The sequence below is a fragment of the Calidris pugnax genome, unplaced genomic scaffold (genome assembly GCF_001431845.1).
Source record: "Calidris pugnax isolate Ruff unplaced genomic scaffold, ASM143184v1 scaffold277, whole genome shotgun sequence".
NCBI lineage: Eukaryota > Metazoa > Chordata > Aves > Charadriiformes > Scolopacidae > Calidris > Calidris pugnax.
This window is the reverse complement of record NW_015091023.1, coordinates 1221344-1293432: the sequence shown is the minus strand read 5'-3', so window position 1 is coordinate 1293432 and position 72089 is coordinate 1221344. Positions and strand designations below refer to the sequence as shown.

At 39.3% G+C, this 72089-nt stretch overlaps 2 protein-coding genes across 2 annotated transcripts in view; one reads left to right on the top strand and one right to left on the bottom strand.

Annotated features, from left to right (window-relative positions):
• TGFBRAP1 (transforming growth factor beta receptor associated protein 1) overlaps window positions 1-2461 on the top strand; it is a 35909-nt gene extending 33448 nt beyond the window's left edge. The window contains exon 12 of the mRNA XM_014955845.1: window positions 1021-2461. Coding sequence (XP_014811331.1) covers window positions 1021-1209 — 189 coding nt within the window. The 3' untranslated portion in view covers window positions 1210-2461. The remainder of the gene's footprint in view (window positions 1-1020) is intronic.
• Window positions 2462-38156: 35695 nt separating this feature from the next.
• Window positions 38157-69149, bottom strand: MRPS9 (mitochondrial ribosomal protein S9). Its single transcript, XM_014955846.1, has 11 exons — window positions 69132-69149; window positions 65827-66006; window positions 57366-57428; window positions 57244-57274; window positions 55069-55148; window positions 48684-48766; window positions 45945-46020; window positions 43167-43335; window positions 41285-41393; window positions 40271-40440; window positions 38157-38358 (listed from the first exon to the last, which is right to left on the bottom strand). The coding sequence occupies exons 1-11, from the start codon at window positions 69132-69134 to the stop codon at window positions 38267-38269; spliced, it is 1056 nt and encodes a 351-aa protein (XP_014811332.1). The 5' UTR covers window positions 69135-69149; the 3' UTR covers window positions 38157-38266.
• Window positions 69150-72089: the final 2940 nt, after the last annotated feature.

Here is a 72089-nt window from a genome sequence, read left to right as displayed (position 1 = left end):
TGGAGCAGTGAGGCAAAGCATTCACACAAGAAGAATGACTCAGGCTGCACTTGGATTAGCCCAAACTGAAAACTTAATCTACAAATACGAGAAGGTAGGTTGGTTGTTGTTTGTTTTAAATAAAGGCACTTTGAAGCTTTACAGTTAAGTTCTTTGATATATAATAATCAAAAGAAGTTTGAAGAATTTAGGACAAAGTTGTCTGCGTGTCCTTGCCAGTTTTACTTGCTGCTTTTCTTAGGTTTTTGCCATATTCAAACTTAATTTTGTGTTTTCTCTGTAAAACAAAAGCGAAGGGGGAGACCTTGAAATAGGACCAACTTTGGTGAAATTTTGGCTACGTGAAAGCGAAACTAGGATTTACAGATTAGCAAAATTCTTGCAGAAACTTTAAAGAAAAGTGAGTTAGCGTTTTTTCACTAGGATTAAGACCTGTCCGAATTTGCAAAAAAGTTTACCCAGCTTAGTATTAATTGAAGCTTGTTAACAGCTTTTGTTAATGGTAAATTCACTTGTGAAGCTTTCTTCTATTCCTAGATAGAGCTGTGTTGCTTAAAGCTCCCAGCAGATTCTTAAATCCATTTAGTTCTAACAATGGCATATCCAGCAGAATCTGTCTAAAATAAAAATGCACCGTTGTTCAATTTGCAGTGGAGTTGTCCTGTGACCTTGTTTAGGAAGTTGCATCAAGTTTTTAGTTACATTAAATGTGTGAGTGCTTTTCTTTATTAAACAAAGGAAAAAATAATAAAGGAAAAGCAGTACTAAAGAGGAAGCATGAAAATAAATGAGTATGACTGTGTTTGAAGTGAATGCTGTCTTCTCCTACTACCTCTGTCATTGTGACCAGGTTTGTCTGTTTGGTACAGTTGAAATTAGAACGTAGAATCATAGAATTGCCTAGGTTGGATGGGACCTTTCAGATCATCTGGTCCAACCATCAGCCATCAATTATATGCCTTGTAATTTCCTTTCCTTTTGTGCTAGATTCACATTTGGATTTTTTTTTCCTCTCTTTAGGTTAAACAAAGAGGAGCCCCAATTCTTCTTTCGGACAAAAAGGTCTGTCAGGTGTGCCAAAACCCTTTCTGCGAGCCTGTCTTTGTCAGATACCCAAACGGGGGTATGGTCCACACACACTGTGCTGCAAACAGACACCTGAATTCAAACATGACTCATCACTCCTCCAGCTCCAGCAATCAGACTTGAAATATGTTCCCGTCCCACAGGTGACTTATACCCCCATTGAAAGTGGGCTGGAAAAAAAGAGCCAAGTGCAGCTAATTTAGGTATAAATCAAGATGAAGAGCTAGTCTTTGGGTTAATGGGAAGACTTCCAGTAAATATGAAATATCGCCACTTATCTTTTTGTTTTCTAATGAATGTATATAGAAAAGAAAAATCACTACCAGAAACGGAGAGGTGCAAATATAGTCTCTAATGTATATAGTAATAAACGATTAAAGAAAATGAGCCTTTTCTTCGCAGTCAGGATGAATGTTCCGGAGGCAAGGCAAACAGCTATTTTAAGAAAAGTCACTTTGCACTGAATGTGGTGTTGATAAATTTGTAGAGGTGGACATGGCATCTACTGGAGTTGGAATTCTTGGAACATTACGTGACGAGACTGGCATCGTGCAGCTTACTATCAAGACAAAAAATGTGTGTTGGTTGTAATGTTTGCTGCAGCACGTCCTCTTTTGGGCTGGATTCTCTTCCCCAGGATCACATTACGAACTTGATTTTTGCTCTACAAATTGTTGGCTTTTGATGCACTTTTTAGTACTTCACCACCACCCTCTTCCTCTCCTATATAGAATTTAAATGTAAGCACTGGTCTGTTAGGTTTCTACTCCTACAGTTACTGTAATAAACTGAGTGGAAACTGATTGTCACACACCTGTTCTCAGAAAAAAAAAAAAACAAAAAAGTCAGATTGTCTGGTCAGTCTGTAGTCACTTTTATATGGGGGATGAGACATTAACATTAATATTGATTGATTTATTTATTAATATGCAAATATACTGTACATAAAATTGAATAAATTGATCTTATATCATTCTAGAGTTTCTTTGGAGGATAAAGATGTAGCTGATACCTAAATGTACAGGCTATGTGCTAAATGTTTGCTCTAACATAACTTAGGCGGATTGGAACGCCACAAGAACAGGTTGAAGTACTTGTGGGTGACTTTGTGCAGTCAAAATCAAGGAAAGAAGGTATAATTGGGTAGAAATCTGCAAAGGTGCACTACAGGGGTACAGGATCTGTTACATTCTACAAAACGTTCTGTAAAAAAACTAAGGTTTTTCAAATAACAACACACCCCCTTTATTTAACAGCCCTGATGAGTATTCACATTGCTATTTAACCATTTTAAAGCCATCAGTTTAAAAGCAGCAGCTTCCCACAAGAGATGTTCAAAAATGACGACTTCAAATAAAAGTATTTCAAAGTCAAAGCATTTCTTTTAATTCTGTAAAGCTCTGATAAATACCAAGCTTACTGCCCAGCACGCAGTTGAGTTGGTGCGACTGCTTTGAGCGTTTCCAAATCAGAGTGGAGACTTTCAGCAAACAGGGGCTGTCTGCACGGCGTCTTCCAGAGGCAGTCTCTGCCCAGCTCTCCCCTTTCTAGGCCAGGTTGTGAAACAGCCTTGGAAGTGTCGTGCTGCCTTCAGGGAGGGGCAAGCAGACTACATCTGGGGGAAAAAAAAAATTCATTTCTTTGTCTTTGAAGCAAAAGACCTTTGGATCTTTTTCTGTTTTCTGGGTTTGAAATTAGAAAAGTCCAGCTGTTGTGTTGGGTTTTTTAAAAAAAAATAAATAAAATCCAAGTAAGGAATTTTGTAGCACTTTCTACTAAGACATGTGAGCCACGTTTCATGAAAGACACCTTCAAAATAGACAAATCTGGGCATTTCTGACTTGACTCTGGCATGAGTGATTCCTCTGCATTGTGCTGGTGTGAGCAGCTTCTTCTGTATGTTGTATTCACAGTTCTTGGACATTCTGTGTACAACTGGCGATGACAGTGTAGACAGATTTGTAGTTCCCTGTCCTCAAAACACTTGCTGGTATAGAGGAAGTGATTATAGAAAGATCTGATAAGCCTTTTGTGTACAGTAGCACGGGATTCATAAGAAATACTTTCTTTTGCTGCAAGTATCCTCAGTATGCTTTGGTTTTGTCTAATAAGGAGGTACTAAAACAAATTATCGCTTTCCATGATTAAGACTAATTCTGGCCACGAGGTAGTGATGAACTTAGTCTGGCCCAACCAGTGTTACAATGGAATAGAGATCGTATCATTCCAGACCACAAGGAAGTTCTTAATTGCTAGTGCCATGAAAAGGGGTGGCTGTGAAAGATTAAACAGTTCTTTACTAATATTTGATATATTTCAGATTTGTGCTTTGGCTAAAGTGCAGCAGTAACTGTACATACAGAACAAACACAGAAATTGAAGTAGTGCAAGGTACCATATTTGCAATAATAGATGACAAAATGAGTGACGTAATACTTAAGTTGAAAGGGTCTGCATTCAGATTCCCCTAGGTCAGACAACTGCAACACCTTTCAGAAAGAGAACTTCACTTGAGGGACCCCGAGTTCATTCCTCCTTTTATTTTGGCACTTTGGTCAGTTTGCTCGTTCTTGTTTTGTGTTCCTGGAGTCCTGGGACAGCATTGCTGCTGTGCTGGGAGGGAAGGAATGGTGATCTGGTTATTAATTGCTGACTGGATAGGTAAAAAGAGAGGCAGGGAAGTGGAATATTTCTTTGACTGTCCTTCTGGTTTGGAAATACGCTTGGTTCTGGGAGTTTAAGCTTGATGCTGTCTTTTTCTCTCCAGTTGGGGAATGTGGTGTCTTAGACCTGCCCTTGGAGAGAGGAGATTCTGTCAGAATGTTTCTCCTTCATTTAGCTCTTGCTAAATTATTTGTGTTTGTAAGTCATCTCTATCACTTATGGTTTTTTTTCCAATGAGTCTCCTCCAACTTTGTACGTGTGAAAACCAAAACAGTCATGCAGGTTTGGTTTTTTTTCTTTAATGTGACAGTGTGTTTGCGATTCAGAACATAATAAATGAGATTAGTCTGTCACACAGATACTTTTGCAGATATTGAGGCACATTTGCTTAACATGTAGCGTCCAGTTTACAGAAACATTGCAGCTCTGCGTTGCTGTCACTGCTACATACAAAAAGCATTTGTTATACCCTTTCCTAATTTTTCATATCTCCAAGCTTCCTCACATAAAAATTACCCATGATGTGCATATATCATCACACGCAGTTCTTCCCCTCTCTAAGTCAAAAAGAGAAGTACTAACAAGAAAAGAATACCCAGAATCTGCTTGAAATAAGATGAATGGCTGTATGTTTATGAGAAAGAATGCAGGTAGATCTTCATTTCTGTGCTTTGAAGGGGTAAGTTATCTCATTGGGAATGTTACAAGAATGCTGACCTCAAAGCCTGGAGAAAATAAGCCATTGGGTTTTGTTGCACAGACACAAGGGCACAGCACAGGTACCTGGGGACTGACTTCTTTGGAGGGTCCATTTCATGGTGGCTCAGGTGTGCACAGGAGTCCAGGCTACGATGAGAACTTCTCATTGCTCCACCTTCTCCCAGTCTCCAAAAACTTTCAAGCCTTTGTTACCTGATTAATGTCACTCTTCTAGCACTGAATGGACAGGGGTGTACATCTTGAGTTCTGGGGTGGACTCCTGAGCGCGTCTGTTCTTTGTTCAGTAAAATGTCACTTTATTACATCAACCACATGAAACCTTAATAACGTCAACTGTGGGAAGGTGGTGGTAGGGATGGAGTAGGCATGTGTTCCCCGAGACCTTTATTACGTGTTTGAACATACAAGCATTATCCTGGCTGCTGAATCTTTATAATGATGTCTGTTCTTTGCAGGACTCCTATCCCAAATGACATTAAAAAATATTTTATTTTAGACAGTTGTATCAAGAAGTAACTTTTTATTTTATTGCTTTTCCCATTTTGCTGCAGTCTCTATTCAGCACAGCTCTAAGTGTTTTATTAACATCCTGCTGTTTATAATAGGCAGCAACTAATACGTTTTTCGTTGTGAGCTCTCCTCCTATTGCCTGTATTTACTAATTAATTTTTCTCTTGCTGTACAACACTTTGGGGCTTATGCCTTGTGAACACTGATAATTAAATGTGCTGCTACTTTTAAAGGGAGAGGAAGAAAAGAAGTTAATGACATTCTGTAACGTCTGATTGATTACAAAACTGAGGTTCCCCTGCAGTAAATTCGTTCAGATGGAAATCTGTACTGTTAACGCTTTCTGACTTAATGGTTATGTTGGTGAACATATACAGCAGTATGTGGAATGTACAAATGTATAAATATGTTGATTTTTAATAAAAAAATGTCTTTTAATTATGTTTCTGTCATTCATTCCTAGATATGTAAACCCTTGGATGTGAATGGCCGAGTGAAGGAAAAAGCTTCACCAGTGGTAAATAGAGGATTCATCTGGGTGACTGACAGCTGGTCAGATGAAAAGGCTGAATTAAGCAAGTGCAGGGTGTTAACGGAGATAAACGGGTGTTCTTAAAAACTAACGAGTTTTCACTTTGGTGAAGAAGTTTCACTTCGTTTTTACCTCTTCCTTGACTGACTCTGGGCTTTTACAGATTCAAGCAAAAGCAGCTACTGCCGTTACAGATTGGGAAGATCTTGATCTGCCTCTGTGCAGCCAAAGCAATCCCTTACGTGATTAATACCTCTTCTGTGATTGGGGCTGACCTGTGGAGAGAGACCAGGGAGTCCTGGTGGACAAGTTGACCATGAGACAACAGTGTGCCCTGGTGGCCATGAAGACCAGTGGTCTCCTGGGGTGCATTAAAAGGAGCATGGCCAGCAGGTGAAGGGAGGCTGCAAGCTCACATTGCTGGCTTGTGTTGAGTTTCCCATCCACCAACACCCCCAGGTCCTTCTCCTCAGAGTTGCTCTCAATCCATTCTCCCCCCAACCCGTACTTGTGCCTGGGATTGCCGTGACCCAGGTGCAGGAGCTTGCTCTTGGCCTGGTTGAACTTCATAAGGTTCATACGGGCCCACACAGCCAAAGCAATCCCTTACGTGATTAATACCTCTTCTGTGATTGGGGCTGACCTGTGGAGAGAGACCAGGGAGTCCTGGTGGACAAGTTGACCATGAGACAGCAGTGCGCCCTGGTGGCCATGAAGGCCAGTGGTCTCCTGGGGTGCATTAAAAGGAGCGTGGCCAGCAGGTGAAGGGTGTCATCGGCAAATGTGCTGAGGGTGCACTCTATCCCACTGTCTGTGTCTCTGACAGAGATTATGAACAGCACTGATCCCAGTACCGACCCCTGAGGAACACCACTCATCACTGGCTTCCACTTGGACATTGAACCATTGACCTCAACCCTTTGAGTGTGGCCCTCCAGCCAGTTCCTGATCAATGGAGTGGTCCATTCATCAAATCCATGTTATTCCAATTTAAAGCCCAAGATGAGTCCTGGTGGACAAGTTGACCATGAGACAACAGTGTGCCCTGGTGGCCATGAAGAGCCCACATCTCAAGCCTGTCCAGGTCCCTCTGGATGGCATGCCTTCCCTCCAGAGTGTTGACTGCACCACACAGCTTGGTGTCATTGGCAAACTTGCTGAGGGTGCACTCAGTCCCACTGTCTGTGTCTCTGACTGAGATTATGAACAGCACTGGTCCCAGTACCGACCCCTGAGGAACACCACTCATCACTGGCTTCCACTTGGACATTGAGCCATTGACCTCAACCCTTTGAGTGCAGGCCTCCAGCCAGTTCCTGATCAACAGAGTGGTCCATTCATCAAATCCACGTTATTCCAATTTAAAGCCCAAGACGTCATGAGGGATAGTGTCAAACACTTTGTGTAAGGTCAGGTAGATGACGTCTGTTGCTCTGCCCTTGTCTACCAATGCTGTAGCACCATCATGGAAGGCCACCAAATTTGTGAGGCATGACTGAGCCATGCTGGCTGTCACCAATCACCTCCTTATTTCCCATGTGTCTTAGCAGAGATTCCAGGAGGATCTGCTCCATGATCTTTGCAATGAACAGCACTGGTCCCAGTACCGACCCCTGAGGAACACCACTCATCACTGGCTTCCACTTGGACATTGAGCCATTGACCTCAACCCTTTGAGTGCAGGCCTCCAGCCAGTTCCTGATCAACAGAGTGGTCCATTCATCAAATCCACGTTATTCCAATTTAAAGCCCAAGACGTCATGAGGGATAGTGTCAAACACTTTGTGTAAGTTCAGGTGGATGACGTCTGTTGCTCTGCCCTTGTCTACCAATGCTGTAGCACCATCATAGAAGGCCACCAAATTTGTGAGGCATGACTGAGCCATGCTGGCTGTCACAAATCACCTCCTTATTTCCCATGTGCCTTAGCAGAGATTCCAGGAGGATCTGCTCCATGATCTTTGCGGGCACAGAGGTGAGACTGACCAGCCTGTAGTTCCTCAGGTCTTCCTTTTTTCCCTTTGTGAAAGCTGGGGTTACGTTTCCCCTTTTCCAGTCTTGGCTCTTTGCATAAACTATTTAACTGTCGGGACCTGCTGCTTGTTTCAAGTTTGTGCAAAAAATATTCTTACCTGTCTTTTTGTTGCTGCGTTCTTTTAGTGAAAAAGTAAGTTTATATAAAGAAATTCTATCATAAAGACCGTTGAGCAGTAGCTTCGTGCCATTCAGTCAGCTTGGGTTTAGTTGCCAGCGTGGCTTTGACAGCACTGCAACTGTTATGGGTTTATTTGATGTCTCGAAGCCAAAAATGGGAACGTCCAGTTTGGTTTGTGCATTAAAAATCCATGGGATGGTCAGAAAAAAAAAAGGTGCACCCCAGGTCTTCCTTTTTTCCCTTTTTGAAAGCTGGAAGCAAAATTTGTGCAGTTTGGCTACCTCTTCCCTGATTTTCAGCTACTTCTCTGAAACTGCTGCTTGGATGGTTGAGTGGGTCCCATCAGAAGCACAGGCTGTATTATTTTTCCTCATTCAGGCACTTTGGGGAGAATCCTGGATGTCTTATACCTTAGCTCAGCTCAAACCTCTTGAAGCATCTTGGTGCTCAGGCAGTAGAGGACAGGGACAAGCCCTCAGCCAGGTAACGTAGGCACCAGCAGCTCTGCAGGCATCTCGGGGATGCTGAAGGCAGGCTGTGCAGAGAGTAGCTGGGGAGCCAGCAGGGTAAAAATCCAACAGAGTGGGATCTTTAGTGAAGGGCTCTTGTTTTGAACTTCAGGTCTACGTTCTCCTGGCAAGGTTTCTCCAGCCCTATCAGGTCAAGTTTGTTCCTTCGGCTGAAGAAGAAGCTGTTGGGAGTGTTGGTGGATGCAAACCACCTACCAGAGGGTGTTTGGGATGCACAGGTTGGGGTGCAGCACGATGCTGAAAGGAATGAAGAACGTTACCGCAAAAAGCATCGCTTTGTTAGGCTCAGCCAGCAGGAAACACACCCTGGAGAGCCCTGATTTGCATGTCCCCAACCATCCATCCAGTCGGTGGAGGAAATGCAACGCAGAAAGCATTAAAAAAAAAAAAAAAAAAAAAAGCAGTTGTGGCTTTGGCACAGTGGGAGTCCAACGCAGAAAGCATTAAAAAAAAAAAAAAAGGCAGTTGTGGCTTTGGCACAGTGGGAGTTCAGCTAGTTTTGCCTCTAGACAGTGGTTAGAAAATGGTCCACGCTAATAATCCAGATGGCAACTCCTTCCAAGACAAATAATCAATAGAGCATAGCTGAGTTTTGGCAGAAATGAGTCCCAAAGGTCCAGTTCGCTGCAGCAACCGTAGCTGCAGGACAGCACAGGGTCAAAGAGGCCAGGGCTGCCAACAGAAAGTTGATGGCTGCACACACAGCAGGTTTTCCGTAGGTAATGAGGCTGATAATAATAGTGCCTAAAAATCCAATAGCAGTCATGAACAACATTACCATTGCCTATAATTGCCAATAACCCCCTGAAGACACTGCCTTGTCAACGTCGGACTTGCACTGAGTGGGACATGGCCATCCCAGTGTGCATTAAAATCCTACAATAATTTAGACTGACTGGGTTCTCCGGAGACCGTGTTGTTCAAGACCAACTCAAAACAGGTTCAACTTTTAGAGCAGTGCTGACAAGCTTGAAACCAGCTTGGGAAGGGGCCAAATGTCTTCTGGTCAGCTCTCTGCCAGAGGAATGTATTGCTTAAGTGTCTGCAAGACTCTGAGGCGCATAAATGGCTAAAAGGTGCATCTGCCTTGGAGGAATTGTTTGGGGTTGGGTTTTTTTCAGATATCCCAGAAGGACTGAATAAACAGGGAATTTCTAGAAAATAACAAGCTACTGATGACAGCTTCAAGAGTGTCTGCTTGCTGTTTCTCTGACCGGGAGAAGTATATTATAATAAAATGCAAGTTCTTTATATCTGTTTGAAAGTCACAGACTGCACGCAAAGATGATTCAATCCCTTTAGTCCTTGTGACATACAAAGTTACTCTGCCCTGTCATGCCAAAAAGCTCCCAGAGTTTGACAGAACTATGGTGTTATTTCTACTTGAACTACAAGCAGTTGAAGATGGGGAGGGAGGAGCAGACGAGGATTTGTATCTGACTTTTTTTTTTAAACGTTATGCACTGGGTACTTATATTTGCAAAGAGGAAAGGAGGTTTTCAATTCCGTATTTGTTTGATCCATCTTTAGGTTTTAACTTGTCATATCTTATTTCAAAGCATCTCTATGGCTTGCTGTGACACACTCATTTATTTGTCAAGCAGAAGGTTTAGTGTTCCTCCTTCAAAACCTTCCTGAAAGCTCTTGTTCTGGATAACAGCTGCTCAGTACATCACCCCTAGATACTCCAGTGATCATGCCAGGAGGAGAAATATTTCTGACAGCAGTTGCTCATTCTGTAATGCTGAATGGCCATAGAAATGTGATGGTCAATACTAAAAACTGAAAACTAAAGGAATCTCAGCCCTGAAGGAGGGGTGAATTCTCTTGTTAAGCTGCAGTGAGTTATTGACACCTCGATATCCTACGCTTTTGGTTTTCCCATCTGCTTGATACCAAGTCCCTTACAAGTCTGCGTACTGTTTTGTGCAAATAATCACTTGTGCTGACAGCTTACCTCCCTGTGAGAGGAAAAATGGAAAGGCTTTCTTGATTGAAGCTGTGCCATGATAGGATTCGAAGCCAACCAAAAAGATCTGCCAGAGCTTTTTTCGAAGTGAATACCCCCAAAAGCTCTGAATGCAGAGGGCTCTGAATGCAAAAGCCAGGCTTTGGGCAATCATGAGCTAGAACAATTTTAAAATGGGGAAAGCTCAGAAGTTGGGTGGGAAGAAAGATGTAAAGGTTTGCAAGAAAATCCCCCACCTTGTGTCTTGTCAGGTCAAGTTTTGACCTTATGTTAGGCTTCAGAACAGACTCTGGTGGCTTCCTAAATTGCAAACCCCCTCCACACAGCCCCTTCTCACTCCCTCGGGGATAAGCCCCGCTGCTCCTGCTCTCACAGCTTGCTGGTCTCTGCTGTGCCTGCTGGCTCCTGCTGGCTCCTGGCTGGCTTGTTGGCTTGCTTCCCTCGCTTGGCTGCACCTTGTTCTCCAGGTGTCTGCCCTGCCTGAAGAGCCACATGGCTCTCGGGGCGGTGCAGGCTGTGTCCTGCCCCGGGGGAGCTCCCTCCAGCCAGGTTTGACCACTTTTCCCTCCAGGCTCGTATCAAAACCTTGTGCAGTGTGATATTAAGCTTTAGTAAAATGCTAGAAAATAAAAATAATAAAAATAAACAGAGGTTCCTGAATTTATTAAGCAGCATCACATGTAATGAAGAGCGAAGCTGTGCTCTAACACGAGAAATCAAGGTCTCTTAACTTGGCAGCTATATCTTTTTGTGTTGAAATGTTTTCATACACCCACTATATTAAGGAAGTGTCTACAGTGAAATGTCGCCTTTAATGGTTTTTCTAAGGAAACAGTGGCTATTAAGTCAACTTACTGTGTTAATACCAAAAGGAATCTGTCCAGCTGTATCTGCAGAGGTCTGAGGAGGCCAAGGCCAAGGGGACAGCCCTGCTGGATGTGGACTTACAGCATACAATAAATAGCAAGTGCTGATTTCATGTAAAATAAAAGTCTCAGACAAGATCTCCTGAATCAAAAATTATGAATCCTGCAGATAATCTTGTCTTCAGAACCGAAGGGTATGCAGATGAACCTTCTGTAAATTTTGTTTCATTTTACTCTCCAGTAGCAAGATTTGGGCCAAGAGGAAGGTGCTGAGAACTGACAGTGCTTAATTGCCGAACAATTTTTTACAGCAATAATATTTGTGAGATACCTTCAACTTCATTTTCATTCTTTCTAGTCTCCAAAACCCCAAACCCATGACCCCTCCCCACCAGAGCATGGTGGATAGTTGGCAAATGGGCAAGGAGCTGGGCTGTTCCTCAATTCTTACATCCAAACCTCTCTGGGTCTAGCCTGAGACCCTGGCAGCAGGGTGACAGAGTAGCCAGTAGCAACAATGGGTAACAGAGGTGACAACTCCATCAGAACATCATTTCTTTCATGCCATCGATGTAACACCAAAACACTAAAGCTACCCAGACTGATTGGGCACTTTTCTTCATTTCATTTTTTTCTAAAGAAGAAAACCTCTTCTTTTTTTTTAGCCTAATATTTTGAGGATGAAGTTCATACCAGTTTTGGGCAATACATTTTGCAAGCTGTGGGTTTCTCGTCCCATTTGGGATGACATCCATCTCTGGCAGATGTAAGCTGAGGGAGTGAAGGCAAAGCTAAACACTACCCATATTTTTCCATTGTGTCATCGTGTCTTACTTAGATACTTTAGTTCTGGTATAACAGGGCACCTCAGCGTTGGGTGCTCCCTGCAGTGTGGGGTCAGAGCCATCACAGAAAACTTATAAAATGCCTTGTTCAGGTAGTCCCACCAATGCAAAGCATAAAAAAACCCAGCAACTTTGATATGCTCGTTTTATGCATCATTACTTACCGTTGCTTTACACAGCTGTCCTTCTGCCGTTGGAGTGCTAGGAATGCTCTGGCATACAAAGAGCTTTTTTTTTCCTCTTCTTTGTAGAATTTGAGGGGAAGGAAATTGTAACCAAGGTACAAGAGGACCTCATCTCTCCTTGAATACCAGCATGCTCTACCAGTGAAATGGTGGTGGTAGTGCTGAAACTGTGCTCGTGCTGACTGTACTTTCCAGCAGGTAATATAAACATGTTGTAACCAAAGCAGGTGGCACCAGTACAAGTGTAAATCCTCCCCAGTATAACTTTGCCCACTGTGGGTCTCTGGTGCTGTGGGGAGAGAGAACCAGCTCCGACACTGTGGTGGGCACGCAAGTTGGAAGCAACTGAGCCACATCCTCAGCTGTGCAGCAAAACATGCTGTTCACAAGGCTGTCCTTCACCCAGCCTTTCCTGGCTGTGGTTTTCTTTCAGTCAAGTCCCACAGCAGTGGAAGGCAGAGCACCCAAGGGGAGACCCATACAACAAATACGCTGTTCTTCTTGAAACACACCAGCAGAGATGCTTCAAAGATCAGTACAAACCTTAGAGTCCCATGTGCCCCACAGCAGAACTATAGCAATAGTATATTAGAAAAAAAAAAGGATTGACTCACAGCATCCAGCCTACCTGGTGATGCCACCAGACAACTGCTCTTGCGCTTGACCTCTTTGCTCCATCGAATTACCCAGCCTGGCCTCAGGAGCAACACGTTTCTGCTTGTTCTGATGGCACCGGTAAAGGTCACTGAACAAATCCACATAATCCAAAAAAGACTGACAGCTTTATCTTTCACAGCATAAAGAGGTGTGTACCACATGGAGGCAACATTTATCCACGTCCATGCTTGTCGCTTGATGTGCTTTCTGACACAAAAGTTTTAAGACCTGTGTATGTGCCTTCCAGAAGATGGCTACATTTTTCCTCTAGTGTAATCATGGAGAATAAATTTCCAGCTTTAGCTAGTGCTGGAAGGAGCACTAACACTGTGGAGCCACTAAGAAGCCCCTTTTCTTCCTCCCTGCTCCTCACCCTAGTTCACCTTTGGAGTATTTCTATTATGTTTGCTGTCTCCCATTACAGTATTTTAAAGTGTGTGGTCTGTATTCATGCAAGCTCCGTTCCTGCACACCCATCAGAGAAAGCTGATTAATTCACCCTTTCTGAAATTATGCACACTACATCGATATGATATCTGCTGTTTCATCCCTTAAATAGTGTTTTTAAAAAGGTCACATTACATTCTGCCATTAATAGTGCTTTAGGAACACTGAAAAAAAACCATGCTTATAGAAAGTGTCAGGGATCTCATCCAAGTGGCCTGAGCTCACAAGCCTGAGTTTAAAAACAGACTTGTCGCTGAATAATTTCAGTGTTTTAAGTATTCATATTAATTATTTAAGGTTCAGCATAACCAGGATCCACTTTTGCAGAGCTGCTGCAAGAGACCAGCTACAACAGAGCAAGAGTCCCAGGCATGTCAGTGCCTGATCAGTGTGCACAGGCAATCAGAAAGGCGGGGGGATGGAGAAACACTCCAAAGGAAAACTAAGGAAGGAATCAGCACCATGTGCCTGAGCAGATAAATTACAGAAAAGGCATAAAAAATCCAGAGATAAGGCTGGAGGAGGCTGGCGTAGTGGGGAATGGAACAACAGCCAAGGCAAAATAGAAGGAAAGGGAGAGGAAAAACAAGATTATGCAAGTACTCCCCAGTGGCCACTCAAATTTTAGGACTACCTTTCTGGCTGGAGACATCTACGCTCCTGGGGCTTTGAGAATGTTGCCCCTGAGTCAAATGAAAGTCCTGCTGCTCCCCTCCTCCCCGTGGCTCATCCTGCCTGCAGGGCTTACCCCACACTCCCCAAGGCAGTGGTCCTCTTTTCACCCCAACCTCTCTGCTGCTGGAAAGGGCCAGGGATGGTACCTAACTCAACACATCTCTTTGTACAACCACAGCAGCACCGTCTCAGTGACATGGCAAAGTTTTACCAGGCGGATTCATCAGAAAGGTGACTTATTTACAACTTCAAATATATACAAAAAGGACAATAACGAGCCTACTTAATGATCGTGAAACAGACTTAATGCCATTTAATTACTGCACCTGTACCAAAAGGCAGAAGGAAAAATATAATTAAACTCCCGAATTAGAAAGAGGAGGGGGGGAAAAACACTCTAATAATAGCTACTTCACCAATAAACATAAAGGTTATAAGTGGAATCCCCAGAATTTCAAAGTCAAAATAAATTTGTAAAAGTGAAAAGGTTAGAGGCGGAAAAAAATAATAATCAGGCAGCAAAAGGTAAATAATCCATTAATCATGCACATCTGCTGAAGCGACGGAGCAAGCGGGATGCTCTCCTGGCTGCGGAGCGGCCACGGCCACCCCGGCAGCAGCCGGCACAGCCAGCCCTGCCCCCGGAGCACCTTTGCCTACGGCAGCCGGCTCCACCGCTACCCAAAAAGTCCAACGGAACAGAGTAATTAGAAAGAGGCACTAGGCACAGCTCCTGCAGGAGATGCTGTGCTTGGAGGGGAGAAGCATATGGCAGCAGACAGAACTCGGCGGGTTACGGCTGGGTGTGCGCCTGTGGAGAATCAAGCGTGACTGCAACGGTGGGAACTGCAGGGAGAGGAGCGTTGGCCAACCTTGTGACAATTGACACAGCAGCTTCACTTTTGCACTCACCTTTTTCAGTTTCCTTCTTGCAAAAAAAAAAATTAAAAAAATGGTGGGGTCTGAATGTACATGAAAAAGAAGGACGTTTTCTTTACGTTAGGGTTAGCATTTAAGTTTGGGGTTCAGGTCTGTACAGACAATGACCAAAATGCTTTTCGTTCCTCAGAATGTGGCTGAGCCTTGACCTGCTGTGGGTGTGCAGTTTTGGCCAGCCGGTGTATCATCCTGACTCCCTTAGAGATGGGGGGTCACCACATGCAAGCCCTTCCTTGGCTTTGTGAGATGCTGCCAGGCATCTGTTGCTGGGTTTGCCTTAGGGAATGGGGTGGGGATGCTGGCAGTTCCTATGAACTTCTACACGGGTAAGGACAAAGCTTCTGTATTCACAGCATTAAAACCTTATGAGCCCAACACACGCCAGAGCAGAACAAAACCAGGGCAGGAGTCCTTACAGGGCAGTTTTAATACCTTGGAAATGCACAGGACATATAATGGCTATTGCACGCCTGCAGTAATTGAAGCTGGGGAGGAAAACATGTGTGGACCTGGAGCTGTAACACTTTGCTGGCAGAAGAGTTGAGGCCACACAATTTTAGCGTGAAAGAAGCCAAAATCCATCCCAGGCTACCACTGAAATCTGTTTTGATTCACATAGAAGGTATGCTATCCAGTTTTGTCTTTAGACCACTTTTTCCCTGATAATAACCCACATTAGGACATTTTCCCCACTGATCCTTGTCAGTTGCTTATAAATTGAAGGGCCTCCTGATGAGAACGTTTTGTCTGTCTTGGAGTAGATGGTATATGTGTCTCTAGCCTGGACACAAGCTGTGTCTGTCCTGGATGTTCAAACCTTTCATACTCTCTGTTTCACGCTCTGCTGTCACAATTATTCAGTTGAAGCAGTCCATTTACTTCATTTTTATAAGTTAACTATTGAGTTTTGTATATTGATATCTTAGGTGTGGACACAGTCAAAATTAAAAGAGATTTGGCAAACTTCAGATACACCCAGGAATGGCAGAAAAACCAAATCTACAAGAAGACATAAGTAGGGAACTTTCAAACAGGAAGGATTTTGAGAAGAGCATTGCATTGATTTAAAGCCCAGAGAGGTAAACTTATGGAAATACGTTATAGGAAGTAACTATACGTATCTACTTAGCACTGTAAAGTTCCCTATTTTCAGTGAGTGTAAGGTCAAGGAGTGGATCACGTTGCATGAGAGAATCTACTTTCACACAAGGGAAGTGTTAGTGACTTCTGAGATCTCCTTCGACCTTTTGGGCTTTTCATAGTCTAATAGACATGAAAAGGTTAAAAAAAAAAAAAAAAAGAAAAGAAAAGAGCACTAGTCTTCTCAGGAAATCTGTTTCAGAGGAGACACAAAGCAGAAACTTTTTTTCTGCAGTGTACTGGAGTTAAGCATTGCAAGACCTGCGAAAGCATGACCGTGTTGGGTTTTGATACAAATTTAGCAACCTACTGCGGAATACCCTGTTCTAAGGAAGTTTGCTAAATTATGTGATTTGTTTTTTGATGTTAAAGGTGAAAAGATAACACCCAAAGCAGGGATCTACTGATGTAATAAGGCAGGAAAAAATGTTACCCAAAAAAAAGGATGATATTGAAGAAGGAGTAAAATCAGGTCAATCCTGTAAGATCATGTTCACTAGGTCTTAATGAATAATGTCTTTGGATGAATTAGAGCACATTTACAAAAATACTGCCTCATGACTCTTTTTGGTCTAATCTCACATTTGTAAGAGGGCTGATCCCTTTGTAGGTTCTTGGTGCTGAGATGCACAATGAACCCTCATTTAGCAAAGCACTTTTACACAGAAAAGCAGTATGATATTACAGTGCTTTGATAATAGTCATGGAGATTTTGCCCTAGGGGAGCTAAAAATCTGGGCTTGGGAAGGGAAAGTCTTTGGCATAAGAGCAGTCAGTGTTTCTTCTTGCAGGGTGTAGTCCCTTTGAGTACTTTGAGCTAAGCTTTTTCACCTCAAAATTCTCTGGACTCCTGAAACATGAAAAATGTGAGGCGGAGTTTTAAGCCATTTACTGTGCTTGAAAGACATGTAGGGAACCATTGAGAACCATTTGAGGGAACATTTCCAGCTTTGGACTGCAAAGTAAACAAAGAGAAAATCAAATCAGGTTAGTTGCTGGAAGGAGAAGTAGTTTAGTAAGTCTCCCTTAACTCTGGCACCGCAGAGTCGTGTTCCTGGACAGAAGCATCACTCCGTCACAAGAACACCTGACGGGCTACTCAAAGGCCCACAAAAGTATCTTTCAAAGAACTTTAAATTTTTTGATGCTACGACTAAAAAGTCTGCAAATGTGTCAAATTAATTGATGATGGTTAATTTAGATCCCCATACTAGTGCACAGACATAGATTGTCCTCAGTCTCACTCCTAGATATTCCCCCTACCAATGCTTGAGGGAGATCAAATTGCTGAAATTGAAAGCTGCAAAGAAGCTTCATATCTATATTACATATTAAACAATAATATGTGACCAGTAGGCACCTGAATTTAGCAACATTTCAGGTTCAGTTGCAAGAAAGTCTTAACTTAAACAGCCGTCTTAATTTAGATGGTTTTAGAAAAATTATTTTTTAAAAAAATCATTTAGATTATTTAGAAAAAAGAAGCTTGTCCAATTTAAAGAGTTGATATAGAAACTGCAATAATGAACTAATTAAAAACCTCTTACATCCAATGCCTTGAAAGCAGAGCCCCTCCAATTGCTTTTTTTCTTGGCATTAACATTGTGGTACTAAGCTAGACCTCTTTTCCAGAGAGGTGAAACCACAGGTGTTTATCATTAATCAGAAGCAAAAAAAGATTCTGAAATGAAGATTCGGAACAAAAAGTATCCAAATCTATTCAAAAAACAACTGAAGCACACAGACAGGAGAAGAAGTTATGCTAAAAATATCTGTGGTACAAAGCCACAGGTGAACATTTAGCATTACACTGTGTTGTAGAATGGTGAAATCACTACAGTGACTATGGAAAAAAAAAAAAAGGCTGATTAATTGGGCGCAGTCTTATTTCAGTGGTGGCCAATGGCAAGACAAGAGGTAACAGACACATACTTGAACATAAGAAGTTCCATCTAAACATGAGGAGGAACTTCTTTACTTTGAGGGTGGCAGAGCACTGGATCAGGTTGCCCAGAGAAGTGATGGAGTCTCCTTCTCTGGAAACATTCAAAACCTGCCTGGACAGGTTCCTGTGCAACCTGCTCCAGGTGGACCTGCTTTGGCAGGGGGGTGGACTAGATGATCTCCAGAGGTCCCTTCCAACCCCATATCATTCTGTCATTCTGTGATTCCGTAATTGCAACAGCCATGTTTTTCCTGCGAGGTTGGGAAGCCACCTTCACAAACTGCTCCTGTGCTGGAAAGCAACAAAACAGGATTGTGTGGGTTTGATATGTGTATGTGTTCACCTTCTCAATGAACAAATAGAAAACAGTGTGGTGAACTAGTTTACTAGAAATCTGCTTTTCACTGAAAAAACTCATTGAAAGAACTGAGAGTTCAGCATAACCGAAGTAATAATGGAGGCTCTTTTGGCTTAGAAATACTTTTTCCATTTTTATGACCACATGTCACAAGCAGTTTATAATATCAATGGCAGCATAGCAGAAACTTGTTTCCATGGTGCTTTACTAGTACTCAGCCCCTATAATTATATACAGAACAATAATTCCTAAGCCTACTCCTCCACCTGTGTGAATACATAGCAAGTCTCTTCTGGTAACTCTGGTAACCTCTCCTAGCTCTATTAATTTTGCCCGCTTTTCTGTCACTTCCCCCAAGTCCTTTGCCTCTGATGCAAATAATTCCCAGCGGAAGATGGCCTATGCTCAAAACTGGCTATTCATCCCTTAATAAGAGTCCATGCAAATTAGATGCTCAGCTGAGTAAAATCCAACTTGCTAAATACCAGTAAAATTATGTCATGGAAACAGACCCCCATAACCTCCCTTTGCTTTTACCCACCACTTGTCAGACATGATCACAACAATAGCAAATTAACTTTAGAAAAGAAAAAAAAAAAAAGCCCTGACAGGGCAAAGATACTCGGGCAATATTCAAATGAACCACTTAACCTTTTGGTACTAAAAGCTTCCTGCAATAATGAAACATTAGTCATTAACTCAATGTGCTTTGTTAAATATTAGACAAGAGTGCACATTCAATTTAGCACTCACATATACTTAGCGACAAAGAGCCATCTGTGTTGACTACAATCTCCAGGACGGGAAGTGCGCTGTGAATGGCACTCCAGCCTAGTAAGGCTCTGGTGTATGGGGAAAAATACACAACAACATCATGGGAAAAGGTGGGCCAGAAAGGAGAATAATGCTGTTTATGAAGTTATTTCTTCACTAAAAGGGTTATCGAGCGCTGGACCGAGCTGCCCAGGGAAGTGGTTGAGTCACTATCCCTGGAGGCGTTTAAAAGATGTGTAGATGTGGGGCTTAGGGACATGGTTTAGTGGTGCACTTGGCAGTGTTAGGTTTATGGTTGGACTTGATCTTAGAGGTCTTTTCCAACCTAAATGATTCTATGGTTCTATGACTGGTTCTATCCACCGTGTGCAAGCACAGAGGACAACCAAAGTAAAAGACATCCACTTAATTAGTCGACAGACAAGGAAAACTCTGCCCCAAGTAGGGTACTGCTCATGCTCTCTGCATGTTTTCATGAACTGGTTGCAACATCTCACTCCTTAAATTGACAGTTACAATTCCCTGGCCAGCCTCAGGCTGGCCACCTAGGTCACTGGTTGGCACAGGCATCATAGCAGAAGCAATGCTGGCATAAGCCACTGAGGCATTGACTCAGGTGCACTGGGGAGAAGGAGATGATGAGAACTAGGACTTCAAAATATTTGCCCAATTAAGCATGTGGACATAAAGCTTGCATGAACGGGACCTATACATGAAGTGTGCAGAGTTCCTTCCCAAGTGAAGGAGAAAAAGGAAGACTAGATTTATTGTCTGTCAAAAATTTAATTTTGTCTTCTTGTGTTCAATCCAGAAAATTGCTGTGTACTCTCCTTCCCCACTGGCCTGTGTCAGCCCTTACTGTCTCCTTGTTCACCTTGACAGAAGGGCAGTTGCTAGTTGGTAGCCAGTGTCAGTGGGGCTCCGTCTATTCTCCAACATTTGCTATGAGGGATAAAACATCCTGACAGACCTCCGCTGGTCACCTGACAAGCACAGATGTTTGCCTAGAGCACGTTAATAGGTCCTCAAATAAAGGTTCTTCAAAATATCTAAGTCTGAATTTCATTTACAGTATGAGAAATCAAAATTTCAGGGAGAGCTTCTGAGCTACAAAGCACTCCATTTCTTAATTTTAAACATGTGTATTAATACATGTTAAAACAAGAAAGATTATTTGGTCAGCAACACATTTCAATTGCCTGAAATTTTTCTTCTTGTTCCACGAGAATTCAGAAAGCGCTTTAGACAGCTCCAGACCAAGACACAGTACAAGTGTCATCTTGTTCAGCTTTAATGATATTGCTCTGGGCAAGGTCAACTATTTCATATTGTTCTGTCAAGAGAAGAAAACATATAAGCAATAAGATCTGAAAGGTTTCAGGCCTTCTGGGAATCCTCCCTGTAAGGATCACTACAGCAGAAAGTCTCAACAGGAACAACAACGAAAAATGTGGCAAGAAGAACAAGGTTCTATAGCATAAATTTGTATTTTCAGCTGTTTCCAAATCCTTTAGACTCAGAGAAATGCTTTTACAGCTTCTACTGAGCCCTGTAGAGGGCTTCTCATCAGGGTTTGAAAATTCAGGGTATTCTATAGCTTTACAAGTTCCTTATCTGACATATCCAAGCCCATAACAAAGTAGTTCATATGCAGACAACAACATAGTTAAGTTTCTGGAAGCAAACTAGGTTTTCCAAACAAAATCCCTCTAAGGTGAGCCATGATTTCTGTATATTTGGGGTTTCCATGTGAGCTAGTTGCCTCCTTCTTTCTGAGGACAGAGATGATCTTTACTAAATCTTGGAAATCCTATGGAAACTTTGCAGAGGTGAATCATAAGAGTCTTCAGACAGTGTCTTCTTTTGCAAGATGCCAAACAGAAACACACACGTGTTATAAACAATTGGAAAACAGCAAGAGAAGATTTGCTACAATTTGTCCTGAACCTCTTACTGCAAAAATTTGTTTCTTCTACTTCTCTACAATATTTGCTGCTTAAAGCCACCCTTGCCAGCCACAGTGAAGAGCTGAGAATATATTAAATGCCAAAACGTAAAGCTGAACAGTCCTTGTCACAGTACATTTTGATACGATGATAGTGCTTTTTCTGAATTGTTCCATTAGAAAAGCTATTCTTAGGGGAAAAAACCTGGTTAGCAGTCAAAATATTAGGAAGAATTCTTAGTAAACGCCGCCTTTAAAAATCTGCCAGAATAGCTATGGAGATGGCACATATATAGAATAAAAAACCAAACACTTTTATTCTAATATCTATATTTAGCTGGGTTTAACTGAAAAATTCAATCTACATTAGTAATTTATAGGCCAACAGAGCAAAGGGGAAAATGATACATTTTTTTAGAAGTATTCATGGTTTTGGCCCATAATAAATAGTTGTCTTAAAGGTACCTAGCAAAATGAATCGGTAACAGAGGATACATGCCTGTACTGAGAAATATGAGCAGGCACCAGTCTGAAGAATGAGCAGCTGCAGAAACATCGATCCTACCTCAGCCATAACAGCACAACTGCATGATGTGGAGACAGGACTTCTGATCTCAAATTAATTTTAATCCTAAAGGTTTGACTGGAGCGCAACCTGTAGGCAAGGAACGAGCAGAGCTGGTTTTAAGAACTCACACTGCCTGGTGTCTACAAGCTACATGGTTTATGGTGACTGGTTTTACAGATGCACAAGTCTTCACATTCTATGACTGTAGCCCAGGTCATCAAGTTCAGAATCCCAAATATTGAAGTTCAGCAGTGAACACAGCTCAGATCCCCACAGATTTCTCCACTGCCTACAGATACCCTCTCTCTTCTGAAAAAAAAAAAAAAAAAAAAAAAAAAAAAAAAACGAGTCCTTACTAGAAATGCCCTAAGTATTCTACCCTATCCACAAGAAAAGAAAGCAGGAAAATTTTAATATTAAACTGCTTTTGAAAGTGAGTTTCTCTGCTTTAATGAGTTTTAATGATCATTCCAAGCTTCACAGTATTAAAAAAGGGTTAATTGTGTCTTGGAGGGTTTTTAATGCGAGAAAGCTAATGAATGAATCAAGATGAAAGGAAAAACAGGTGGTACATGCTTCAGATATTTTTCTGTCATGTTTTAGCGATTAAGTATGAAAACTCAATTTTCACAAGAAGGATGAAATAAAGCAAGTTCAACAGCCCTTCTGAGTTCCCGCTCGATAAAAAAAAAAAAAAAAAAAAAAAAGAAAAGCTGTAGGGTCAGAGCCAGCACGGGACAGTTCTTGAGTGCAGGAGTGCTGCAGACATGGATGCTAGGGTGTCTACAGACAGCTTCCCTCTGCATCATTGCCAATGATTTAATCCCTTGGCAAGCTCCTGGGGGGCACTTCCAGTGTAAAAGCTGAGGTCTGGTCAGAGAGCTTCAGGGGTGTGAAATACTGAGATTTGGAAAACAAACATGGCACTGTCACGGCAGAGCACTGTTACCAAGACTGCTGTGGGACCTGGCTGGTCAGCAAACACGGCTGGCGCCCTACCATTGACTCTTCAGAGGTATGTTATTTCAAGCGAGGGGAATGAATCAGGATTCTGGTTCATTACTTAGGTTCTGGGTATTTTCCCCGTTTAACAAACATGCCCTCCCCACTCCCCCCAAATCTGGTTGGTTTAACGCAAGAGCAAGAAGCAGACCATAACTCTAGGGTGCTTCCCTCCACACTCTGCCTTACTCCACAGCACCCTCACTCCAACCCTCCTTAGAGGCTCCAAAATCAAGTTTTTAAGGCTCACTGGCAGATGCTGTTACTTTTCTCACTGACCAGCAGACCATCATTTCTGTTATTAATTCATATTCATGTATAATACTTTATACATGAATATGGCCCCTTGCAGAAGGGCCTCCCTTTATCTCCTCTTATTCATCTGCAGCTCTCTACTGTTTCCCTGTGACACTGGACCTGACATACTACTTACATTGTTCCCGAGAACCAGTTTGATCACTGAGCTGAATTTCCACAGGGACTCTCTGTCCAGCCTTTCCTGGCTCCTTCTGAAGTTCCTGTTAAAAACTAGAGGCTGGCATTAGATTATGGCAACTATTACTAACTAACTGATGCTTTAAATATTGATGGTCTAATTACATCACCATTGCAGGGGGATAATGGCACACTGCAAAGAAACCAGGAGAGCTCGACTAGGAGATTGAGGCCAGCCTTTCTTTTCAGAAGTAAAGAATACAGGCTGTGGGTTCATTATCAGTGAATTTTAGCTCCTGTGGCTCTTCCTTCCTCAGCGTAGTCTCAGTCTGGGAGTTATGGGACTGCTGGTGGAGTAGGGCACTGCTCCCACTGAGCTTGGGTGGGAGAGTGGCCCTAAGCAAGAACAGATGAAATGTTCTATCCCAAACAGGGGTCATGCCTGGATACCTGAACTCACCAAAGAGTAAATACCTCAAGAGCCTGGTCCAAGATGCTAGATTTGAGGTGTTTTTCCAGAGGCTGCAGAAGCCCCTCCACATAGTTGGGAGCCTCAGCAGCTTTAGAAATCAGGACTGGCACTGCCAGTTGCCTTTCGGGGTACAGGCAGTGCCATGGCCAGTACATCACTGCAGCTCAGGTGTGCTGGATGCCAGGATCCAAAATTCACTGCAGTAAAGTCAAACGGGCCCACACGAGGATTTTGAACAAGGTTTTGCATGGCTTTGGTATGGGTTTGTTGCTCATTTCTGAGCTGCTCAGAGGTGGTATCCAGCACCAGCTGCCCCATCGGGGACCTGCCCGCCTCCCCTCCCTGCACTGGCTCCTCCAGGACACCTGGCTGGGAACAGACCCCAGGAAGGTGGTCATGGAGTTTGGTGGGTGACTTCCACAGTGGTCCGCTGGAGGAAAACAAGCTTGATTATGTACATACGTACATGTACTTTCATGAAGCATTTCGAAAGGATTTTGCAACTAACTTGAGACATTCCTGCCAGTCTTTGAATCAAAAAAGTTGTTCAACTTTTTAAAAAGGTGGGTTTCAATTTTGGCTTAAATATGCGCTATGGATTTTATCAATGCATGTTCAACACATGCATACTATTTTGTATTTGCATTTATATATATATACATATCCACCTATATATAGCTATATAATTGTCATTCTTAATGACTGTTTTCCAAAGAGCAGTGAAATGGGCATCTTGTGTCTCATATCATTATAACAAAGTTCTTCCAGATTTGGCGGGAGGCGAGGGGAAGAGGGAGGAGAGGAGAGGGAAGGAAGAGAGAAACTGCGTATGAACATTTTTGTTTGGGGGGATTGAAGGCATTTAAGGGACCTTTACAAAAATCACATTTAAGAGACCTCTCGTTCATCTTGCGAATAGTACAACAACAGCTTGCAGGAAATGATAATTATCTCCTACTACCACTTGCTGGTACCCTATAAAATATTCTTTTAAAATATCTAATGCGTTGAGGTGTGTCAAGTAGCTTTTTCACCACATGATGTGTGATAAACAGGATATCTCTCGTAATCAGAAATCTAAAGCACGCAGAATGTAAAGATTAAAAGAGCAGTGTTTTTCTTTAAATGAATGTAATCAATGCGCTTATTAGTTTGCTGCAGCAGAAGGAGGGAGTGGGTGGGTGTTTCAGAGTTGGCACATGTCTATTTGGCAACAGTGAATAGCCTGAGTGTTTATAGAGAGAGCTCTGTGGAATCCCTAGATTCTGCAGATTTCCTTACCAATTTTGTCTCAGATAATTAAGGATTTTAAATAATAAAAGGAAAAGTTAAAGAGGAAGTACAAGCTCCAGCTGGATCAAATAAAAAATAAATAAAAAAAATAAAAAAGAAGTGTTTTTAAATTCTCAATATTGCCTTAAAACTAAAAATCAGCACTAAAGCACAATTTGGCTCTTAAAAGTAACTATGGAAAACTGGCACCTGCTTCCTCAACAGATCTACTCCCTAGATGTATCCAGAGATGTATCTTCTTAAACTAGTGATTAAAAAAAAGTTTCTACAGCTGTTGGACCTGCAAGACACAACCCATAAATGGGACAGGATGCAGCTGGAGACTTTCTGGTCCATACCTGGCCGAACTGCACCACAGCCATGACCTAAGTCACCAGCCACAGGGTTGGATAAAGCTGTTGTCAGCCGTGGTGATATGTGAGCAAGACCCCAATGTCTTCAGACCTCACCCTCTCTTTCATAGAATCACAGAATCATAGAATGGTTAGAGTTGGAAGGGACCTTAAAGGCCATCAAGTTCCAACCCCCCTGCCATGGGCAGGGACACCTCCCACTAGAGCAGGTCAAGTAATGCTATAATGTTACGGCAACCACCTTTTATAACATTAAAAAGGTACGTAGGTTTGCACAAATGCAGCCTAACCACTATATGGTCATGCCTGGGAATAGCTGTGGAAGATCTCCAGTTGGGACAAAGCCTCCCTCTCCCACCTGGTGAGCAGGACAACTTAGGCTTAGGCACAGCGAGCACATCACCAGTGGGAGGAAACTTCTCAGTGCAACAAACTGGCCATAGCGTTACCCCCTCTTTCATGCACAGGAGGCCACTGGAGAGCCAGCCCGACTGCCGCTGCTGCCATCAAGAAGGAGGTGAAGACACAGAGAAAGAACATCACTTGTTTTTGAGGAAGGATTGCTTCCACCCCAAAGCAGCAGTCAATACCTCTCCAGAATTGCTAATGGCACCAGAAACAAAAGGTCTGACCTGTTGTCCTGCTCCACCTTTTCTCCTTTCTGTGGCCCACCCCAGCCTTTCAGCCTAGAAACATAGTTTTGTTAATTAATCTACATTAATCTACAATTCCAAAAAGCCACAGGCTAGTTTTGAATACCAGCTAAAAGTTGTATAGCCATATTAGGTTCAAAAAGTCCCAAAAGCCTGTAGAACTGACCCCTTGGAGGGCTGGTCGTCATCTTGGAGCAGAAAAGGAGGCAGCGCTGATCTTCTCTGAGACCAGCATCTCCAGTGCTATTGGCCATGAGGACTTGGCTCAGGGCACAGTGTGAGCTGCAGGCTCCCTGCAAGCAGCCGTAAGGATGGACAGATAAAGTCAGGGTGCCAAGCATTAGCAATTTCTGATTTGGATTCTTTACTGAAAGCTTGGACACTGTCAGGAAGACCAAGAGCTAAATAGACATCCAGTGCCATTCCCATCATTCTTTACCAAATTCCTGCATCTCGTGGTCAGGCAGCAAGCAATTTCTCTGTAGTCATGTATGAGCTCTGTAAAGGAGCAGGACCTTAACTATTTCCCACGTCCTAGCACAGCACCATAAGAACTTCTCCTTAATTGAAATATTATTCTGAATTGTTCCAGTCTTTATAGCTATATGACTTCCCTAAGTTGTAACTGTAGCATAGTTACCAAATAAGTTCAAGAAATATATTTTTTTTTCAGAAAAATAAACTATCTTCCCTAGTTCTAATACATATAATATATGTCTATAATATCTGGATGTATATGTGTGTATGTGTATATATATATATGTGCATATAAGACACTGATGAAATACTACTTTATTATAAGTGGTAATGTCTGGTTGACCAGAATCTGTTTCCTACTTTTACCATGATTAAGAGACTGATAAGCTTGGGCAATGTATTATTTCACCCATAATGTGGAATTAAAAGCTAAGTAAAACCAGCAGCAATTCAGAATAGGGAAAAAAATCTGTATATTGTAGAGGTGTTATATCTGGTTTTGTCCAGCCAGTGGCTAAAGGAATGAGATAAAATAGTATTCAGGGAAAAAAAAATATTTTTAAATGTATACCTACAAGGTGTGTTTTGCCCTTTTGTCTTTTTAAAACTTAATATTCAGCAAGTTACACTGAGCCACTAAAACACAGAACAACACCATGTGCTACGTGCAATAGTAATTCCCATATCCCAGCTCTGCCAGACCCCCATTAAGGAGGCTCCTTCTTTCCTGTGAAGCCAGTTCCTCTTCAGGCGCTGGCACCCTCCTCCTACTCCCTAAAAAAGAAAGATTAGGTGCTTTGATGCTCTCTCCAAGAGCCACTTCCATGAACTTGTATTAGAACCAACATCCAATGCCAGTTTAAAGCAACCTTTGCTTCACAGCCATCGCACTGAGGCCTATTCCCTCTTAGATGTGTCTTGTCACCTGGGGAAACACCAGTAGGGATCCAACCAGGAACCTCCAAAAGTCATGGCAAAATTTGCAGCTCTCTCAAGGCATTCAGCATTTAAAGCCACTCTGAAAGAGGTAGTCGCAACTCCAGGGGCTTTGCTACTTTTATTTAGGAGCCACACCTGACCTTTCTGGTCACAAAACCACAGAGAGTGGGCAAACTTCTACCCTGTTTGCTGTCAAATCTGACGAAGCCATGGCAGGAGTGCAACCCATAAACCACACTGTGACGTATGCACTGGTGGGTTTTCACAATGGAGGATAAAGGATCATTTCACAGATCTTAAATCCTTAAAAAGATAAGGGCCTGATGTAAAGGGCCATGAAGTCCATAAGATTTCCACTGACTTTGGATCAGGTCCCAAGTCTATCGCACAGTGAGATATTAACCTTAGGCAAGACCAGAACATAGAACAGAATCATAGAATTGTCTAGGTTGGAAGGGACCTTTAAGATCATCTGGTCCAACCACCATCCTAACTCTGATAAAACCCATCATTTAATCAGGTCACCAAGTAATATGTCAACACGCCTTTTAAATACCTCCAGGGATGGTGCCTCAGCCACTTCCCTGGGCAGCCCATTCCAATGCTTAATAACTCTTTCAGTGTCAACATTTTTTATCCAATCTGAACCTGCCCTGGCACAACTTGAGGCCATTTCCTCTTGTCCTATTGCCTGTGACTTGGAAGAAGAGACCAACCCCGACCTCTCTACAGCCTCCTTTCAGGCAGTCGTAGAGAGCAATAAGGTCTCCCCTCCTTTTCTCCAGGCTGAACAACCCCAGCTTCCTCAGCCTCTCCTCATAAGACTTATTCTCCAGACCCCTCAATAAGTGTCAGCTGGAAGACTCAGGCTGAGGAAAGAGGCATTTGCTCATTCTGAGGTACAGTCAAAGCCCCATCCTGCGTCCTGTCTCAGTACGCGTTGTATCTGGATAGAACATTTTAAATCATGCCCTTCAAAGCACTTTCCCAATTATTCAGCTTCGGCAGTGACCATTTTCTCACGAGATGTTGATTACCCCAACCATTTCCATGTCCATCTATTATAAATAATGGCCGTGCACAGCGCTGTGTAGGTGAAGCACATTAATGTTGATACCACTCTGTGATGGGGGCACGCTAAGCTGCTTCTATGGGAAGGTCCCTCCCCCTCTCCTATTTTGATTTTTCTGCTGCTATACTTGATGACTAGCAATAAAAATGGGTAAACAGAGATCCAAGGGAAATGAAACTACATCTGCGGAACATTCAGAGCCAAAATACACAAGGTGGATAATTTGCATGCTGCATGTAAAAAGTAGTTACGCAGCTTTCTTCCTACTCTTTACATCTCCATAAAACATAATAATGGATTTCTAATTATACATCCAAATAATAGGCAAGCTGCAAGATGCTGGGAGAAAATTGGAAAGGGGGAAAGAAACTAACCAAAGGTACAGATGTAACGAGGGTAGTGACATTTCTATAAAGATGCTTTAATGGCTGTTAAGTAGTCATTTTGAAACAGAGATTTTTAAGTGTCCTAATAGGAGTTTTCATTTTCAGACAATTTGCTACGCAGTTAAGTGATGTCAGACTACAAGCTGTAATCTACTACAATGACCAAAGAGGAGATGCTTTCACGCCCATTAATATATATAATTGATTCCTAAATTGGCTTTCTACAAAAGAAACCAATCAGATTCATGCCAAATTCAGGCAGTGGATGAAGCCTTGACTATCGGCGCTAAACATTTGATAAACTTTATGCTAAAGCAAAGCGTTATATTTGTAAATGGCAAGCTCCTGAAGGTAAAAACAAATTCACAGTGGATTATGAAACACAGCCAGTGTCCTCTTTCTATTGGCAAGTGACAGAACTTCATAGAATCACAGAATGGTTTGGGTTGGAAGGGACCTTAAAGATCATCCAGTTCCGACCCCCCTGCCATGGGCAGGGACACCTCCCACCAGAGCAGGTTGCTCAAAGCCCCATCCAGCCTGGCCTTGGACACTTCCAGGGATGGGGCATCCACAACTTCTTTGGGCAACCTGTTCCAGTGCCTCAACGCCCTCACAGGAAAGAATTTCTTCCTAGTATCTAATCGAAATCTCCCCTCTTCCAGTTTGAAGCCATTATTCCTCACCCTATCACTGCATGCCCTCGTGAAAAGTCCTGCTCAAGCTTTCTTGTAGGCCTCCTTCAGGTACTGAAATTTGAATCTGCCACTTTGCTGTAGGGAAAGGGTACCTCTTCTGCCCGTGAAAAGAGCAAGATCTCCGGCCGCCGGTTCCTCCTTCCCCCAGTGAAGCCCTTCCCCACCTCTGTCCTGCCTCCTGGCAGGGGAGTGGTGGGGAGATGCGGGACCCCATCCTTCGTTAATGAAGGGTGAAGTCCCAAATGGCCGCAGTGCTCAACACCATCACTGCATCAGTTGGTGCCACAGCTTCCATGCTGAGCAGCAATTAACTGCCTGAGCTGGCTCCTCTCCTAGGACCTCCCCAGCCCCCAGTGGCTGGCAGGGCTGGCTTGGTGCTCTAGGAAGCCCTGTTGCCCAACTCTTTGCTGCTGCTCTCGGCTGTTCTGCCTCTCGCCTCATTTTTGTTTTGTGCCTCGGGAAATCCTTACGGGGCAGCCGTTTTGCACGTTGCTGGTCTTGATGCTGATGCATCTTACAGAGTCTTCCAAAGAGCAATGTGTATGCGTTGCACGCTCAGCCCATCAACATCAGCTCCATCAGCATCCCTGATGCAATCAGCTATCCCCGATGAGTTAAGGCAGAGATTACCCAGTAATCTTGCTGTTAGAGAAACAAAGAAGCAAATGTTTTCCTAATGAAATTTTCTAAATATCGTTTTCCTTTCTCATTTTGCCTTGGTCAAATAAAATCATTAAGTGTTCTTTGCAACTTGAGTACAAATGAGTCCTTCAGCCTTGGAAACACGCACTTTTGAGGCGAAGATAATCTGCCTGTTTGCTTAACCTCTGAAATTAAACGGAGTTCAGAAGTAACGTTGGGGGGGATTTAGAATAGGTCTCAAAGTGACTTTTTCCCAGGGAAAGAAACTCCATGAGGGAAGGCAGCTGTCAAACCTGTGTCTCATCAGCTCTCCTAGCAGGAGCAATAGCTACCAGAGAGCTGGCTCAGGTGAAAGACATAGGAGGGACCCATGTGGCCTTGGTTCAAAAACATCCAAGTGATGTCAGCACTCATGTCAAGGACTCACTACAGAACAAGTTTTTAATTCCTAGGAATTTAACTGCAGCTGAGTGAGGAGAAAAAAAATTCCTCTCTACAGAATCACAGAATCTTCTAGGTTGGAAGGGACCTTAAAGATCATCTTGTCCAACCGTCAACCTAACTGACAAAAATAGACACCCACACAACAAACAAGGAGCATCATCACTAAACCATACCTCCCAGCACTACATCAACCTGTCTTTTGAACACCTCCAGGGATGGTGCCTCAACCACCTCCCTGGGCAGCCCATTCCAATGTCTGATAACCCTTTCAGTGAAAATTTTTTTCCTAATATCCAGCCTGAACCTCCCCTGGCGTAACTTGAGGCCATTTCCTCTCATCCTGTCGCCTGTGACTTGAGAGAAGAGACCGACCCCCACCTCTCTACACCCTCCTTTCAGGTAGTTGTAGAGAGCAATAAGGTCTACCTTGCAGGTGGTATAATCCACAGCTAACTTCTACTAAATATCAGATCCTAGTTGCCTATTACTTCTATACGAGCAGTGATGGGCCTTTCTTTAGCAATGCTGGGGTCCATCCCCACCAGAACATGACAGCCTCAGTGAGATTTTTCCGGGTCTCACTTCCCTCTTGCAGTAAACACGGACAGCAGACATGCCAGCATCAAGCCTGGCACTGCAACGCACCCCACTGCAGCAGCTGCTGGTGGGGTCTCCTTATCTATCCCCAAAGGTGTTTACTGAGATGGGTATCTCCAACTCAGGTTGAGTGGGAAAGGTGGCAGGCAGCAGAAATCTGGAAGATGCTGAGAAACCAGCTGCCCTGTGATTTTTTACGTGAGCTGTTTTTTTGTATAATGAGTATATTGTATACAACTGTGTGCTTACATTCTCCTTTTGGCGACGAAGTTGAATGAAGCAGATGTTTTGTCTCAGGTGGTACATTCAGCCTGCACGTCACAGCCTCCTCAGGCACTGGTGTTCCTGCACAAGAGCCCCCAGTGGGGATTTTGCTGGCCGACCTCACACGCTTGCAGAGACAGGGACATGGTGCTCAGCCCCAGTGTGAAAAGCTGAGTGTATGACATAAAAGGCACAAGGTCCCTTACAAAGCAATGGCTTCCTCTTCCTCTGTTATGCAATGTACAACAATATTCTTATCGTTTTCTTGTTGATAATATCTCCACCACTCCTGCTTTGCACAATATTTTCCCCTAAAATCTCTGTTACATCATATGAACATAAATTTAAACAAAGGAAAAATCCTGTTGGTATCTCCACCAGCTGAAAAACATTCCAGCTGTCACTGTCTATCCACGATCCAGCGCTCGAGGTATAAGGTACATACGGTCAAAGTGTTAGAGGAGCCACAAACCCAAATCCTGCAGGGCTACTCTGGGGCTTGAAACAGGGACCGTACCAAGTTTTTTGAATTATATCTGCCCTGGTACAATCATCTTTATCTTGGCATCATCGTGTCTCATGAGAAGCAGCAGTTACTAAGGGAAAGTGTAACCAGGCAAGCAGAAAGTTTTGGGGACCAGTCCCAGAAGAGAGGAGAACTTGCTTTTGTTGATGTCAGAAGAAAATCACACTAACGCTTTCTTCTGAAAGTGCTATCATCTTGTGTCTCCCGCTATTTTGTTAGTCCAAAATTGGTCCTGTGACATACTAGTCTGCTCAGGACCTGTGGCAAGCACACACCACTCCGAGTACTTTATTATGTCACTATTGTCTATGTCACTATTGTCAGCACCTGAATATGACATTTATTGAAATGATCAGCACACATCTTGAATGCCTTAAAGACTGTTGAAATACAGACCTCCCCTGTGGAGCATTCAAGGCTTTTTTCCTTCCAAATGAGCAAGTTCCTAGCCAAGCAGAGGAGCACCCATGACTGCCAAGGTGGCTGGAACCTAGGAGAGAAACGGCAGGTGGAATTGGAATTGCCCACCAGAAAGACTTCAATATTCAGTTACTTAATACTGAGAACTACCAGTGAAGGTGATTGTTGACATTGTGGTTGAGGGTGGATACTAAGCAATACAAGGTCTAAAACCACTACTGCCCATTTATTTGCATATTTTGATATTCTCCCATGTGGTTCTGCTTATGTGGGCAGGTTCACAGGCAGTGATTTGTGCTTACAGGTCCTTTAGTAAGCTACTAATTCTTTCCTGTGAGGGTGGTGAGGCACTGGAACAGGTTGCCCAGGAAAGTTGTGGATGCCCCATCCCTGGAGGTGTTCAAGGCCAGGCTGGATGGGGCTTTGAGCAACCTGCTCTAGTGGGAGGTGTCCCTGCCCATGGCAGGGGGGGTGGAACTAGATGATCTTTAAGGTCCCTTCAAATACAAACCATTCTATGAGTCTACTACAACCGATGTCCGCTGAGCACTAGCAGAGCATAAATACATTTGTTTCTGATTTCAGTCCATGAATTCTTAACTATATAAAATATCACGGAATACTGTGAAAATTAATTTTTTTATATGCATGAGGATTTTATTAAACTATATGGATAAAATGCAGTTTCAGTAACAGATCCCACTCCCCTCAGCCAAACCCAATCTCTGGCATTTAATCTAAATAACTATATTTATTAGTTAGTATGAGATTGCTTAGGGTAGGTTTAGGTTGGACATAAGGCAGAAATTCTTTACTGTGAGGGTGGTGAGACACTGGAACAGGTTGCCCAGAGAAGCTGTGGATGCCCCATCCCTGGAAGTGTTCAAGGCCAGGCTGGATGGGGCTTTGAGTAACCTGTTCTAGTGAAAGACGGGGGCCAGAGGGGTTGGACTAGATGATGTTTGAAGGTCCCTTCCAACATAAACAATGCTGTGATTCTGTGATTTTAACTTTGTGATGACTGGCACAATGTTACTGTACCAGTTTCAAGCCTCACACATCAACTGGCACTTCTTAGCGTAACATTATAATATCAATTTGAAGGTATTATACATTGAAACAAGATTGCTGAAAACTAATATTAACTGACATTTATTATTTCCTCACTAAAATTTGTTTCTCTTGTCAGGAGAAAAATATCCTGGAAAGACAATCAGAATCTACCCTTTTGAAACAGCATACATTTATTTTCATATTAACCTGTTATAAAAATCACAATTTATAAGGAAGATTAATGATTTTGTTCTCAAGTACCTCCACACCACAGCTGAAAGCAGCTCGTCTCATTAGATTGCAAACTGCTCCATCTTGTGGTACCACCGCAGCATTAATGCAAAGCAGAAACATCCTCACAGCTTCACCTGCGGATCGACTCCCTGCCTTCCACACTAAAGAAATGTGACAATTACCAGAGGCGGATGGATCGACAACACAGATATATTCCATTTGTCTTAGAGACAATTTTGGTATCTTAACTCAAAGCAAAACATCAATGTGGTGGAGGAAATAGAAAAAAAAGAAGAGTCTGGATGAATCGCAACATACATTGACCAGAAAGCACAGAAGACTCATTTCTTTTTGCCTGCTTTCAGAAAGTATTTTAATATTTAAAGTATACGCATCTGTCACATTCAGGACACTTTGCTGAAATCTTGTTGGCAATATAAGTTGATCCATATTTCAACTGGTTCAAAACTGAGACCTGAGAAGCCTGGCTTGGGCATGGTAAGTAGGTGTTGGGGACTGCTGCTTTCAGTAACCTCAGAACGCAAGGGAACGGGAGGAACTTAGATCAGATCGTTTGAACTGATAAACTGATTTATTATCAAACCAAACCATTCTACTGTCACAAACCAAAACTAACAACCCCAAGGAAATTTGCTTATTTGTTTCTCCCATAAGACACGTCAGTTCTGATGAATCTACAAAAACGAATGAATCTATAAAAACGAAAGTCTCACCTTTCGATCAGCTTTAACACTACAGAACACTCCTTAACAGGATTATCACCTAACCTTATCACCTAACTCCTAATTGTTGACGTGTATTGCAGATGATTGAGAAGAATTTCATACAAGTGAAAAAATGCAGAAAATATGTATATGTACAATTCTAGTTGTTTTTTTTTCTTTTCAAAATGCTTCTCTCTTTTGGCTCAGTTTCAAAATTAGTTGGAAGCCTGAGGAAGAAGGTATGAAGCAAGTGACATGGTCACACAGCATTAACTAGTATTTCTAGGAACTCCTTAAAAAGTTGTGATACACTCTAAGGCTTCACCCTATCAAAATTTTTGATAGGCCAAAAAACCAAAGGTCCATACCTTTTTAGAAGGTGAAATATTAAGAAATCCTTTAAAACATGATAAAAGACTTTGTGCATTGTAAGTACTGACATGCTGTTGTGCTCTTAAAGCTTTTCTGTCTAACAATGAGGTAGGAAAACTAATATGGTCAAATGGATACATTTTGATTTGCCTGAAGATAAAATTTCTACTATTTAGTCTTCTCCTATAACTTCTCCACATTAACTAGTATTTCTAGGAACTCCTTAAAAAGTTGTGATACACTCTAAGGCTTCACCCTATCAAAATTTTTGATAGGCCAAAAAACCAAAGGTCCATACCTTTTTAGAAGGTGAAATATTAAGAAATCCTTTAAAACATGATAAAAGACTTTGTTCATTTTAAGTACTGACATGCTGTTGTGCTCTTAAAGCTTTACTGTCTAACAATGAGGTAGGAAAACTAATATGGTCAAATGGATCCATTTTTATTTGCCTTAAGATAAAAATTCTACTATTTAGTCTTCTGTAACTTCTCCAGCTAGAACCTTCATTTAAGTCCATGTGCTTATGCCATTTGTTATGTAAGCACGTCAAAAGAATCCTTAGGTATCTGTTCCAGCACAGGTATTTATTGAGTGCTTTTATTACAACTTACCGTTTTACTGAAACATAATATAGAGTTATTTTGCTACAGACAAACAACTCAAGAGTTAAATTAGCAGAAATGCTAATTAAGCCATTTTCTATTTGCCTTAGTGTAAAACACATGTACACCTTCATTCATTTTTCAAAGAGCTGGGTGAATTGCCTCAGCTGTTGAATTCAACTTAATAAAGTCACAGAATCATAGAATCATTTACGTTGGAAAAGACCCTTAAGATCACAGAGTCCATCCTCTACTGCTTAGTCCACCACTAAACCATGTCCTTAAGTGCTACATCTACATGTCCGTCAAATACCTCTATGGATGACGACTCAACCAGCCTGTTCCAATGCTTGACAACCCTTTCAGTGAAGAAAATTTCCCCAATAATCCAATCTAAACCTCCCTGGTGCAACATGAGGCCACTTCCTCTCATCCTATCACTTGTTACCTGGAGAAGAGACCAACACTCACCTCACACCCCCCTGCCATGGGCAGGGACACCTCCCACTAGACCAGCTTCCTCAAAGCCCCATCCATTCCAGCCTCGAAGGCTTCCAGGGATGGGGCATCCCAGCTTCTCTGGGCAATTTGTTCCAGTGTCTCACCACTCTCACAGCAAAGAATTTCTTCCGGATATCTGATCTAAATCTGCCCCTTTTCAGTTTAAAAACGTTACCCCACTAACTGTGGAATTTCTTCCTGATATCTGATCTAAATCTATCCCTTTTCAGTTTAAAAATGTTACCCCATTAACTGTGTACCTCGCTATAACCTCCTTTCAGGTAGTTGTAAAGCCACATATATTAAGACAAATTACCTTAGCAGTGAGGAATCCTGCCCAATTTTACTGAGTATTCTCATGAAACAAGAGTTAAAAAAGCACAGAGTGGCTTTGGGGAGGAAGGAATCAGAAACACATCAGTCAAGGATGCACTACTCAGTTTCTGATCTCTGTTTTACTCAGTTGAAGAAGTCTGTTTACTTACTGCCCCCTCTTGAATGGTGCTCGGGAAAATAACAGCCCATACAGATCACTCATAGCTGTCTATGACCTGTGGTGACCTGCTTTTTGCTATTTCTGAGGTGCAATATTTTTTGTATAATCTACAGCAAATAAGAAGCAGGGCAGGTACTCTACCACTTAGAAAATCTGGCTGGGCTTTTTGCTATTTCTGAGGTGCAATATTTTCTGTATAATCTACAGCAAATAAGAAGCAAGGAACCACTTAGAAAATCTGGCTGTGGAGAAAGAATTCCGACTACTGAAGTCTCTTAAATTAAAATAAAGTCGGAAGGTGCCCTGTTGTTTATACTACTGAGTTTACCCCCCTGCCATGGGCAGGGACACCTCCCACTAGACCAGCTTCCTCAAAGCCCCATCCATTCCAGCCTCGAAGGCTTCCAGGGATGGGGCATCCCAGCTTCTCTGGGCAATTTGTTCCAGTGTCTCACCACTCTCACAGCAAAGAATTTCTTCCGGATATCTGATCTAAATCTGCCCCTTTTCAGTTTAAAAACGTTACCCCACTAACTGTGTACCTTGCTACAACCTCCTTTCAGGTAGTTGTAAAGCCACATATATTAAGACAAATTACCTTAGCTGTGAGGAATCCTGCCCAATTTTACTCAGTGTACTCATGAAACAAGAGTTAAAAAAGCACAGAGTCGCTTTGGGGAGGAAGGAATCAGAAACACACCAGTCAAGGATGCACTACTCAGTTTCTGACCTCTGTTTTACTCAGTTGAAGAAGTCTGTTTACTTACTGCCCCTTCTTGAATAGTGCTCAGGAAAATAATGGCCCATACAGATCACTCATAGCTGTTTATGACCTGTGGTGACCTGCTTTTTGCTATTTCTGAGGTGCAATATTTTTTGTATAATCTACAGCAAATAAGAAGCAGGGCAGGTACTCTACCACTTAGAAAATCTGGCTGGGGAGAAAGAATTCCGACTACTGAAGTCTCTTAAATTAAAATAAAGTTGGAAGGTGCCCTGTTGTTTAAACTACTGAGTTTACAATTATTTTTTTTCCTGCCTAATTCTGGTGAGATTAATTTTATACTCTCTTTGCACTAGCCCAGTTCCTATGGGAATGCTGAAGGATACGATCTTCCTTAGAAGCTCTCAATGTTTGACCTCTGTCCCAGGAAGGAAGCTGGCAGTAAACCAAAATCTTGCGCTTTTGGGTGAGTGCTGTAACCACTAATCTATTTTGGAAGGCTACAATTATAGACAGGAGGTGGGCAGCCACTGTCATCACCTCCTGCTTCTGATTTTAAAAAAGAAAAGTTATGACTGTATTTGGCAAAGAGTCCAATGCTATCTTTGTGCATCAGCCATATTCGGAACACGCCTCCTTGATCAGGCCCCTTGAGATTTAAGGGGTGGAGAAGAATATTCTAAAAGATTAACTTCAGCCTAATCCCTCCAGCTCTTTCTGCATTTGGGGGAAGAAGAGAAAAACTGACTCCTCCAGAGGGTGATTCAGAGCACCTAAATTTAGGTACCTGCTCTGAATCACTCCCTGCTTAACCTAGGGAGGCATCCTGGAGACAACTGATTCCACAGGCAAAGGTTATCCTTTGTGACTGCTCCTCCTTCAGTGTCCCCTCAATTGTCAGTATCATTCTCACTTAGTTTCTCAACTGCACCATATCTTAGGTGGGAAGTTGTCACTTGTCCTTCAATACCTGTGAGACAAAAAGGGAAGCACATCAAAGTTGTCCAAATACCTGGTCAGGAGCTGCCTAATTCCAGAATTTAGATACTTGAGTCACTATACAAATAGATTTTTAGAAGTTATACTCCACTAGTAGTTTCATTAATTGTTATTGACTTCAGTGAAACTAAGATGCAAAGCTGGCACTTAAGCTACTCTTTTAGATTTAGCATTTAGGCAAATCACACCACAATTTTTCACAATTTTAAATAAATTTAAAGAAAGTTGTTTGTTGCTTTTCAAACAAAGAAAACAGAGCAGTTGTAATGGAAAAAAAATCTTTATTACTAAATATATTTATACAACAGTTTTAATCATAAATCAGTATGTCTGGAAATTCTGGTAGCATTTTGTCATTCTTTAAATACTCAAACTTATCGCTTTTTCCAGGTGAATTTCCGTCTGGCTCCCTCTTGACCAGGCTTTTTGCGTTCCTTCACACGTGGGTCAAGTGTTAGTAGTCCAGCTACAAAACACAGAAAAGCACCCATTTCTTTACTGTTATTAGTTAATATCAGAGATGCTACACGGGGGGGATTCAAGGCAGTCAATAACTTGGCATTTGAATTGTAACACCTAGAAGGATAAGGGTTCAATATAAAACACACCAGAAGGAATTTCATCAGTTCTTCTAACATTTTAACTTTTCTTTAGTAACTGAACTTTCTTCACCTATATGAGCCACTAAAAAAATCTCACTTTTTTTTATATCTATATTGCTTAAGCCTTTAGAGCAGCGGTCTCCATACTTTCAATCGTGCAGTCCTACCAGTAAAATATTTTTAAGCATGCACCCCCAATATATCTTTAATTTATGAATTACCTACACTACTGAAATTCTAAGACTTTCTTCCTGCACTCCAATAGATCATCTTGCACAACACCAGGGTGCACACATCCCACAACTTGAAAGTACACTTAGTGTTTTCCAGAATATATTTTGGCAACGTCCAAAACATGTTGAGAATTATGCATTACAGATGTCACATTACAGATACCCAACTCATTACAATTTAAGGGGTACTCCTAAGAAGTCATACTTCTCAGTACTGAAAAAGCTATAATCAACGAAACTTGTTGCAAAAACACTAGCATGAAGATAGCTTTATTTCCATGGATGGCAAGAGAGTGAAAAAATCATAGCTGTTCTGCCAGTATACAGAATCACAGAATCACCATGGTTGGAAGGGACCTCTGAGATCACTGAATCCAACCGTAAAAAAAACAAACCAAAACAAAAAACCACCAAAAAAAAAAAACCACCACAAAACACAATACCCACCACTTCACACCCACCCACAAACCAATAACCTCGGGCACTAGAGCATGCCCTGAAGACCATGTCTACACGTTTCTTAAATACCTCCAGGGATGGTGACTCCACCACCTCCCTGGGCAGGCTGTTCCAGTGCCTCACCACTCTCTCAGTAAAGTAATTCTTCCTAATAGCTAATCTAAATCTCCCCTACTGCAATTTAAGACCATTTCCTCTGGTCCCATCATTATTCCCTTGGGAGAAGAGGCCAACACCCACCTCTCTACAACCTCCTTTCAGGTCGTTGTAGAGATCAATGAGGTCTCCCCTCAGCCTCCTCTTCTCCAAACTAAACATGCCCAGTTCCCTCAGCCTCTCCTCGTATGACTTGTTCTCTAGACCCCTCACCAGCTTGGTGGCTCTCCTCTGGACACGCTCCAGCATTCTCCCTACTAGTCCAGGAAGAGCATAGTTAAAAGCTCACTGTTCATAATTCTGTATTTGTTGAAACAGTATGGCATCTAATTACTGAGAAGCATTCAATACTACAGTTATCCAAGAAAGTTCAACCTTATCCAAGGTAACTTGGATAGAGTTAGGAAACTCTTAATAAAGTACGAGAAGAAAGAAGGTCCTTCAGTCTGGCTATTTGCATGTAATATGTTTATGCTCATTACTATCCCTTCAAAGCTAACCCTCTAGTATTTATGTTCAAGAATAAAACTTTTTTAAATGTGAACAAGATGTGACTAACCAAGTAAAACAAAATACAATCTCAGTACCTTAGAGCTCACTAATGCCTGATCTTGATTCATTTGTTAGTGAATACACATCCATGTTTTGTGATTCTATATTGAGGCAATATATGCTGGTTAATAGACCTAAGAGAGGTCATGAACAGATGGAATAATGCTCAAGAAGTCATCCAAAGCGTACACAAAGGATGCTAGGAAACAAGTGAAAACAACTTATCATTAAATGCAGATCCGTTTCATACAATATACAATGTTTCACTGGGATTATTTACTCAAATTTGCACTATCTGATCCTTAATGATCCTTGTACTAATTCCATTAATTACCAGAAATACATTAAGAAACATTGAAATAATTTCAATTCCTACCTTGCCTCATGAATTCCACCTCCTTTTCTGTCACAAAACTCCTTAAGGCTTTTGCAGAGGCTAAACGTATTGCTCCAGCCTGCGCAGATCTTCCTCCACCAGAGACTGTGCAAACCATATCATGTTTTCCAACTCTGTCAAGAAACTGGAAAGGGAACAGCAACTGTTCTCTAAAAAAAAAAAAAAAGAATAAAATAAGTATATATACATGTATATAAAGTTACATGCTATGTACATTTTTTGTCATAGTATATACAAAACCAGTTAATTTTCAGGCAGATATCCAGAAAGGCATTCCTATCTCTAATTTCCTACTGATATCATCAGGAAATTAGCAGCTAGGAGCATATTCAAACTGCCAATGGTAAGTATTTTAAGTTCAGTTTTGCAATTACTTTTGTTTAACTGATTTTCTATAGATGCCAAGATGTCAGCTCTGGATATTCAAACTGAACAATCTCACACTCTACTCTAGAATTCAGAAACCACAATATAAAATAAAAATCACACAAGGGATAGAAACGTTCTCAGCCTTCTGAGAAGTCTTCTCTATATCAGACTGTGCAAATCCTCCAAAATCTGAAGTGTCTCACCTTGTTTGCTTCCATTATGTTACTTGTATGCCAGAGTAGTTACACATGCATACAATTTGCAGATCTCTCAAGAAACATTTAAAGATACCTTTTCTTATTTATTTATTTTTAAAATAAACTGCAAGCCCTTTCTATGGGGACCATAATTTGAACTATCCAAATATTCTGTGCTCTTGGGTTTTGCATCTCTTCAGAAAGGGAGAGACAAGAAATACAGAGCAAGATTTACTTATCAGTTCTTATACTACTGACTCCTGAAAACCCGGAGGAAAAGTAAGACCAATTTTCATAAAACAGATAGTTATACAGAAACAAGAACGTAGCATCAACTCTGTGGAACACAGCACCAAAATATAATTGCATAGCACAACTTTTGCTGGAATAAGTACAGCAAGTATACAGCATTTCATAGTGCTCTCACCTATCCTGCAGCACTGGGAAGTAATGCAAAATGTCTATTCCATTCACCGTAATTTTTCCACTCCCATTGTCATAAACTACTGCAGTAGCTTTTGCCGTTTTTCTTGTACCTTAAAGGAATTAAAACCAATCTGTTATGAGGCTTCAGTATTCTACAAAACTTCCAAGTCCACAAGAAGTTAAGCAAATCTGAACATTTTCACACAGTTACCAGCTGTTTCTTTTTGGAGGCTGAGGTAACAAAAAAAAAATTAAGAGAAAGGAATAAATATACTGAAAGCTAGTTGTTCATTGTATTTTAATCAGTGTCTATTAAGAAAAAGGGGAAGTATGTGTTGAGAGGAGGTAGAGATAATGCTACCTCCCATAACTTCAGTAGATCAGGACACTTTCTTGATATGGTGATGTCATAGTATATAAAAATAAACAGTTTGTTGAACACCTACATTTACCGTAAGTACAATTTCTAGTAATATTAAAATAATTTATAAAATCATACAAAAGGTACAGTAGTTTAGGAATATTCACAGGGAAAAGGTTAACACTTTAATGGCACTGGTACAAGCAATGCCTATGCATCATTTAGCACAATTTCCTCAGAACTAACTGTAAGCAGTAATTTCTAAGTTCATTAGCTTCAAGTTAAGCCATGACAAACTCTCTGTGCTACAGCCTAAGACCAATCTTCTGTAGGACAAATGGAGAAATCATTCTGATAAAGGAATTATGAAACAAATCAGACAATTTTCTTAATTTAAGAGGGTGATGGGACAAACAAGACTGTTCTTAAACTTATAAAATCTGATGGCTTTTCTGAAATAACATAGGTTGCATGTTTATCAAGCTTCAATAACTACTGTTCTGAAGACACTACTGGAAACCAGTGTGGATTAAACCCCAGTTTGGCGCTCTCACATCTCCTTGTTGTCACATCATCTTGAAGCCACCCCAGCTAGGACAGAGCTCTCTAGCCATTTTGCCCCTTCAATTCTCTGCAACTATTATCATCTGCTGCCCACTGCTTAAGAATACAGGTCATCTCTGACCAAGATTCCTCTTCAATGTACAGCATATATATAAAGTGTGTGTATGTGCATTTGTCCAGAAAGTCAGACTTTCCTACACGTTGTTGCTACACTATTTTTTCTAGGCAAACAGTCATATCCTATATAATTTCACTCTTCTACTATGTGTCTCTCTACTGAAAATGTAAACAGCCTGTGTTTAGAAAAGAGACTGATCTTCATGTCTCTCCTCTAACATTCATTCTGTCTCAGTACCAATGCCTGATTCCCATCTCTGTCCATAACGCTAGCTGTGGTTTGTCCACTTGTTTAAAAAATTTAGGAATTCCCTCTTTGCGTTTTGCTAGGCTGCTTGCAAATATCCAAATGCATTGCTATTTATTCTTTGCATCTATGAAATCTTCCTTTGCTGGATTGCCTACAAAAGTCACAACAAAGGTGCCTAGGATGCTTAGGCCACTAAGTAACTACTCTGTTACACCCATGGAATTTTCCAGGTGTGTTTGTGCTCCCCCGGCCCCCTGCCCTTTATGTTCAACAGTTGACTCTTGCCAGCAATGAAAGCCCTTTTGTATCCTACAACATGTAGGGCAACAGTGTCCTACAGAGGTACTGCCATAGAGAAATACAGATAAAAACTAACAGTTGATAGACTCTTTGCCAAAAACCTTCCACTTCATTACCAGGCCATGTCATAACTTAGTATGTTGTAACATAATTAACAACTAGACATGCAATATACACATAAGCATATAAAATGAAGTAACGACACATTCAGCAGCGTTGTATATACTATAAAGAAAGTAGCACGAAGAGCAAACCATTCTGCATCGTTACCAACCAAGCTGACACTATTACCTTCACCGGTGCTGAAGGCCACTCCTCGCTCATCGTACTTCAAGGGCTCAATCACGACCTTCTGTAACTGGGCAGGAACTTCCTTGGTAAACTTTCGTATATACTTCTCCTCCATGTCACCACATGGCAACGTCATCAGTTTTTGTATGAGCTGAATAAATCTTGAATACTGTAGACAACAAGATTTCATTAAAGGATGCAAGTGTAATTGCATTTGCTAAAACTTTCTATTTTTATATAATTGATCTTTCCTACTTCACTGTTATTGATGATTTCTGACAAGATGACACTTTTGCACCTACATGCTGATTTAAGAACAGCATGCAGATGCATCATTTTCTGTGTGACTAAAGATACCTAGTTCTTTCTTCAGGCAACAATGAAACTTTAATTCAACGCATAACCAGCCCCTTTGTAATAAAGGATTATTGTAGGAGAATGAAGTTCGTGTCACTTTTAAAAAGACAACATTGAGGGGGGTCTTCATTCTTTTATTATTGTTTTATTAAAATGAAAAAAGGAAAAGATTTTCACCTCATTTTCAGTAAGTCAGAGTGTTCATTGACTTGGAAATAATTTTATTTCACTAAACTGAACCTCTTAAATGATTATATTTCATAATATATACAGGAAATACCTATCTATCTATCTTTGGCTGTTCAAGCTGAGTTACTTTAATGTTTATGATTTCCTTTAAAACCGAACAATCAAGCTATTTAAAAATTCAAGAGATACTTGACTTAAAGGGCAACCTCTCGAAATAAATTATCCTTTGCTACTGTGTGGTTCTCCTTCCCCCTTACACCCCCCTCCAAAGTTCTTCAACATGTGATTAAAGAGTAAACACCACTGTGTTAACCCATTTGTGCTAAAAGCTGGGATGTCCTGTTATAAAGTGTTACTGGCAGAAGCACTAGACTGCTGGTCACTGGATATAAAATATATCATCTAAAATGGATTTTTCTTATAATAAACTTCTTTTGAAAGCTTTCTTTACTTACAAGCTGCTATTAAAAGTATTTTTTCTTCCCTCTGTTACCAGAGTCTTCTGCACAAAATTAATACTTTTCTTGTAACCTGGAACTCTGACATCACTTAGGAAGCTACTTCTGTCTAATGATATGACACAGATGCGTGATAAACCCTTTGAAGAGTAGAAATATAAAGATACAAAAATCTAAAAATCAGAGGCTGTAGATGAAGAAAGCTTTCAACAGTTTTCAGTTGCAGAGTGCAAAGGAAAAAAAAAAATCAATAGCTCTGATTTTGTTTAATAATGCAAACACTACAGAAAATTTTGTTGCAATGGCAAAATAGAAGAATTTGAGCAGGTAAGACTGGTAGCTCATACCGAGACATTTCAAATATATTTAAATGAAGTTTGTTCCTGTAGGCTTAGGCTTTGTGAGAGGTCAGTATGTAAAACGTTTGAGGGTTTGGTTGTGTGGTTTGTTTTAGTTTATTACAGTCTACTTTTACAGATGTAGAGTGTAGAAAAAACAAGAAGTAAAGAACAACTGGTCCAGTTCCTGGTACTCGAGAGGAAAGACAGCTATTCCAAACGCAGGAGCTACTGAAAACACTGAAGTCATAACTGAAGTCGTAACTGCTTTTACTGCAAGCAAGATAGATGTAGTCTCCTGGGTATACCAAGATGAAGAATTTAAAACAGGGATTTCTAACTTATGCTTATAGACCACAATCTGCCTGAGACCCTTTCACACCACCCATAGACAAGGAAGCCATCACATTACCGTTCTGGATGACAAGTGAGCATAGGGCATGTTTGCTGCTGCTTTGCTATTTTTGCAATGATGCTGTCCACAGGACAGAAGACATTGAAAAACACTGTTTCTATGTGAGAAAATACTTGGATGCTCAGAAAATAGTGTTATATTGTCTGGTCTATTCAAGCTTAAACTTCCCTGAAGGTGGCCACATAGACTGAACCTGCTGTTAGAAAATCTAATGCTATTTAGGGGACTGTAGGAAAAAAGCTCTGAGCGAGAAAAAAGTGTATGGCTACCAGGATGAATAGTCTTATTCCCAGAGTTAAAGAAGGACACCAAATCTAGACAGTGACACTGTTTGCACATACTGGGGAAACTTCAAAACTCTCCTCTGTCCCACCATATTGATATCAAGGAGAATATAACTAGGACACATCTGTATCAGTCCAAAGACCTATATAGCTTTGTATCTTGTTTCTGCTATTTAATTCTGTAGTCAATCAATTAAGAAAAGGACTCCTTATTTCTGATCAGCTTTCTCTGTGATTTTTCTGTCATTATCACGTCCTTCTGAAGATTAATAAATCCGAAACTCCATGCAGGTTTACCATTACATAAACCCATCGCACTTCCTATTGAGTATTTATCCCTTCTCTACAATAAGTAACAGAGCTTCTAGCACTGTCTGTTTTTCATCTGTAACTAGAATAAGTTACTCTGTTCCTGACTACATAACTAGATGACAAGAAACAAGTGCTCTAAGGCTTCACAATGTTACCAGGAGAAAAACTAAACTATCTTAGTAACAATGGAAAACCCTTAATAGTTCTATATTGTGTTAGATTAAAAAAAAAAGCAACACAGGGTGCTTTTCAAAACATCATGAATGTAATAGTGCTGTGAGCATATATAGACTTTTCAAAAGAATTTTCTTCCTTCTTATAAAGCACCTGCTTCTATCTAGTACTTTTCAGCACCCAAAAATGTACCCAGAGTCCATATTTTTAAGACAGAGGCCTCCTTAAGATTAGAAAGATTAATTACTTACATCATTATCTGACAGTTTTTCTAACAACATTTCTTCCAATTCAATCTTAGTCAGCCATCTGCTGCCAACCAGGTTTCTGTTTAAAATATCACACATATTCTCCCTTTAATTAACCATGCAATTAGAGTTACATCACAAAGGACCACACATACAGTCAGTCTTCGTTCAGAAACACATTTTCCATTATAAAAGAATACAGATCACATTCCTATAGTAAACATGAGAAAGCCCACATTGATTTTAAAAGATTTTTTGAAAGGGATAGTAACTTCACATATTGAATTAACCACATGAAAATTATGAGTATCAGTTATGCATTATTCATATTATTGAAGTCCGAGATTGAGCTAGAGTAATATTGTAATAGTAAGCGATCCTCCCCACAACTTAGGACGCAGTTTTAAAAGCCTGCTACTAGAAAAAGTTTGGCTTATAGGCAGCAAAGAACAAAATCAAAGGCAGAAAATTAAAATCAAGTTCTAAAATAACAGAATTTCGTCTCTGGTATTTACTTTTCTGATCAATACAAAAAACTCCACTTGCAGTGAGCATGGTCAAAGTACTAATGCAGCAATGATACGCTGTATTTTACCTACTGTGTAATCTTCACTGGCCCAGCACAGAAACTGCACTGGTTATAGCAAACCCAGAGATTTTTAAGAACACAGACTCATATGGAGATGTTAACACAAAGAAAACCAATGCTTGAATTAAATCTTTGTGAACTATGTATGATCTGAAGTGATTAACAAAGCTTAATGCCACCATAAATATACATGCCAACACTATCAGGTAAATAAGGCAAAGCTGTAACTAGTTTCTTACCTCTTTAGGTTTTTTAGAAACAATCTTAATTAATGTTTTCAGCAGCATTAAGGAAGCTGTGATTCAGAAAAGCACTCCTGAAGGTGATTTTAAGTAGTACTTCTTCTTAAGTATGTATTTTAATGCTTTTCTGAGTTAGGGCATGAGAAACATTTATTTAGAAACGATGCTGGATTTAACAGTAATTTTAAGAAGTTTCCAATCCTGACAAACTCAAGTATATACTTAGATTTACATATTGCTACTTCCAGTGAAGTCAATGAAATTTTTTACATGTGAAAAGCTATAAACATAATGTAGTTGAAAATCTGCACCTCACCCTACAGTTAATATTACAGAACATGTCCACAGCAGATTATTTCCTGGAAATAAAAAAAAAATGAACAGCCTTTCCCACCCACCCTCTACCTACACTTTGGAGATAAATTATCCAGGCTAATCTCAGAGGAAGTACCATATCCAATGTGGAAAATAAGTCTCAAAAATCCTTTAAATTCTCTGAGCTTTTACAAACCTAACAGGGAAAAACCTTTCAACTCTGACTAGCTTTAGGTCATTTTTCACATCAGTAAATCCACTGGCTGAGCTCTGTAAGGAGTCAGGTTATTTTTCAGCAGCATACACCAAGAGACTGAATTCATTTGTTCTCTTGTCTGCTCAGAAGCTAACATGAACCTATGATAAAACATTCTGTGGGTCATAGGACACTATTTATATCATGAAGAAACATGAACTTCTGTTATTTAAGAAATTGAAATAATCTCAGCAAATTAATCCTTTCTCTTCCTAACATAAATAACAAATGGCTGTAATTAAGAAATGACAAACCAACATGATGTGCAACTGGAACAGCCCATAAATCTGGCTAGAAAATACACAGCAAGAACAAAGATAAAAACAACGTGGACAGTGAAAAAGTAACTATACAGATAAGCAGTAAATGCCAAAATCAAAACTTCCTATCTGCATCCGTTTTTTTTAAAGACGTGCTTAATTTAATATTCTAATATATCATAAAATCATTGCAAAAAATCTCAAAATAGAAAATCAAGAATACAGCCTGAGAGAAGCAAACCATTCTTCAAGCATATACCCATTTCAAAGACAATCCTGACTGTATGCACTAAAAAAATAACTGTAGCATCTTCCATAGCTGCTTCTGGCTGATGTGTATCTTTTCTGTCCAGTAGCTAACTAGCTGGAGAGATTGCTGTGCATACCAGAGAAGTTAGAGGAAAAAGAAGAGGAACTAAATTGAATTACCAATAATGATGATATTTAAACAAAACCAACCAAATAAACTTGTCTAAAATTACTATAGTTTTCGATGATTTAGCTGTTCAAAGCCATTAGAAGAAAAATAAAGTGAAATAAAGTCTTTTGATACTTTTCAAGGTAAATATGGGTAAGTAAAAATATTCAAGAGCTGTTATTAATGAAAGACTATTAAAGAGCTGAGCTTCGGGCCGTAGGATTTTTCCAACAGATAAGCAACTTATTTGGTATTTCAAAAGGCTTTGTTTTCTTATGAAGAATTTACTTCCTTCTTTAAAAACCTTTACTAAAGAAATAATTAGAAAACTATACAGACACAGAGTCCTGAATGTTCCCACACTTCAGAATTTTTACATAGGAGAAAATATTGAAAACATCAGCAAGACATTAAAGAGCAAGAAAAATAGGTGACATTTCCCTTTTTTAGCAGTGAGAACACTCCACACATACATACTGCAGGTAACACTTTTCAACCTGAAATTACCATACAAATATTAGACAAAGAACCCGGGAAGAGTCTGAAAATGTGTTTGTAGAATAAAAGGCAGGTAGGGTGGGGAACTACAAAAAGTGCCAAAACAACATATTGAAGCATTTTAAGTAAATTAGTTAACAACATTCATCCAACTGCAAGCTTACCTTTTTTCCTTCTGAGAAGGAAGGTCTTGATCTGTCAGCTCGTCTTGATATTTCTGAACACTTAGCAATTTTTCATATGTTTCCTAAAATGTATACAGAAAATGTATTTAAATGCTTTTGTCCGTTTAATATTTAAATTTTGTTATTTAACACATTTATATGGTTTTAGTCTTCAAACACATAAAAGGCAGAAGTCAGAAAAAAGAAGAGCTCTGACTATTAATAAAAATATAGCAAGTTAAATCTAAACCCACAAACATTTAAACAGTATATATAATATTTTCACATGCAGTTCAATGTAATTAATTTTGAATTCTGGTATTTTTTGTCAATAGTGTTTGTTGCCTTCTTACATATGCTTGCAAAAAAAAGTAATTCTCAACTGTATACATCAACTACATTTGTATAATGGATGTAACTCCAAAACACTGCAAATTAATTTCATGAGTATATCCACATTTTAGTTTCTCTTCCTCAAAATACTGACAGGGTTTAAGATCGTAAATAATTTCATTTAGTTAGATTTCTGTACATTTAGAGTACCAGTTTTATTGGTGACCTGTATCAATCAGAACTCCCTCTTACCCAGGCATGTCTATAGGGACACACAGAGTTTACAGTTACCACAATCAGAATTTCTGTTCTTTCAAGTACTGCAGATATATTTAATCTGCATTTTTAGTATTTTTTTTGAACAGTTTTCTCAACATTCTTAGCTATGCCATTATTTTCAAACAATGCTGTAACAGTGATTTACTTCAGTGATTTTACTTCAGAAAAACAAAAGGAAAAATATTCCAAAAAGTCACACTGAAAATATTACAAAAGAAAGCACACTTTTAAAACAGTATTTTCAGGGTTTTTTTTTTTTCCTGTTCAGAAACTTTTAGAGACTATATGGTTCTAAAATATAACAACTAATACTCTGAATTACAACAGCAATTCAAATCACAAGTTAAATAGGAGTATTTGAGGAAATAATTATGAACGATATTGAAACAAAACAGGATTGTTGTACTACAACAAAGTATTTATATTCCAAATAATTTATTTCCATTAACAAGTGAAAACAGAAACCTTATAATAACGTTCATATACCTTAACATAATGAGTTTTAGCAAATACCAGAAAGAAACTATGGTGTAAGAATTAGTGGGGACAATGAACAATGGTTGGGGTTGTTGGTTTTTTTTCTTTGCATTACTTTTTAAAAAAAACAAGAAAAGAAACATGAAATACCAGTTCTTAACATAACTGGGATTTGCAACAGTATGCAATGAAGTTTCTACAACACTTTACATTCAAAAAACCCCAAACAAACAAAAAAACACAACCCAGAACCCCTTGCTTAGTTATATACACCTACCATTCAAGCTGATTTATCCACTAATATAAAAATACACCCGCACATATACTAAAAATATTTGTACTTAAAGTGTATGAACTAAGAACAGATTGTTATCTGAGCTGCGCTCCAAGCATTTAAATAGGGACAATTCACTGAAGTATTTGATGCAGGTCAATGGTTACATTTTTAACAGCACAGGGGAACAAAAGTATTTTTGGAATAACTCCACAGTATAAAATCCTGAAGTACAAAATTGTCCACTTTTCTTCGCGACAACAAAAGAACTCGTATCATAGCAGTATGCCTTTCAGAAATCATTTATTTTTGATAGAGATAATTGTATCAGACAGGAACTAGGAAAATTTTTCAACTTAAAAAAAGAAATCTCTACCTTCAAACACGGGAAACAGCAGATAAAAGAGCACAATAAATCATATTTACACATATTTCCAAACCTCACAAATATACCTGTAGATCTCTAAGATAACAAGATATGGTAGCACAACTTTGGGCAAGATTCATGTCACATCACACTAATAATCTTAACAGCTCCATTCAGTGCTGACTATTAAGCTGCAAAAACTATTGACTACATGGGAAAAGCACAGACGTGGTTTGGGTTAGAGGGTGTGGGATGCCTGACACCAAGCAATGTTCAGGCATCTGTAGTTAGACACGAAGAAGAATCAGTATGGAAACTTCCACTCTGGACTGTCGAGAGAGGGAAGAGAAGGGCAAGGAGAGCTGTGGCTGGCCCTCAGCCATCTGGGGAGAGCTCAGCTGGAAGAGGCTTAGAGACTCCTGCGAGCTCATTTGGAAGAAGTCAAACAAGACACAAAGAAGATATTTTGGTGCTAGATGACCAAAAGAGGTACTGGGTTAGGAGGTCTTATAAATGGATATGGAAGCTTTTCATTTTACCGCTAACCTCTCTGCTTACCTCTTGCCTTCATAAGGCATAGAGTGTCACCTTTCCACCTGGCAAAAGCAGTCTCCAGCCTGCCTCCTCACCAATACCCATCACCTTCACTATGCTCTGGCATTTACATTCATCTGCTGGAACACTCAGCAAAATAATACCAGGAGCTCAACAAAAGCACAACTGTATCACAGTTCCCTAAAAAAGGGCAGCGGGAGGGAATCACAGTTGTTACCTCAGGACAGACTGACTACAGTCAGACTTGTTTCTCAACAGTAACTGAAGAATTTTCAAGTAACACGAAACAAGATAAAGGTAGAATTCAGGATTTTGTATCATATTCAGAAACTACTGATATACACACGTAAAGAGAACGAAGGGCAGGTTGCCACCCACCAGTTTTTAGCCTCAGAAATGCATTGTAACAACTACAAAGAAAGCTTTACAACAGCTGGATCTCCTGAAGATCCTCCCTAGGTATTCCCAAAGAACACCAACACTCCACAGCCTGTTTAAGTTCTAAGAATGTGCACTTCAAGAATTAAAATGATCTCTTTGAACTATTCTGGTTAAACTACAGTAATCGTGTCCATTCATACAAAGAACCCTTAACACAGGAGATGAAGTCAAACAACATTAAAAAGGAGTATTTTAAAATACTTACAAGTGTAAGAGAAACACTAAATATAATTTCCTGCGTAATTCTGGCAATGAAAGTGGACTTGCATCTCCTATGAAATAAAATTCAGGGCTTAAGTATTAAAAAAAAAAAAATAATTAATGCATGTACTTAATCTCTGTAAAGAGATGAAGTTAACAGACTAAAAGAACCACTCACATGCGAAGTAAAGTATGTGGATGAGCCTTTGCAAAATCAGGAGTCACATGTAATGCCCAATAATTTATCTGACAAATCTTCACTCCTCAACAGCTAAAGAAAGCTTCTGAAGACACACTTGCTTTTTCAAAGCTGGCAGGTGAAGATTTTACTAATCACTTCAGGATTCAATAGTCCAATTCATGAATGTACACATCTGTGTGTCTTGTAAACTCAGCTATTACACAATCAAAATAGCTGATTTTACAAGATTGACTACGTACTGAAATGCTTCCATTTCTAATAGAGAGATCAAATTTCAGATGTCTAACAAGATGATTTCTTTTAAAATAAAAAAAAAAATATTATTTTTACCCTGCAAAAAAGATTTAGGGAAGAAATTAGCAAATGGAACCCTAAAAAGAGATATTTTTATGGGGAAAAAATAATTTTAACATTTTGGTTAAAACATGCTGCAGAGCCCACATTTTACATCACAGTTTGTATGTTTCTTTGCTTCTTATGTGGTTTTAACTTCCGTATATACTTCTGGGGTTTTTAGGTTCTGTTGTTTTAAGAGTTAAAATGCTTTATTGTTAGAGCAGTTACCTCTGATCTACAAGCTCTGCTATTTCTAAAAAAGTATAAGAAGCACAATTACAGAAAATTACTATTTTGCTAGGCAGAATGGTACGAAGAGACTATTTTGAATTGTTCTGCACATTACAAAAATATATTACTTTGAAAAACTTTTAAGTTAAATGATGATCAAATATACTACCAAACGTTTGTGAAATATTGTTTCATGCAATAAGCATTCTTCTGTGTATCAGAAGAAAAATAAATTGTCCTTTTCCCTAGTGCTAAACTTTATTCAACAGGCAGAACAAAGACAACGAGTATAAAGCAAATATCCTTTATGAAAGTTCATTTAATATTCAAGCAATAACAACATCTATATTGGCAGTTATAATAGATGTGAATATACAGAGTTTGTTTTCAGTAAGTGGGTAACATTATTTATTAGCATTAACTAAACAAATAATGCTGTGACCAGTTATATTAGTGGCAATTAATAAAATTCATGTTCCAAATGTAGTAATTAATGGCATAAAAGTTTAAGCCAAATATTATGTTTATCCAATTTCTGAGACTTAATGTAGCAATTTAAAAGACATCCTCAAATGGGAGTGATTACTTACACTAGACTGTATTAACATATAAGTCCTTTTTTTTCCCTAGCCAAATTAATTAGCTTTGAGACTTAAAAATACATTTTCTTAAATACACATTACTCTAATAAGAGGTTAAAACAATGTTGGGAATTTCATGCAGATTTCAGCTTACATTTGGCTGACTAAAAAAAAAAAAAAAAACAACCAACCCTGTTAAACCTCACTTAACGGATTTAGGTTTATAGATGCTTATTTAATGAAAATATTCAGAAACAAAGAACACTCAAGTACCCTATACTAATGAAAATGCATTTGTCAAACCGATTTGTTTGAAGGTGATTGCCACACTGTTAGAAACAAGAAGCACGCCATTCTTTTAGAGATTTCCAAGGCAAGCTTGCATAGTCTTTCTAACTGCGAGGAAGAGCTAAAAATAAACTTGTGCTCCTTGTAAAATTTGTAATTTCTTCATTATGATGGAATGCAACAAAACATCTTGCCCTTGGGTTGCTCTGTTTCAGCCAAAACAAATGCAAATGGCTTGTCAGATGACAGCTGTTTGATAAGGCTCCTCTACAAGACCTGCATGCTTTACTTTTTTCCGTGAAACTTGGGATGAAAGGCAGAAGGCAGGAAGAGAATTAATGTAGCATACAGTCTAAAGGCAATGCTACAACCGTGATTAAGTAGAAAAGTTAAAAGGCACAGATTTTCCACAGCCTCGCTGCGTGCAACCCATCCGTGTAACAAGTTGACAGGCCTAGCGCGTCAGCTCCATCATCCTCTCCGACAGCTAAAACGCAGCATTGCATCCCTTTTCAGAGAAAATTTGCGTCTGCACCATGAAGCGTTGTACATTATTTCTTAGCACTGCAGGGGGCTCAAGTCCATATGGAACCTTCACAAATATTACCACAGATCAAACCAGCGGCGTTTCGAGGCAGATTTGACATACCTATTTAAATGAACAGCAGGGGTCCTCGGGCTGCCTCAGGCTGTGCAGGAGAAAACCTCTGTGGAAAGCCTGTGCTGCAGCTCCATTACTCAGCAAAGACACACTCTACATTTATCATTCATTTCATTTCTGCCAGGGCAATTGGCTCATTTGCCCAAGGTCAACAACAACAAAAAAAAAAAAAAAAAAAAGAGGGGGGATGTTTTTTTATTCTCCCAAAGAAATAAATGTACCTGACAAGTGGGGATTTTGTCCTTTGGGTACGCAGAACTCAAATAAATATCAGATAATTCTAATAACAACACTACACTCAGTAAAGCTGTGCACTGAATTTGATAACATAAAATTTATTATTTTTTTTGAACACAGGCTAACCATAGAACTAACTTTTTAAGACTACCTAATGAGGAAACAAAATCTGACATGGTTGTCCAATTAAACATTTCTGCATACATTATTAATGCTTTTGTCTTTAAGTACACATAAGAAACATGCACATCTTCCTATAAATTCTTCTAAAGAGGCAGATAATGCTTGTGCCATTGATGGTCATCAATATGAAATGTCTGTTCATAATCCACATTAAGACTCGGGGGCTAGTGATGTTCTATTAGATACAGCTTTTTTCATAAAGGTAAATAGATGCAGATCCTTTACTCCTGGAACCATACTAATCAGAAAAAGCCTTAAGTTTGCATGAATGGAACAGTCTTAGAAAAATCAATTAAGCAGTTTAAATGCAAATTTTCTTCACACTAAATGTCAGCACAAATAACATTTCCTATAGCTTTGCCCTTCAAGGGAAAAAAACCCACTATTTTTAATTCTATAATGAATTTTCCTAGAACTATTAATTTTTGTTGCATATGCATTCTCCACTACTAACCTTATGATAACAGCTACAGCCTACAAGAAAGCAGACTACTCAAACCCAAAGCTGTAAAATAAATCAAAAATTAAAATAAGAAATATTATGTAGTCTGTTCTCAAAAACGTCCCTAATAACAGATATAATGACACAAAAATATACATTGCATGTAGCTTCAGTGGTGATACTATGGCCTACTGTGAAAACATAAGTAAACTCAGGAGCTCCTGATACGCATCTCTAGAATAACATGTACCTGGACTGAGAGCTAACATTATTTATTACAGATTATAACATACTTACATGCATTAATGAATAATATGATTGCTTGCCAGTATAAAAGAGAAAGTGAAACGGTCGGCCATCTTCTCCCCACTGGATTTCTAATGAAAAGCAAGATTAGACAAGAAAGCAATCTCCATCTGCAACTATAACCAAATATTTAATATAATATTTTTAAATATTTCTAAATGTCGTTTAACATGAAAGAATTCCTCATGTACATCTTAAACTTTCAAATACTGCATATTGATATTACAGGTAAAAGTATCCACTTTAGAATAGGAAGAAGTACAAATTAAGAGACAACTGAAATCTACATAGCAATTGTGAAAGATGAAAGAGCTTTGAAAAACAGTGCTTTAAACCCAGAGCAACTTTTTTATTAGTATCTCTAAACTAAAGTAAGTATTTCTAAAATTGTCTTTTACAAGTAACACAACTGTATTCAGAACTTGGGCGATATTAGGACTTGTTCATGTTGATGTGTTTGGAATATTTAACTGATGCTATAGTTTACATAATAGGTTCAGCAAGAAAATTCACGTTCCATGTAATTCAGCATGTCCAGCTTATTTCATTCATTAAAAAATGTACATTTCAACTTCAGGAAAAAAAAAAAAAAATCAAACAAATGTAACATGACAAAGATCTTTTCCAAATGAAGAAAAGTGACAAAAATAAAATCCTGAGAGCTTTTTCCAAATCAAACTGTAAAGAAACTCAGTCACTTTCTCCAGTGAAGTTCATATGAAGCTATCTATAAGCTATAGACAAAGATAAGACTCCAAGAACCTGTCTGATAAGCACAATATGTATTGCATTGGAATGTTAAGACATAATGCAGTAGAAGTTGAATGTAAAGATGCAAAACTTACTAGAACAGAAGGAATACAGGGGGCTTTTACCTACACATACTACAAGTGGAATGTGTGAATTTCCATGTATGCAGCTGTGAAAGCATATTTTGTTGAAATTACTGTTCAGGGAACATTCTGAAGTATAAATTTATGTTTCTGTACTTTAAAGACGTAATGCATAGACAAGACAAAGCTGCCTTACAACAGATACTTATTGAAAGTGTTATTTTTAGATGTAAATACAAAGATACACATCTATACTAATTATTTCTTACAGTTCTCAGGACACAGCTAGCATTTCAAAGAATTCTTTAGTCCTGAAAGCATATAGAATAGTAGCTTAGTTCTGCTACAAAACAGCCCTTCTATTTTAAAACTGCATAATGATTAACTCTCTCCTACCCTCTTGCTTTCTAGTTTTTACTTCACAATCCTGTGAAGTTAGAAAATAATGCATGGTACCATTTGAAAGCTGAAATTTCAAAATCTCACATAATTTAGACAGTTTTCTAAAAGACATACAAAGCACCAAACCCATTAAGTATCAATTAATTCCAGGAGCAGAAAAAGGGATGACAGAAAATGATAAAATTTCGCTGATAATCACAAGTGTCCATCTGGGACTTAGCTCAGAGAATGCAGAATTTCACACCCATGCTACTAGCTCATACTAAATGTGAGTCTAAGGAGGATAACAGAATATTTAAAAGATATGTCAAAACCTATGTAAAATTGATTTGGTGATTTCAGTGAAGTTCTCACTGGCCAACATACTGGCATATTACTGACAACTGGGATTTTATGCGGTGTCTCAGGAGCAAGACTAAAGACAGTACAGACATAAATGCAGAGTTAGGACTTTCAGGTCAAAACCAAGCCAAGATTAGGAGAATTTCCACTTTCCCTATTCTCTCAAATGGCAGTTTCAAAGCTGTGATTTCTATGCTTTTAGAGCAATGAAGTTAGCAGGAAAACTTTTGGTTTAAAATAGTATTAATGAATATTTTATGGCTGTGATAGACAGCTCTGACAAAAAGCTACTGAATTCAACAAAAGGTTTTCCTGTGACTTCAACAGATTCTGCACGTCATCCCACCTATTGTTTATTTTTAAACAATGAAAAACATTTATCTATAGTCAGTTAACAAGATGTTTGAAAAGACCACTGGCATTGCAGAATCCAACAGTTTTTTTATCCCAAAATTTAGAATATCAGATCACACTTTTACTGCTCATTAGGAACCTAGTGAAAAAAGTAAATCTGTGAAAATAAGGAATATGCAAAAATTCTAATTCTTTGAAATAGTAAAAAAAAAAAAAAAAATCTACAAACACTTACTCCTTTGCTCTGGAAAAATTTCAGAAGGATGCTGTAAATAAACAAACAAATATCAGCAAAAGGAAATAGTTACTTAAAATATCACGCTACAGTTATTCAGAAGTGCAACAAAAAAATCCTACCTTCATCATGGGCCTGGCTTGTTTGTCAAATAAGCCAGAAGGAAAGAGATAGGCAATAGCTCTCTGGAGATTAAAAAAAAAACGAAAAAGAAAAAGAGAGTGAACATACATGTAATTTTTTTCCACTAAAGCATCATCATAACATTACTTAGGTACTTTCTTGTACAGAAAAATAGCATAACTTTTGTACAGTAAGCAACCAAATCAGTAAGGAAGAGGGCTGCATATGTACTGTGCTGAAAAGAAATGCAGATCGTTCCTTCCGGAATCCTCAGGAAAAGTAAAATCCTATTCTGAAGGCTGGACTCTACGATGTCAGGATGAGTGAACTCTCTTTCGTGAAGTTTAGCTTTTATGGTATGTATTCATCATAACTTCTGAGAACTACCCAAGTGCAAAGACCACCTTTATACACAGTGATGTTCCCCTAAAATTTCAAGTGCTGTGATTTCTAGAGGAAATCACAACATTTAATCATTTTTTTCTGAAAACATCAGTGCTTGTTAACAGTACCTACTGAGAGACCAAGCACAGAAATTTTATTTAAAGCAAATGGACATGGTAGAGTTTTACACATTTAGAATCCCAGTTGGTAGAGACATAGTTTCCTTGAGTCTAAGAGCAATGTTTGTTGTGGCAGTAGAAGGTATTTTACATAGCCTAAATAAGTATTTTGTTGATCACTGCATTTGGAAAGAACTGTGAATCACTACTAGCTCAAACTAATTGCTCAGAGAAGACAGACTTTTAAATGCCATCTTTCTTCTCCTTAGATACCTTAGATAAAAAAATTAGAAAAACATATGACATTCATGACACACACATTGTTTACCACTATTTTCACTAAGTACAAGGTGCCTTATTTGCTTTTACTTAACCAATATCTACCACCATTCATGTGATGTATAAAGTTAGTATTATTTGTCTCCAACAAATAAAGTATACCAATATTCCAAATCATCCTGGCAAAATGTAAGGCAAGGCACCTTACAAGGTTAAGCCAAATGACACGTATTTCTGTTCATCATCATCTTACTTTCCCTCTTCAATGTAACTAAACCATAATTTAATAAAGCAAAAAATATGCATTTATGAGAGCTGTTTATTTCCATTTGTTTTTAAAAACAAAACAGAAAAAGTTAGCTATCAAAACTAATGGCACGTTCTGGCAAACATAGCCAACTTCAGATAGTAGTAGGGCTTAAGAGAGAAATCTTGTGCTTGTACAAAAACATGGACTAATCAAATAAACCCCTCTGGCAGTGGTCTCATTTTTATTTCCATTAGACAGTACAGAAAAGTAGAATTACAGTAAAATCAGAGTTTAAAATCTGCTCTTAAAAAGAATGTCTCTTTGTTAGTTAGGCTACCTTAGGGCTATTACTTGCTGATAATTTTTTCCAGGGGCATGGAGTGGTTTGTCAGTGCTTCAACCAATTTAATATGCATGGAGTGTAAAAAGACCTAACCTATTACTTTCATTAATCCCCTACTGGCATTCTGAACAGAAATTTTGAGAATTCTGAAGCAAACAAAAGGCTTAACTTGATTTTATGAAATGGTAATTTTGTTTCTCTTAGTGACTACTGTATTCCCATTTGTTAGTCAATGGGCATTTTATGCATACACACAGTAGGTGAACACCTATTTATGAACAAATGGGGATTAATTATGATGACAATAGAGAAATCTGCTGTGAGCCAAATGATGTTAAACAAACACCTTATAGAATATATTAAAAGAATTTATTACAGGATACTGAGACTGACTTTGTGTGTACTTAAGACAAAGTCTTTATACAAGCATTTCCAGACTCTCAGTCAAAACAGTTACTGTAACTATGACACCTTAATAAATGCCAAATATAATAATTTAACATTTATAATGAAGAGAGTGGTGGCCATCTGAGATGTTCTGTTTCTAGACAGTTTATTTTATATTGCTTGAGTGTACACTCACATCTTTCACACTGAAGCATAAACAAAACAATGCATTAAGAAACCCTTATATCTACTTTCAGAACAATAGTTCACTTTAAAAGTTTGGGGTTTTGTTATTCCAAAACGCAAGGAACAGAGTCTTCCTGCCCTCTCCCTTTTTATGGAAACACCATCAAGGATGGGGTATTTGTCTTTAAATGCCATTAGGAACTATCCTGGGATGCAACAGACTCCAGTTCAATTTTACTCAGAAGCACCTTCTTAATTTTAAATAGCTGCGTCCTCAGACTGTACTTTTAGCAACTACATAGCAAGTCAGTCTGCCTCTCAGAAACTTCATTTATAGAAGCTGATTTTGTCTATGCAAGTGTTTTGGTTTCGTAGAAAAGAGTATTTCAGAAAAACTGTAATTCACAACACCCATGTGTACTAGCAATAAAATAAGACGGTGGATCAATCTTAAGAATGATATCAGAATTAGTCTCTCCAAACTGCAGCTGGAACACATAAATAAACATGAAATATTTTCCCGAAATCTTTTGACAATGTCTTCAGATTTGGAACACATTCTGCATTTTCCTGTTCGTACAAAAAGAATGTGGACATCCCTCTTAAAACTTTATAATCAAGCTTTAAACACTAGAGGTAAAGTTCCCAAGAATTGTTTTAGATTTAACTGCCGTTTTCCATTCCAGAAGTGCTTTTCAGCTTAAGGGTCATGGCCCATATTCTTCTTCTAGTGCTCTATTTGACTTAAACTCTAGATGAGAAAGGAAATCTTGTGCTGAATATGGTGAAGAACTATTTTCTTCAGGCAGTCATTGCAGCTATACAAGATTAATTCACCCCACTCCAGCCTCCACAGGTTCTAAGCTGCTGTTTCGCAATTCTGTTTGTTAAATCACATTGCTGTCATTGTCTTTGGAAATAAAACACAACTTTCAAAAAAAGAAACATCCATAATTATTTTCAGCAGAAACATGATTAAAAATCCTGGTACCTAGTAACAGAATGGTGTTTCCAAAAATAATTACATAAACCAGAATGGTGTTTCCAAAAATAATTACATAATGCAAATGTATGTATGTAATGCAAAAAGGTGGATTGGGTACAGCCTGCTTCTGCTGAGCTACTAAAAAAAAATTTTAGCCATTACCTTTTGGGATTCGTAAGTATTTGTTTTTAAACTCTACTAGTGATCCACACAGGAAAAAAAAAAATATATCCAGTAGTCACACCTTTAAAAATAGCAGATCATGATGCATACATGTTAGTAACAAGATGGTTTACCTCAGACAGTTATTAAACTGCAGCGATGAACTTAACATTCCTGTAACAAACTAAAAGGAATCTGTTATATCTGTTATATCGTTACGTGTTGAGGGACTGGATGATTCCATATACTGCCCACAGGACCGCAATGTCTTTCACTTGCAGCTATAAACTTGAATTCAAGCCAGCTGGAATAATGAGAACAAGCTCCAATCCCTATGAAAAAAAAAAAAACCCTACCATACCTGGCAGTCCTTCAAACATGCAAACCAATTCATTAAATAATCTGTCCAGCACTGCATGTGGTATGTCATGCAAATTCAGTATACCTGCTGCACCCTCATTTTCCCTCTTCATTGTGCATATTGTACATGCTGACTCCTGATCCTCCTCCCCTTCCTATCTAGCTACAAGCCAAGAAGTTTTGTTCACTCTCTCAAATGTCAGAGATGAACTCTGAATCAAACAAGTTCAGCTGGGTCAGTAAGGGTTACTTTTTCTTTTTTTTTAAATGTCTTGAGAAATTAAGAATTCAATACTTCAATTCATATAGAGTTGACTGAGTCATATTGGAACAGCGGAAGGCGACTGAGACAGTTCAGTCCTTAAATAACCTGCCATAAGTAGGAAAGGTTTGGAAGGGCAAATCCATCTTGCCCAAGTGTCTTCCCACACTTGTTGAATCTATGGCTCATACACAAAACACTCCACTAATTTTCATTGCTCAAATCATGTGCAAAGATAGTTATCATAGTAAGTGAAGAAAGGTATTTTGTAGAAAACAAGGAGAGAAGAGGAGGGGAGAAGAATCAAAAAACCTCCATCCTGGTGTTTCCGTGCAGCAGCATCCTTTCTGGCAGAGGGCTCAAGAATTCAGTTCATTTCTTTTTAAATATACATGAAACTTTAATTGTCAAAACGCTGAGAAGTGAACTCAGTGTTACTTTATGCCATCATGTTTTAATGAAATGCCTGAGTGATAGCTGTTTCAGCTCCTACTCCTCAACTTGATCACATGAGAGCCACTTCCCTTCTTCAACCTTGCCTCTTGAATCATATTATTTCGCCACTGTACTTCAGCATTTCTCAGACTGAGATGTTTGCTGGAACAGCTGTTTTTCCTTCCAACCACACTAGCAGTATTCCGTAAAAGTCTTCAGCACCCAAAATCCAGAATATTTGGGGTAGAACCAGGAATGAATGAAACAAAAACAAGAAGAGAAGTGCTACATCTGAAATATATTTTTCAGTTAACAAGACAGAAAAGGTTAACACCAAAAAAAAAAAAAAAGCAACACACCTAAGTTAACCTTGTAAAGCAAAGTCCTCCTCCAATAACTAGCTACTAAAAATGTATTGAAACCAGCCCAATCATTTTTCACTGTTTATCTAAAGCTGAATTCGAGCTTGTTCAGAAAGAAATTTCAAGCTCACGGTGACATGTCATTTTAACCCCATCCCCTGGGAAAGAAAAAAAAAACAACAACAACCCATCTTTTTTTAATATTATTTTTATACTGACTAATAATTAAAAAAAATTAATGCCTTGTCCAGAGCTTGCAGAAGAAAAAAAAAACCACTCCAAAAAGCTGTTGAAAGAAACAGTCATTATTTCTATCTTCATTTCTACTTCTCAAAACACTGAACAGTATTCAAAAGAGTTAAAAAAAAAAATACAGCAGTCATCAGTTCAGATGGACTTTTGATGGAGAAATAAGAAAATACTGATGCACAGTACAGGTCCATTGGGGGGAAAAAAAAAAAAAAAAAGAGTTGAAAAAAGCATCCTAGCTTCAACTACTTAAAAAACAATACAAAATGCAATATTTCTTTTAACAACAATGCTGGACAACACACTCTTGCAGACAACAGAAAGTTCAGAAATGCAATTTCTTCTCAATAATGTTTCTGACGTTTCACATATGCCAATATTCACTCATTTTTAACACTTTGCATTGCTAAAATTTGAACATTATTTAGAAATTCGATGTGCTGAGCCACAACCTTACTGCTACTTTTGAAACAATATATACATTAGTGAAGATAAATGTATATATTAGCTTCAAATTATTCCATCTGCTTGACAACAATCTATTAGGTCACAAGGCAGACGATAAGAGAAATGAACATAGATCTCTAGCTTTTGAGTTTTACTAACTCTTATGGGGAAAGAGTATTGCTTTATGATGAGCTCTGAGAGAGCATTTAGTGACTGCATAAAAATGAATAATAAAAATACTGACATATAAATAGGTCATGAAGATTAAGATGCTTTTCTTGTATTAATCTTACTTAGATTTCTGAGCTTTAAAGTAGAATATCACAGAACTGACATCAGAAAATGACGGTGGGCTGTTTACTACAACCATAAGTTAAAGTTAAATCACAAAATAAAAGGATTACAGCTCAACCGGGGAAAAGCACTAGGTCAGGACTGCAATCTCTATTAATTAGGTATCCCAGCTGGGCAGTGGGTATGCAGCTGTTAACTTGATCAATGACTTACCTAAATGTCATCTCTACTGATTCGCTTATAAATTACCAGCAAGTGAGACTAATGTACAGGTGCTAATTTATTTAAACTGTTCTCTGCAGTTCTACATAGCTTTATAAACTGCATCTGGCACCTAATGTTAGCTGTCAGTTGTACTTAGACATGCCTGTCCTAACGACTCTGTTCATTAGAAATGAGCACAAATTATGAAATATTGTGAAAAATGATACATCAAATGGAATGGGCAAAGCAAATCAATTAGAGAAACTTCATAGCACATATTCACACATAGGAGAATAAAACATCCTAGCTTCAGAGTGAGGTCTATAATACCAATTAAAAAGCAATTGGTAGACTTGTGCAGAGTTATATATCAATTTGCTGGATGTTTTTTTTTTCTCCTCCAGAAATACAGTTGTAATGCACAGCTTAACTTTTCATTCCTAAATAAAAGCATCAGTAAAAGGCAATTCTGGTTCCACAACATCTAGAAGGATTAGCAAGTAAGTCAACTTATTTTCCTGTTTAAAACTTCACAAGGTTTAGCTTTTATTAAACTATACCTAAAACTCCAGTGAAGGACAGAATCCTACAACATCTGCTTTTGAAATATACAGAACACAGACTGATTAACAGTAGAAGACACGGCAGTATATAAGCACTCATCAGAAAGAATTATTACTGTTCGAAATGTAAAGCCTGATAATACTCCTGCCAGTGCCTAAGCAGCTTTTGTATTTTTATAACAGAAATTTAATTATGCATAGCAGACACTATTACAGAGTCTACATGTTTTCCAACACCTGACGGAATATGAAGAAATCAAACATATATCACAGATATTTGGTATCACCACACAAAACACTATTCTTTTGACTCTGCTTCGCCATCTTTGCAGAAACAGAGTCTGCAAAGCAGTCCCATACTTGTCACCTGCACTGCATTTGTTAAAACCTCATTTCCAGAATGAATCTGCTTTTACTAATGATGGAGTTCTGTTAATTTTGTGCAAACTATGACACTGACGTAGATTCATAAAGAAGAAACCGCTGCTTGGATATGGTCATTTTCCATTTCTTGCAGTCTTCCCCCTAGACCCTACCAAAAGAAGGAATCCAGACTGCAGATGAACACGTTCTCTTACCATCAACCTTTTGGGCAAACAAACTGAACTATTAGCATCATCATCATACTGTACTAACATGGGAGGTATTCTGGTGGCAGATCTGTGTATGAATACTTTACAAGAAAGTCACTCAAAAAGATAACAGCCATTAAAGGTAAGAAAAAAACATCTGAAAAATACAGGAAAAGGAAATTACATAGTCTGTACAGAAATTAGAAAGCCAATTTAAAGAAACAGGCTGCTATTACTGCTGACCCGTTTGCCTCAGTGAATACTTTTACTGTTGACAGGACCTTATCTGCTCTACACTGAGACTGGAAGGGTCTCTGCATTGGCACTTGTCTGTAGAAGCGAAGTGGCACCCATGATTCTGAATGAAAGCAGTTGCAGTATCAATGCATAGCTTTGTACTCATAAAGCTCGATTTCCTATGGATTTGTGACTTGAAGCCACCCTTCCCTTATAGATTTTTCTGATACCTGATAAAACTCAAGTCTCATTTCAGCCTTTTCTCAGTAGGCCATTAACTGTGCGTCTCTTCTCTACTTTGCTGTCTATTTTCAGAGAAGTTTTCAGAACTTAAGTTTTGAAGCCTGTCAAATGTGTTTGAAATCAGCCTGTATCACCACCTACAGATGTAGTTCTTTCTTGGCACAAGCACACTGTCAAGACCTCTTATGTGGACACAGCTATTCTGACAGAATTTTTGCTGCTGAGAGGCAATAAACAATCTCCCCACCCTGAAAAAAACTAAACCACACACACCTCTCTTGGCACATACCACATTACTGTGTCTACCCTAAGGGCCCTGCTGATATACTGTGCTACCAGGGCTATAGTAATAGCGTTGCTGCTGCACAAGGAAAGCTTCAGCCATGAGACTTCATGCAGCTTCACCTAAGAGTGAATGTCACCAACTGACATTTCTCCTCCCTACCTCTGATGCGTGATAAGACAGAAATGACAGAAGTGAAGACCAGGTGGGACATTAAAAAAAAAATATCCATGCAACAAAACATTTTTCTGAGTGAAAGGGAGCATATCTATACACGAGCCTAAATGACACAGAGAAAGAGGAGGCCACCCATCTGTCAGCTGTCAGAGGGAATGGCAATAAAATAGTATGTTTCAAGCTACTGATATGAGCTTAAATTCACGTCTATATTAAAAACCCTAAGCTAAACCAGAGTGTTAGTTGTAAAACATCCTATAAAATTTAATTTGCATTACCAGCAACCACAGTATCATACAAGAAAACCTGACCTAAATATACACAGCAGGTCAAATTGTGGGTAAACGTTTCGAAGTGCTACATAAACCTTTACAGTGCCTCTTATAACCTCAGATCAAGGGGATTATCCATTAGTACTTTTAAAAAGAACCTACTGTGCTTTAGCAAGATATGGTATACAGCTCTATACTGTAATGTCTGACCTCACATGGTAGCAGGAGTAGAATCTCTATTCACAGTCACAGTTGCAATGTTTGCAATGTATAGTAGCATTCTTTCTTATTCTGACAGTTTGATTAAAATTCACAGAGAGCTGAGGGGCTCATGCTGAAGTAAAGTGCTTTCAATATCTGAAACTCTACAGTAAATTACTTCTCCAACAGAGCAACTGTACTTACATCAATATCCTCTTGGGTAAAAGTTTCTGGATCTTCTCCCATCATGTTGGCTAAATGTCTCTTTCCTAGGTTGAATTCTTCAATCTGTTTTTTAATAAATGCCTCTGTGTACTTTTCAGGTCCTGAGGCTCCTACATTTTTCCTCTGCACTGCTGTAGTGGTATAGATTAGCCTTAACGTCTAACAAAAACAGAAAAGGAAAAAGAAAAACGAAAGATTTATTTTATATTTTTGGCACAGTGAGCTCTAAATAAAATGAATAGTGTAACAAGCCATTCATACCTATAACAAGATTGAACACATTATTGTAATAAATTAGAAAAGGCAGTATTACTCATGAAACCATTTTCTTCCAATTGTTTAATGCCCATAAGCAAATAAGCACATTCTACAGGTTGAACATTTTCACATATTAAAATTAATTCAGAAGAGTTTTCTGATGAAACAAAATGTATCATATGTCAGGAACATCCAGCAAAAGCAAAACACAGCACCAATCAACAGACACAGTCTTAGAAGAAAATACAAATCTATCAGCATATAAGCAGGTTTTGCCTTCACCTAAAGGCATCCCATAATGAAGGATGAAAAGAATCTGCAGGGCAGCTCTCTAGGAGCTTTTGGAAGCATGTGGCTGCACAAATACTGCTAAAGGCTCTGGAAAGGCTACGGAGCACTCCTTCCTTGTTCACAGTGCCGGAATGGTTCTGAAGCTATTTCACTGTCTCAGGTAGAACAATTACAAAACTGGTAAGGGAGTTCTCACCAGCAAATACTACTGAGCACTGTTCCAGCTCAGAAGCCATAACTCGGGGGGAGTTATCTTTTGATTTTTGTGGGATACAGCTTTGGTTTTTCTTCTATCAAGACAGTCAATAGTTCAAATGACTACATTTCAATCAAGCTTTCTGCCAGACAAACAGGAACTTCCCTGACAGAGCTGTAATGTCCCAATTCTGGTCTAGTGCCAATATTGTGCATTATTTTGTCCCTCCAACATTAGTATTAAAGTCCTCTGCATCTTAATTATTCCACACACTGAATGAGAGCTGATTATTTGTGTGGTCTTCTGTGGGCGGGGGCAGGGAGAGAATAACAACAAAAAAAGGGTGCATGAGACAGAAAAGCAAAGACAGAAAAAGAAACACTTTGATTCAGAAAAAATGTCTAGTTCTGTTCACCAGATAGTACCCTGAAGCACTTCTCTCCAGCTCCTTCAACATGCTACAGTTTGGCTTTGTGAGCAGACAGTGCAGTTTCACAAAGCAGGGCGAGCACATCTCACAGTCCACCCCTACGAGCATTCCTTCCTCCACTCCTTTCACTCGCCCTGTGCCAGCTCTGGCATTTGGGATTCTTCTGCAAGCCAGCTCAGCTCCCTAAATGCAGCAGAACCCTAACTTCTGCTTCCTCCCAATGAGTGGGCAGTTCTCTGCTGAGCTGGTAAGTTCCAGTGATTCAGAGAAGGCCCTGAGAAGAGTCAAAGCCAACACAAAAAGGTGATTGAGCCACACAACTGGGAGCAAGGAAGCAGAGGGGGAGTCCTCTCTTTACCTTCATTTCTTTGAGCAAATTATTAAATTGCCTCTGCTGCTCCTACAGCTACAGCCTTAGTCTACCTTTAGCCAAACACCAAAACCCAAACAAGCTTAACAAAGCAAACTAGTTAGGATTCTTCTTATTAGCAACAGAACAAAGCTAGTATTTGAAATTATTAAATGTTCTCCGAGTCACAGGAATTGTCTTCTCCAAATCACAATTTAGACATTTTGATGGGATTTTACCATTGGGTTAAGTTAATATGAACAGCATAAAATACTTGCTATCTTCCTGTAACTAATACCACAGTAATCTTCAAAACCAGTTATAACTGCAATGATAAAAACACACACGGCTCATCAAAACAAAATTACATTGATATATTTGCAAGACAAACGCAAAACCAGATTGAACTTCCACCTTCTGTTAGCAGAACGAGTTAGCTTAACATGAACTTCTTCTGTGACTAGAGGCTTTGGGTGTTCTATATTACATGGTCAAGTCCTACATGAACAAGAAATGAAACACAATTTTTTTGTACTGTCACACAGCCCGGTCAGTATTCTGAACATCTGGCAGCCCAGGATGGACTGGTCCAATGCATCCAATTTGCTGCAGATATGTAATGCTATTTATGATCAATTCACCTATCCATGAATGTCTCAGGCTTCAACATACAAAATCTAACAATCCCACTTAAAATTTCAATTTGGGATAAAGACTACAATGCCCTGCCTTAAACCTATGTGTAGCACATGTGCGTGCAGCAGGATACATCCTATGAATTCATTAAGGTTTGATAAATAAGGTAAAGTAATCTTTGAATAACAAGGTCACACGAGATGGAAAAAAGTGACCCTCTATGCTTTTACAACCTGACATAGACAAAGATATGCGCCCTCAAGATATGTACCTCAGAAAAGCAACCAATACCTCTGCCAGAAAAGATTTAAAAATAGCTCCAAGGCAGAATTTGGTGCTGGAGAGCTTGTTGTGGCTTTGTTTTCTCCACAGCTTATATGTAGCACATGCAATGCAAGTCCTGGTTTGCCCCTTCCTTTTTTTTTTTTTTTTAATAGTCATGTTTTCTGTGAGGTTACATTGACAGTATACAGAATTAAAAGCAAAATAATCAAAATTTTAAATGTACACATTTTCCACAGGCAAGGCTCTAGTAATTTCCTTAGAAAGCAGTAAGGAAAGCAGAAGTATCTCTGCACGTTCCCTATTATCCTCTCCTAGTCACTCCTCAGGAAAGGATTCAATTCATCTTCTGTCTTACTTGTCTTAATAGTAACTAATTATTTGTAATTCTTGTTAATGAACATATGATTCCTTATTACTTGGCCCAAAATTACTTTCTCTCTGCTATGCTTTAAACAGAATACTTTAAAAAAGATTGCTTTCATCTTATTCCTGTCAATTTCTATTGTAATTTTCTCATTTTTGTCCTCCTTCCCTCAAGCTATTCATATTCTTCCCTAGTTTCAATTCGTCACTAATCAAAAGTCCCTGGACACACAAACTGTTCATAATTAGAAAACAGCCTCTTATGCAAATTAATATCTATTGTATTGGGTACCTCTTCTGGGATAAGACCACTATTTCATGGGTGGTACAGGCAAGAACTGTGAAGCACAGCTAAATGCTTCTGGCATTTCAGTCAAACAAGAAAGCAAACTTCTCTGCTTCCTAGAGGAAGCCATAGAGGTTTCCATTCACTTCTTACACATTTCATAAAACATTACTGCAGACAGCAGCCTCACCATTTTTTAAATAATAACGGTTATTAACAGCACTCCTGAAATAGGAGGCTCTTCCACCAGGACAGCGAAGAAGGGAAAGTCTTTACTTCTGGACACAACTCCTTGGTATTAACCCTCCTGACTCCTCGAGCAACCTAGTATTAAAAGAGTTTGGCAAATCCTCATTTTCCAGGGAGACCATCATTTTACAGAAAATCAGCATATATAAAGTTTGCTTTAGGGAAAAAAAAAGGCATTTTCAGACAACTTCAACTTCTCTGGCCTATTTTTTCCAAGAAGAAAAAAAAAAACAGGACCTGTCTATTTACTTGTCCGTTCATTTTGCTTCACTGGACTTATACACATACGAAATCAACACATATCACTAACAGAGGAATAAAGCTTCTGATACGTCTGAAATAGGAGGAAAAAGGAATTAGAAACAGGAGGCTTGAATTCAAAAGAAAATGCTGTCTAAATTAGAACTTGACACAATTACGGAGATAGAAGATGACACCAAATGATGTGGCACACATGCAGTTGCACCATTTTCATGCTACTTCCATGCTCTAAGCTGACAGATTTCAACCATCTCCTTTTCCAAAACCATGCAGCGCACAAACAAATCTGGGCTAAAAAGTTATCTTGGGGATAGAACTTCACTAGGAGGTGCAGAGCTGGAGCTGTATAACCACATCAGCCTGCAGGACTAGTGTCCACTGCTCTGATGACTGACACAGCTAGTGCTACTGAAATCAGTGGACATACAAGATACAAACAGTGAACCTCTAGTCACTTGTTGCACAAGAAAAAACATTTATTATGTAGCAATCATACAAAATGTAAAAGCTCAGACCCAGCCTGAGTTTCTAAATAATTACTATTTGTTCAATGGGTGAGTTTTGGCTTTTTAGTGTGCCGTTTCACAAAAAATGTGGTTTAATTTATTTACCTAAGCAATATTTACATGATCTCAGAATTCAGTTGGCCTACAAACTGATTAGGTGAACCTGTATTAGGTTGATATTTTAAGAAGCATTTTTTAAAACACAAAAGAAAGTATCACAAGGTGTCAGCAAATATGCATAAGTGATTTCATATTACTTTTTATACCTGATTTCACAAAGTATTTCAGCAGAAAAAACTTTTTCGCAAAATGAAGTCTCTTGACAGGTAACTGTAAAACTGTACCTCACCCACCCAGAAAAACTACTTTCTGTGCATATTTGACCCAATCTATGCATTAAGTTTTGCTTATACTTTATACTATGGAAATAAAAGATAGTTCTAAACGTATAGATATATCTCAAGTGTCAGAAGTGCATAATGGGGAACAGAATTTAGATCCAGTTGTTTTGAGGCACGAGCCATCAAATACTAACAGGCTCTTCAACTCCAGCTCAGTTAACAACTGCAGAAAAAGCTACTCCATTCCAAGCATGCAGTTCTGAAAGACTGTCATGAAAGTGCTATCATCTCTTTTTGGTATCAGTACATAGATCATCCACAGTGATTTAGATAAGGTATCCAATCAAATTAAATAGCAGATACGGTACCCTGAGCTCCTCTGTTGAGAACAGTTATTCAATCACATCAGAAGTGACTGACAGCAACTAAGCTAGATCATTTTTTTCCTTTATAAATTGTGCTAAATCTCTGCATTTTGTTTATTAGAATAGGAAACAAAATCTGTTCTTCAGTGAAAGCTAAGGGAAGTGGAATTACAAAGTTTCTCTCCCTCTCCTCTCTCAATGCAAGACACTTTCAAATAAAATAAAATAAAAAATCCCAAGAAATTAAACTGTTTCCCCATTAAGATAGACAAGAAGTAATGAACTAAACTGCAGCAAGGGATTTTTAGGATAGCCATCACAAAGTTCCCTAATGGTAAGGACAGATGAGTGTTTGATGGAAAAAATGGCTATAGCAGGTCAGAACAAGGGTACATCAACTTACTACTCTCTCCTCAACAGCAGCCAGCATCAGAGTCACAAGGAGAGTACATACAAGTAGGGACAATTTTCCCAGGACACCTCCCCCATTTCCAGCAAGCCACGGTTCAGATGCATGCTGATATCTTGTTTGTAACGCTCTTCAGTGGAACTTTCTTCCAGGTTTCTTAAGTTGCTTTTTGTATTGACATAAAAGCTTAGTATCCTGAACATCCTCATCAAATAGTTCCACAGGTTAACTACACCTAACGGAAAGAAGAGTCTCTTAAGTTTCCTGGGCCCTGCCTCCTGTCAGTTCCCTTCACAGCCTTTGGTTCACAGACAGATGATTTGCATACAGCTAAAGGCTTAGGTACTGATCCCATCTCTGGGGGCGAGAGGAGTAGACAAATGATGTCTCAAGGCCCCTTCCAGCTTTACCTTCTACAGTGACTCCTCCTTCGAGATCATTTCCTCATTTACAATACAAATAGTTTTCAGCTCAAACTCAAGCAGGTGCCTGGCCACGAAAACTAAGCTTTGATATAGAGTAACCAAAGCAACACAAACTATTCCAGCTGAGAACAAAATCAAGAGTTCGAATATTTTCAGCCTTTTCTATTCCTTGCACAATTTCAGTGCATGTATTTCTGACTGCTGCATAAAGAACTACCCACTCGGCCACTGGGTCTTTACCCCTAATGGGTGAAGTTAATCTAGAAGTAACCAATATAAACAGTTCAAATTGCTCCTTCCAGTATTACCTTTCATTTCCTTACAGCATCTATCTTCTATTACCCCGTGGTTTGGTTTAGCTCAGCCATCGAACAGCTCTTCAGCCCTTATTATCCTAAATTACTTTGTAACTTGGAAGCGTTACCAGCATGCCTTTTCATCCACTTGCTGGTCACTGATTAAATATATATACAGGTGTATCAAATACCACTACACAAACAGGGTAGCTGTCCTCGCTACTGACAGCGGGTAAGCTTTTTAATTACAATGCAATCAGATGAACACCGCTCTCTCTCAAAACAAACAGGCAATT

What these genes read in the sequence shown, in the direction of transcription:
- MRPS9 (XM_014955846.1), bottom strand. An exon ending in AATTTTTCCAGAGCAAAGGA is followed by an intron (nt 55,149 to 57,243) that starts GTAAGTGTTTGT and finishes GCTTTTCATTAG; the next exon opens with AAATCCAGTGGGGAGAAGAT. An exon ending in CCTTCTCAGAAGGAAAAAAG is followed by an intron (nt 46,021 to 48,683) that starts GTAAGCTTGCAG and finishes TATTTTAAACAG; the next exon opens with AAACCTGGTTGGCAGCAGAT.